Below are 70,337 nucleotides of genomic sequence, written 5' to 3'. Positions count from 1 at the left end.
AGCTACTCTAAATTGCCCCTACAGTATCTCACAAAAGTGAGTACACCCCTCACATTTTTGTAAATATTTGATTATATCTTTTCAAGTGACAACACTGAAGAAATGACACTTTGCTAGAATGTAAAGTAGTGAGTGTACAGCTTATATAACAGTGTAAATTTGCTGTCCCCTCAAAATAACTCAACACACAGCCATTAATGTCTAAGCCACTGGCAACAAAAGTGAGTACACTTTTATACTCACTGACGACAGCCAGTGAAATGCCCAAAGTTTCAATATTTTGTGTGGCTACCATTACTCTCCAGCACTGCCTTAACCCTCTTGGGCATGGAGTTCACCAGAGCTTCACAGGTTGCCACTGGAGTCCTCTTCCACTCCTCCATGACGACATCACAGAGACGTCACGGAGCATCCTCCACCTTCCGTTTGAGGATTCCCCACAGATACTCAATAGGGTTTAGGTCTGGAGACATGCTTGGCCAGTCCCTCACCTTCACCCTCAGCTTCTTTAGCAAGGTAGTGGTCATCTTGGAGGTGTGTTTGGGGTCGTTATCATGCTGGAATACTGCCCTGCGGCCCAGTCTCCGAAGGGAGGGGATTATGCTCTGCTTCAGTATGTCACAGTACATGTTGGCATTCATGGTTCCCTCAATGAACTGTAGCTCCCCAGTGCTGGCAGCACTCATGTAGCCCCAGACCATGACACTCCCACCACCATGCTTGACTGTAGGCAAGACACACTTGTCTTTGTACTCCTCACCTGGTTGCTGCATCACACACTCTTGACACCATCTGAACCAAATAAGTTAATCTTGGTCTCATTAGACCACAGGACATGATTCCAGTAATCCATGTCCTTAGTCTGCTTGTCTTCAGCAAACTGTTTGCGGGCTTTTTTGTGCATCATCTTTAGAAGAGGCTTCCTTCTGGGACGACAGCCATGCAGACCAATTTGATGCAGTCTGCGGCGTATGGTCTGTCCTGTTAAACCGCTGTATGGTCTTGGCCACCGTGCTGCAGCTCAGTGTCAGGGTCTTGGCAATCTTCTTATAGCCTAGGCCATCTTTATGTTGAGCAACAATTCTTTTTTTCAGATCCTCAGAGAGTTCTTTGCCATGAGGTGCCATGTTGAACTTCCAGTGACCAGTATGAGGGAGTGTGAGAGCAATGACACCAAATTTAACACACCCGCTCCCCATTCACACCTGAGACCTTGTAACACTAAGTCACATGACACCGGCAAGGGAAAATGGCGAATTTTCAAAAGTTCCATCTCAGAGATTTACATCAAGGTTGACATTCAAAATGAGTAAAGTCCAACTAATGATATGAGTGCAGCATAAGCAAGTTGTGTGGAAAAAGGACAGTTTTTTACTGAAGCAAAAATGCATGCAAAGAACAAAACACACCAGACATATGTGCAAATCAAGCAGCACATTCATAAAGCATGCTCTATATTGGGCTGTTTTTGTGCCTTCTCTTTCTCGCTTTGCTCTGAACAGATGCTATTTCATATCAAAGATTCAGCAGCATGACCAATTTCTGGCAGAGCTTCGAATTCCCTCTGGACACAGAGAACATAATTAAAATTTTAATTTAATTAATTAGAAAGACAGTAGAAGGAAAAGAGACAGATGAACTGTCGATCAGACAGAATTTTTACGATCCTGTAGTAAAGTAGCAGGGCAAGTGTGTGTATAAGGGCAGACACCATTACTCATCTCTTGTTGTACGACTTTTCTCAGCAGCAGGGCTGCAAAAGTAACAGAAGGCAGGAGACAGTTTCTTGAAGCAGACTCAGCATTTATCCATTTCTCTAGTGAGTAATAAAGTGTGAAATACCACAAGCTGAGACTAGTGAACACCAGGTGACTGCCAAGGTCCCTGGTGTGGTGAGGGGGCCCCCATGTGGCTTTTTATGTTATATATTCAATTAAAATGATCTTCAGTGTTGTGCTCGCATTGAGCAATTATGATTATGTCTTATGTTGTATCTTAATTCTGCCAGACACTGACTGGGGAATAATTTGGAAGGAGAAGTATAATAAAAGGAAAACATACTTCCTGAGTAGATGACTGACTAACTCTGCTAAAATAACAGCTTATCCATAAGACATTGTGTAATTACATCACTATATGGCCTAAAATTTGTGGACACCTGAACATCACACCCATATGTTGGTCTTCCCGAACTCTTGGCACAAACTGGAAACTCACAATTGCATAGGACATCTTCGTATGCTGTAGCCTTACAATTTCCCTTCACTGTAACTAAGAAGCCCAAACCTGTTTCAACATGACAGTGTCCCTGTGCACAAAGAAAGCTTCATGAAGGTATGATTTGAGCGTTACTTGAATGTCCTGCACAAAGTCCTGACCTTAATCCTACTGAACACCTTTGGGATGAACTGGATTGCTGAGGACTCCTAGGCCATCGTCAGTGCCTAACCTCATCAATGCTCTTGTAGCTGAATGAGCACAAATCCCAACAGACACTCTCCAAAATCTACTGGAAAGCCTTCCCAGAAGAGTGGAAGTTATTATAACAGCAAAGAGTGTACTAAATCTGCAATGATTTTCTCATCTGACTGATGTTTCTATCCACAGCAGCTTACAGTGAGACGGGGGGTTTGCTCAAGAGCCCAACAGTGGAAGCTTGGAACTCTGATACAATTTCTTAACCACTTAAGCCAATACTGCTAATGATAATAATGTTAATAAGTCTTTATCGATCACATATACATATGCACAGTGAAATTATTTTCTTTGCATACCCCAGCATGTCAGGAAGCTGGAGTCAGTGCGCAGGGTCAGCCATGACACAGAGCCCCTGGAGCACAGATGTTTAAGGGCCTTGTTCAAGAGCCCAACAGTGGCGGTTTGGCAGTGCTGGGGCTTGAACCCCCGACCTTCCAATCAGTAACCCAGAGCCTCAACCATCAAGCCACCACTGCCCCCAATAATGCAGTAATTACCAGCAAAAGTGTATAATTATTACACACCTGGTGCTGCAAATGGTCCTCAATAAGAATACCAACTATATGTACTATGTGTTATACAGTAGTTACAGCGACTTTACTAAAATTAAAGCTGTGTATGTCTGGATCCAATGAATTGTGCTGCGAGTTTAAGTAATGTCATGAAAATTAGACAAACACCAGTAGACTCGTTCCTCTCAGGTAAAAAGGTTTATTACAGAAAGATAAATACAAGATAGAAGATGAGAGCGCTCTGGAGCGCTCACATGCACTATATAAGATGAAGCTAGAGTGCCGGACCTCTGCGAATCCTGATAAGGGAGTTATAGGTGGTTTGAGACAGTTTAGTGGTTTCAAGGTCTTAGCAGATGTGCAGACATTCCTGATGACAATAATATGTTTGTGTCAATGTAAGAAGAAAGAACGTTCTGTACTTAGCTCCATGACATGACCGCAAGCGGGATTATTCATTGATAATCATGAACAGATTGAACAAAGCTATTACAAAGTAAAATTGATAATTTCCCTCACGGTAATTAATAAGCTTTTGTTGCCATGACTCAACCAAAGTTTATTAAAGTTATTACAGATGAATAATATGAATAATCAATAAATGTTTATGATGATAGTCACCAGATCGCAACTGGTGCAACAACCGAAAGAATATGTTTTGAAAGAATGGTGTTCATCCCATTCCAGGCAGAAGAACTGATGATAAGGCTGGTGACTCCTGGTGGTCAAAGATTTTGCTGAGAGATTTTATGGTGTTTTTCCCTTTAATTTGTCCTGTGTCTGTATTTCATTTCATCTAGTTCCCAATAAATCCAGCATTCATCATTTTGTTAAACATTATAGGTTTCTTGAAAATCGCCCAAGTCTGTGGAGGACCTTGACAATGCATGTCAATTGGACATGTGTATGCTGATAAAGCTTGTAGTGATCTAACCATCTAACTAGAGAAGACCAGGGAAGAAGATTAAAGCTTTGTGGAAAGCAATAAACTAATGTATCATCAGCCTGAGCAGAATAAAGGGAAACTGCACAGAGGGCAAGCGAGTAAATGAGAAGAGAACAGCACTGCAATATATCCCAGTCCAGGGACAGCTGAGCTTAGGACTGCAAATAATAAGCTTTAATTACATTTAGCACTTATAATGATCCATCACATCACAATTTTCACACTTCAGACAAAATTATCTGAAGTCACATGACCTTCGACCTGATAACCAGGACTTTGCTAGTAAGGCATTTTGAGTAAGGGTATGATTTTTTTCCACATCCCTACACACCCCACTCATTATTGAATAAAATGTCCTGAAATTTAATAAATGAAAGCAGCAGTGATTAATGAAAGAAGAAAGGACAGTGCGCTTAAAAAGTATTTGCCCCATCCCATTTGGGGGGGGGGGAGGGGTTAATAAAAATTTGTTATATGTTTTTTGTTTACTTTGTTGTCTAACATTTCAGTTCAGAATTGTACTTAAGTCTTTATTATGGTGGACTAGTGGTCTAGTCTGGGAGCCAACCCCAGCAACTAGAGGGATGCATGAACCAGTACACTCTCAGTGCTGGTCCCAAGCCTGTAAAAAGGGGAGGGTTACATCAGGAAAGAGCATCCGGTGTAAAACTTGCTGTGGCGACCCTGAAGGGGAGCAGCTGAAAGAGGGGGGAGCAACTGACATATTACTTGTGCATTATTTGTTTTTGCAAATCTGTGAATTTTTATATTTTTTTGGTTTTTACTATAGAATTTATAGAAATATGATTTGTGTATAATAATTTTTTTGGTTTGTTTTTTATTTACCAAGAGGAACATCAGGGTTGGCCTAACTCTCATCCAAGAGAATATTCATGAACTGTTGATGGCTTCAGCCTCCGCCTCATCATCCACCTCTTTCAGCATTCATGTTTTTATTGTATTAAAATTTTTAGTTCAAATGGTAATTTTTTTAACAGCTAAAAGCTGTCTACAGTGCCCAATACTAATATTGGCACCCTTGGTAAATATGAGCAAAGAAGGCTGTGAAAATTTGTCTTTTATTGTTTAACCTTTTGATCTTTTGTTCAAAAAAATTCACAAAAATACTCTGCTTTCATGGATATCAAACAATTGCAAACAAAACACAGGTTTATCAAAAATATCTTTGTTAAATATAGGTGTGCAACAATTATTGGCACCTCTATGAATTAATATGAGAAAAATATATTTGAAGTATATTCCTATTCATATTTTTTTTTTTAGTACACCTGGGTGACTAGGAACAGAAAATTGTTCAATCATGACTTTCTATTTCCCAGGGGTATAAATATTAGGTAACACACAGGCCAAATTCCCTTAGTCATTCATAACAATGGGCAAGACCAAGGAATATAGCTGTAATGTAAGGCAAAAGGTATGGGTTGTTTATTAGCACTTGACAAAGGTGACGGTGGTTTTCTTGGAGTAGAGGTGAATTACTCTCTCACTCTCATAGCTAGCAGAAAATAAGTGCAATTTATCACACTGTCCATAGCAAAAAAAAACAAAACAAAACAAAACAAAACAAACAAAAAAAAATAGGAAAGTCAATACTTAGTTGAATAAAGTGAATAGTACACTACTGTTGGCTAGCTACCTCTGGAGCTACTGAAATGCAGAAAAAAAAGCCATCTCTTGTATGTCTTCAATCCCTTCAGATCTCAGAGTTGTCACCAAATCTCAAAATCTTTTTATAAAAATCTCTTACCTCTGAATTTATGTGCCTCTTCACTCGTAATTTCAGTTCCTGCTTCCCTTCCACCAGCAGCTTTTCACCAAGTGCAGCTGTAGTAGTAACTTCTGAGAGACATGTTCAACGATCTCTCTCACTCAGAAAAGTGAACATTAAATTTGAAATGAGGCTGAGGCAGGGGCAGTAAATAGAGAGTGCGAATGAAAAATAAGCTTTTATCTCAAACACACAAAATATTGTTGCTTTAAAAAAGTAATAATATCCATCTCAGATTAATTTTAGATAGAATTGTATTTTTTCTTCTGATGATAAACCACTTAAAAATAAGTATGTCAATACTTGTCATACACATTTGCAGTAATATATTGTAAGTGATCCATGTGGGTTATACCTTTTTAATTGGGAATTGTTTGTTTGAATTATTAATTAATGTATCTATAAGTACAGCAGTGTGCTTATACCTCAGTTTGGGAGCGCGACATCATCAGCAGACATGGCAAACTATACTTTTCACGAATATAAATTTTGTCTTAAAATATGAAAGCTTGTCAGATGGAGATAGATCAGATAGATCAGAATAGCCAGCTAGCCAGTGAGTGTGTCTTCTTCTGTATCTGTTTCCAGAGCAAAAGTAAACAACATTTGGCCATTTTTGTCTGAAATGCCACCTAATCTACGGTATATTCATTTCTTGTTTATAGCTGTTGTATAAAAGCAATATTCAACAGTTCAAAGTGTAGTGATGCATGACATATTCTTTGCCGATGCCGATGCCACAACCCTCAGTTAGCAGATTTAGATACTGCTCAGAATATGGCCCAAGCCTAGCAACCTAACAGCTTGTTAGTAGCAAATGTCTGCATTTGGCAATGCCTATCACAATAGGAAGCCCAGAAAACAGCTAGATTTGAGCTTGACTCTCAGGATAAATCAAGAACATATCAGTTCATATTTCTCAATAAAGCTCTCTTTACAGTGCAATGTCCAGTCTTCCTTCTCGTCTCTTATAAGAGGAGCACATGGATGCTACCTTTCCTCAGACACTGTTGAGACCAAATTTAGCACGACAGAGTTCAACATGACTCAGTGCAAGAATTTTATTAACAGTTATCAGTGTGGAGGATAGACTCACTGAAATTGCTAGTTTTGCTGGAATGATAGGCTTTTCAATATGGATTATCAGCCTGTGGTTGAACCTCAAACATGTCTTTTTCCAAGTGAAAGGAGCCCAGGCATTGGCTATCTGGAGATGCATATATTCTGTTGGGTACAGTGCTAAATCAAAGAGAGATAATCACCATGCACACCTTGCTTACAGGCTGGGAAGTGGCATGGTGATGGTGTGAGGTCAGAACATATCAACCAGCTACTGAGGCATTTTGTGTTATTTTAAAGGTTGGTTCAGTCAGACATGATCAGCTATATCAACCATCAGGGTGGAATGAGATCAAAGTGGCTCTTTTCACCTTGACAGAATCACCTCATGGGGGCGCATTCACAATTTGGCTCACTGCAAGCAACTCATCTGCTGGGGCTATATTAACAGTACAGAGGATGATCTGTCTAGGAGAGTGATGTCTACATGCAGATATGGTAAGCAATGTCAAGTCAAAATAGCTGATTGTGAGTCTCCCTTGCAGAACCAGACAGCCCGCTGGGACAAGATGCCCTGGCTCATGCCTTACCTCATCTACAGATTCAGCAACAATGCCACAGAATTGTGTTTGTGGCCTCCAGATAGCCCTCAGGATCCTTCAGCCAATCTGCATATTTGCTGTTTCAGAACTAAAATCACCAGAATCAGGCAGCAGGTGCTGGAACTGCCTGGGGGGCATCACAGGCTGTTTAAGACATATAAGGTCTTGAATGCCAAGTTACACTTGCAATAAATAACAATGAACAGTACATGAGAGAGCACCTGCATGCAAAGAGATACACATTTACATAGGAACACATTCATATAGAGTTTCACATCAACAAACACTCCCACTTGGTATATTCTCCAAAGCAAAAAACATTTTATTTACATACAGTATGATATTTATAATAAGATTTATTTATAGGTACTAAATATTTTAATATTTTATATTCCTTACTACTATAGTGTATAGCGTACAAGGTGAAAAGACAAAGATTAGTCCTAGGATTGTTTGTTTTTTCAGGCAGTATGTGTAGAAGTTGCTTGACTCTGACTTTTGACCCCAACGCTGTGTAGTCTGATGAATGTGAGTTTGTCATCTTTATCTTTACTAGCAAAACTGGCAGGAGCAGCCGCAGTAACACTATGTAGCAGTGTACAGACCAACGAACCATATCCACTGCTTTTTAAATCCAACATCATGAGTATTAATGCAAAGTTAAATGTAATATTTAAAAGTAATGAACATTTAATCTGTACATTAAATAGTTTCTCTAAATAGAAAAGTGTCATTACATATGATAATATACAGTATGTAGACCGTTGCTATGAGACTACATACAGGAACGTGAGAAGACTGACACAACAGCCCATCCATCCCATGCTCCTGTAGCATTTTTCCAGTAAATAGGATTGACTACTCATTATTTTGAATGTAAATTAGAGCACTCAATTTGAATTCTTATCACCTCTTAGCTCTCACTTTTTAGAGGGTCTGTTGTGTTTTCTTTCAAATGTACCTGTAATGTAAATGTAATTTAATGCTATGTAAATCTACTGTCGTGCTATTGTATTGCTCCCACATGCTGATCGCAATAACATCCCCAAAAATGAGTCTATTTCAGATGCTGCCAGAAAACTTAACAATGCAGATGGTATTTGTCTTGTGTCTGTGTCCTTGGGATCCTGTGTAACCTCTGAATAATGAGGTACGGTTATATGGTGGCCTGGTTCCCCAACTGCCTGAGGTTCAGTCCAGTCCTGACCCACTTTACCTTGCCTAGGACACCAGACAAAAGGAATCACAGTGGGGGGAAAGCATCAATTTATAGCAAGGCTAAATATTTAATTCCTGCATTCTTACTGGGCCCCATGGTAGCCTGGGGGTCATAAGCAACTACTTACTGTATAGCTAGACATGGCCCTGCTTAATGGTACAGTTAGGGGTTTTGGTGGCGCTTAGAGGATTCAAATACACAATCCCTTTGTGTCTGAAACATTCTTATAGTACAGGACGAGGAGTTTTCAGAACTAACACGCCATGTTATTGTCAGGAAGGAAGATAGATACACCTCCTTGTCCTGATAAGCTGGATATTGGTGGTTGCTTTCACAGAGCCTGGGCTAGCAGAAAGCCTGAAGGTTTATCTAAACTTCTGAGGAGAAATTAACAAATATGCTAAACGATTGAAAACAACTTTGAAAATGTACTAAACACTCAACATGTGAAGTGCTACAGCACCACAGAAAGTTCATCATGTGGACGACCAGATATCAGCTGTGTTCTGAAAGAAAATGGGATCACAAAAAGTGCAGCTTCTCAGGATGTATTTATCGAGAGACTTCAAAGCGCTTCTGTAAGTCACTTTGGATAAGAGCGTCTACCAAACGCCGTAAACGTAAACATACTTATTATTCAATGTTCTGTTATACATTTATAACCGGAATCTGTTTAAATACATTGTCTTTAATAGTCTGTCTTTGCTCACATCTGCTTTGTTCGGTCCAGCTCTTCTGGGATTGATTCTGCCTCCAGCTCCTCCATGCCTCCACTCGAGCTAGTGCTTATTGACAGCAGCTTGGGACAGGAAAGCGGCATCATCTTCTGGATGAGTAAGGACGAAAATGTCATAATAGCAGTGCTGGAGTAGCCATGGTGCTGAATGACAAGCAGATATAATGCAAGAGGTCCCATGCATCAAATGATCTGTGTCCCCCTTATGCTAATGTGTGCCAGTCTGCAAGGATATATGTACGTGTGTGTGTGTGTTTGTGTGTGTGTCTCTAGTTGTAAACCAGTAGGTCCAACACCTCTTCTTGCCTCTCTTAAGTACTGGTACATGTCTCAGTCAGCTGCCATTCTCTCATTTAGTTTGTGCTTATTTACTCTTTGGGTGTGAAAATTGACTATCTGCAATCTGGAAACTCTGAGCTGGACTGTACAGGCAATTTAGGTGTGTGTGTGTGTGATATAGGTGTTGATGAGAAAGATACACTGATGTATTTCACATGAGGTAGAGGTATTGTACAAAGATGTGCCTGTTGGCTGGAATGAGGTGAAGAGTGCGTAATGTAAGACCACAGTCCTCTGCTCTACTATCTGTTATACATTTGTTTATGCTTTTATCACCAGCCGGGTTATCTGATTAAAGCAAAGCTGCGGTACAGAGACTGTAATGTGCTGTACCACAGCATCCCCTCTTGGCCTGATATGGCACTGCAGCAGCATTTAATCCCAGTTTATATTTTATCCTGTATAAAAATCAGCACAGGTACGATATTAAGGAAGAAAAAAGAAGAAAAAAAAAGTGTAAAAAGGTCCATAACTGATAACAACAACAGGTCATGTACACCAAAGGTTCTCAAGCTTTTTGCAGGTAAGAACCCCTTTAAATAACACCCAGTTTCCCCTTAGCAACAGATTTATTTTAACAAACACCATCAAACTAATCAAATATTAGACTTACAGGCTTAATGGGTAGTGGAGGTATAATAGTTTTGGAAATCACAACTCACCCTTATCCCACCATTATCCATTATCAAACAAAATAAAAATGTCATGGACACCTGGTGGTGCCCGGACCCCATTTTTAAAAACCGCGGACGCACAGTAAAATGATGTTATGGTGTGATAACACTGTCCACACGCTCTTTTCATTATGTAATGATGTTTATTTCATGCTACGATTAACAGCATCGCACATGATTCAAATGATAAATAATAAAACAACCAAAATGCCTTTAGTGCATTACAGCAAAACACATACACAAATCAGTAAATCATTTGGTACAAGAAATATACACAATATAAACTCCTTTACATATCACTGCACAATTTCATTTTAGTCTTGTTTCCGATCCGGATTCATTGAAATGAAAAAGTAATTTTGAACATAAAACGAGTATACATTCGTTATCGTTGTTCACTCCCTCACATTACAACCACAGCTCTGTAAATTCACTTTAATAACTGCCTGTATGATAAAATTACAGCCCTGCTTCGTAAACTCGAAATGACTGCAAATACAAGGGAAAGTAGCGATGGTTCTATGCTTTGGTTTTTGTAAAAGTTATCACATCCAAATTGTGGCTATTAGAACATCCTGTCATCCCCTGAGGCGGTAACTGTTCGATTTGTGCCACTGCGATCATTTTCCACTGTATTGAAATGTTCTTGTTGATTACCGCAGCCAGGGCAAGGGCTCATATTTCACTAAAACAGATATGCTCCCGACACACACAGCAAAATTGCATAGGACGATTGTTCATACATTAGGCATTGTATGGTATAGTGATCAAATTTCGAAGAACACACATACGTTAACGCTCTGAAATTATTTAAAACACTTATATAAATAGTGTACATGGTTCAAGCCTATTTAAAAGAGTATGTTTAAGCAACACATTACATCCGTTACGTTCTGCAGTATCCGAGCATGATCTAAATTCGTCCTTTGGCTTGTTTTTTTTTTTTTTTTTTTAGTGTATATGACACTCGTGCGCTTTCAGTCTATCCCTTCATCTCTGAAGTGCATGACATCAACCTATCAAATCTATCACACGTACAAGCAATTTACAGCTATTCAAAAAAAAAAAAAAAAAAGGGAAAAAAAAAGAGCAGACAATCACAACAAGCCTGTTTTACAGCACACATCGTTCAAGACTTCTGCTTTCTGGATACATTTTGGGACGTGTCGAACTCGGAACTAAAGAAAAACTGTGCTATGATGGAGGGAGCTGGATAAAAGATAGAAAAGAGGATGAGTCAGACATGACAAGAGCGAGAGAGCGAGAGAGAGAGAGAGAGAGACGCAGCTGTCTGAACTCCCAGGTGCTCCATCACTTCTGGCTAATCTGCCAGTGGAGACTGCTGCAGACTCTCACTACATCCCTCCATCCATCCCAGAGCAACCGCAGCACATCTGTGAAGCAAAGATCTGACCTGATACCACACACACAAACAAAATTTCTCTGCAGATCTTTTGGAGCAAGCTTGCATACTATTATCACCCTCTCTCGCTATTATCATAATGAGCTGAGCTGATGAAACGAAACAAATTTTACAGAGTAATTCAAAACATATTTAACAGGAGCTTCTGTATTTACGTGCTTTCTTGCACTCACACACAAACATACTCACCGTTTTGGTAGCAAACAAAAAAATATGAGCAAGAAATGTACGATCGTATATCCATATTGTAGAGATTACAGTATAATCAAGCACCAAGCTGAGAGCAAATCAGCAAATCAAGGTCAAAAGCTAAACCATCAAACATCATCAAACAATTATAGGACACGTTATTAAATTTAATGAAATAATATTTTGACAGGCAGACGTATTGACGTTTCTTCATCAGAGTAGTCGGCTTTAGAGCTTCTTGATTTGTGCCACGGGCAGAATTTTGCTCTTGATTTAAATGTATTGAATGCAAGTAAACAACAAAAATGTGTCAGTAATGCACCGAAGTCCTTATTCTGTTGTAAAAATCTCAAGTTCTGAAAAGATTCAGACCCGTGGCTGTTCCTAAATATAGCTTTAGTGCAGTCATGGGGCTCAGTCTAGTCTTGTGTAAGACAGGCTGACTTAAAGTAATGCACTGGAGAGTCGCTAGACCTTTATCTCAACCTCTCTCTTATTACCTAGCCATCATGATTTCCAAGCCCTAAGGCTGTGTTTCAACTGTTGTCGGTCATTTGAGACACATAAAATAGTAGGAGGCACAGAGGCAATACCATACACACTGGAAATGCCTTCATCTTCGCAACAAAAAGTACCTGAGAAAGAGAACGAGATGAGTAAGAGATAAAATAGAGGAGTGGAGAAAATCATATTCAGTGTTAAAGTCCATCATATACTCCTTCGCAATAAAGACATTCAACATCCAGTGCTTTGAAATGTACCTTGGCTTAGATCATTGCCCACCTTCCTGCTTACCAGTGTATAACAGAATTTAAAAAAAAAAAAAAAAGATCCTCAGCAGTATGTTGCAGGATTTAAAATCCCTTAACTGAACTATTGTTTCAAGCTGTGCAAGATATTATAATCCAATTCAGGTTGCAGGATTAAGATTTCACTGAGCAGTACAGCTTCAAGGCCTCTCATCAAATGGCACGCAAGATCCAAAAACAGCCGCTCTTGTGCCTTCCTCCATTTGGTGATTTGGATTTCTTTTGGTAGCACGGCCATGTAGCTGACAGCAGACTTGATTTGGGACAGATGGTCTCTCTAGTAGCAGCTTAATCATATTTCGCAGAGCTGGCTTGTAGACTGTAGCGTTGGCCAAAATACATCGCTGATTGTGCCCAGCCTGCATGTGAGGGGTTTAATACAGAACAGCACAATGCACAGTGAAGGAGTGTGTGTGTGTGTGTGTGTGTGTGTGTGTGTGTGTGTGTGTGTGTGTGTGCTCTTAACTTTGAATATTAGCTTTACCTCAGTAGCTAAGGAAGAAGGAGGGGCATTACTTTTTCCTCAGGCAGTGTGTAGTGCTCTTGCTGGGGCTCCACCATTTCAGTAGAACTTATCATCAATGCGGAAGTGCGGTCTTGTCACGTCGTCTGGGTTGAGGAAGACCGAAATAGACTTGCCGGGGTTTTCCGTAACCAGCTGCTGCAGTCTCTGGGCTAGACGGTCATCTTGCGGGGAGGTGGCTTTGGAAGGGCCGGAGCTTGGCGATGATGCTCCGTGCCCATTACTCGTCCCAGCAGCTTCCCGTTTCAGCTGGCATGCCTGCCGAGCTTGCTCCAGTGCCGCACGCAAATGTTCAGCTGGATCCGAGCGCAAGTGGGCTAGTTTCCGGGCCACCAGTAGGGCTGCGTTATCAGTAAGATGTTCCAACATGTTGTACTGAGGGAGGAAATAATTGGGGCAGTTTTTACCAAGCACACAGTGTGCCAGGTCATCCAGGAGACCCAGGAACAGGCGGGCTGGCGTCTCTTGCTCTGAACAGCTCAAATAGGCTGCAGGTAAGCGGTCACAAGCCCAGAAAAGTAGGGTGCGCAGGTGGTAAAGGCTAAGACCTGTACGAGGGCGTGCCAACAGTCTGGACACAACAGCTTTGGCTGCCTGGAAGGCTGCGGCCATAGGAAAAGGCACACACTTCTTCAACTGGACCTCGCTCCGAGAAAAGGCAAGTCTCCATTCACGGTCTGGTCTGGAAGCCGAGCCAGCAGTTGGGGAGCAGCAAGGCAAGAGATAAAACCCACTAATTGCCTCCTCCTCAGTGATCTTTCCATCCCAGAAGTGGTTTGTAGTAAGCCAGCTTTGCGCTACAGCTGGCCAGCCTCGAAACGACACAACGGGCAAGAGATCATAGAGGACACGGCTGGTGCCTGCTTTAAGGATCAGTGTGGTCAAAGGTCCATTGCGTTCCACACGATCAGGAACTGGAATCCCTCTTTGTGGGTGTCGCTTTAGCTCCTCCACCGCTGTGCCCACTACGTTCCAGAACCACTCCGTGACCAGCAGGGGTGAGAAGTAACATCCATCCAAGGACTGTGGAGATTGGAGGGAGGGAATCGAGCCCAATATGGAACCGCCTTCTTCCTCTTCACCATTTTCCTGCCGCTGAATGTTCGGTTCGTCTTCGCAGCAGATACCCCACCGGGCTAGCATGGCTGGGTCGCAAAGCCGCAAGCTGAGCCAGGAGTGGCACGGTGGAGACTGGCGCATGTCCAGAGTTACAGGCTGGTTGCGGTCATGCAGTTTAAGGGCAGGCACCAGAAGGGTGAAGTCCAGGTCAAAATCCACACCTCTGACATAGTCACCCAGCTCCTCTGGGTTCAGATCAAGAACGCCCTCCCTGGCACCACCTGACAATAGCAGGTATTCATTTGCAACCGGGAGCCTCTTGTCCACCTTCTGAACCAGGCCTGTGAGAATACATATTCATGGAGTCAAAAACAAGGACTCTGCCTTTGACTGAAGCATGGTAAAAAATGTTCAATGATATTGTCAATACAGTATGAATAAAATTGCCTTGGACGTTATGTCTTAAATGTCAGCCTTTCACAACCCAAGGCAACAGCACTGAACCAGTCTGGTTTTCAGAATTTTACCAGCCTTTGAAAAAACAGTCATTTTTAGATCTCACAAAAGCTCCAGAGACTTTTCATGTTAACAGAATATAATAGGTATAAATGTTATAGACACTGAAATCCATCCAGCAGTTTAAATCTTATAATATAATTTCACTCATTTGATTATGTGCAAACTAAATCAGCGTGTGAACCTTGTTCCACACAGTGAAGAAGGCGTGGGTGGAAAGCTTTTCCTGCATGTGTGAAAAGAGGGGGCTTAAAAAGGAAAAGAGAAAAAGAAGAGTGAGAACAAACATGCTGTGAAGCATGTAGTGGAGTGGAAATTTAAAATAAATAAATAAATAAATGAATAAATAAATAAATAAATAAATACATGCGGATTTTGAGTTCTTTTTAGTTGTTCACTATACCATGAAATAAGCCTATATTCTAGATGCAATATCATATGGTTATATTCATTTCTCCGGGCTAGTCAGCATGGCTCTGTGCACTCTGCAGAAACATCAGCTGAACCATAAGTCCATGCAACAAACTAACCAGCTTGTATAATGTTTAATGATGAGAATGTTTGACCTGCTATTCTTCCATCATACTCACAGCATATTGGACTTAGATATTCATAAATAACCCTTCTATGCCACTCTGAGGTATAAAATAATACCTTATAGCACAATAACTTGAACCAATCAAAGATGAAGTGGTTTGATGGGGCAGTGGTGGCTCAGTGGTTAAAGGCTCTGGGTTACTGATCAGAAGGTCAGGAGTTGAAGCCCAGCATTGCCAAGCTACCACCGTTGGGCCCTTGGGTAAGGCCCTTAACCCTCAATTGCTCATTTGTATAAATGAGATAAATGTAAGTCGCTCTGGATAAGGGTGTCTGCCAAATGCCATAAAAGTAAATGATGTGGCTCGACTTCGAAGTGGAGTTGATCATTTTCCAATCATAGCACATCCTAAAGTGTGTTATTGCTCTTATACCAAAGCAATTTTCACTATTTTCCTCTTTCGTGAAATTATTAAGACAAACCACAAAGCCCTCTGTCCTGAAAACTTTTCTATGGTGGAAAGCATAATGGATGTTAAAGTGATGTTGCCCCATGACTCCTTCAACAAATGTTAAATAAACACCCCCTTACAGAAAGTTGCACCATTTCAACCATTATGACATTTTCTTTCTATACAAGAGAATACGCTGTTACTATATAAACAATAACTTAGAAGACAATAACCTTATAATTTATTGTTTCTATGGTAACAGTATCTTATATAACCAATAACCAGCCAGCACTACTGTCAGAGCTGTTGTTATAGGAAATTAAATCAACACATTCTAACTAATCGGAGTTGAAAATTCAACAACACCGGGGTACAAGTAAAATGTAGCACATATATTGAATATCATATTTATCACATGCACTGATGATGGTATGAATTTGTTGTTGAAATACAGAAACAGGCAGTGTATTCTCAATGGGCAGATGGGCAGAGCAGTAACAAGGCCCTCACTCCAGTTGGTTTTGTTTTATCTCAGAGTGATAAAATGGGTTAAAACGGAGAGCAGATGAGTAAAAACTCATCTCAGTGTAACAGCTTTATAGACAGAGAAACTAGTCCGTCTGTTAGAGGCAATCTGGTGCCTCTACGTGCTACCAAGTATTAGTGCAGTCTCGTGCTTATCTCCCACACAAGAATAAAAAATATTTCCAGAAAAGTTTTTTTAAATCTGCCTTCTGTCACTAGTCAGGTTTCTGGAGATATGTGCAGACTACAAATTAACTTCAGGACTCTCAGCATTGGCACGTTTTATTTATTTTATTTATTTTATTCCAATATTTCAGTTAGTCCTCGAGAAATATGCCCGGTCTTACTATACATTAGCTCCACAGTAATTACAGCACTGAGAGGTGATAACAGGATGGTGATAATGTGCAGCTCGACTTCGGGATCAGAGAGTGTAATGTCACTGGTAGACTGGGGAAAGACTGTAACAAGGTGCAATTCCTCTAATTAAGCTATTTTACCACGAGCTGTATGTTCAGACACATTTTATAAGCATGAAAAGCATGAATGCTAATATAGCCATCTGGAGAGTAAAAGAGGAACAGAGGTGATTATCTTTTCTCTGTTTGAACAAAAAGAACCATCTCTGTGATTTTAAGAAAGGGGGGGGGGGGTGTCAAGAGATAAACCTTCCACATATTTGTATTGTATTTATTAATTTTCAGCCTTGACTGGTCAGAAGGTGTTGAGTATTGATCTATAACAGCGCCTATGACAATATCCATATTAACGCATTTTCTAACAGCTAATTCACAGGGACTTGTCTAATCCAAGGGCCTAATTCAAGACTAATAATAAACAAATAAACAGATGTGCTGTTATTTACGCTCTAATGTAAATGATGAATAAAAGCAATTATAAATGTGTTTGCTTTTTTGTTTTGTTTTTTATGTCTTAGAGTTCACAAATAACTGTGGTATAAGAGGAAAAAAACACTTTGGGATGTGCTGGAAAATACATATTAAAAATTTTTTAAAAAATTAAAAACCTTGAGGGGCAACAGAGTAACTAATCCCACCTCTCAGTCATCGATTATTTTCCTATAACTGCATGTTCGGTCATCTTTAATTCTTCACATATAAGAAACGGGTACATTAGCTGATGATTTGAAAACCAGAATATTTTCTATTTGCCGTCATCTTGCTAAACATCTATGATCTTTCCGGAGAGCTTTCTCTGACAGGGTAAAAGCATTATATAGTTATAATGCATCTTTATACATAGTCTTTAGTGTCAGATCTAAGTGCATAGCCTGTCAGAGTATAGTAAAAAAGTAAAAAGCGTGAAAGTATGTTAGGCAGCGGTTCATCATGGCATAAGATGCAAATCAGATACACAAAGTGCAGCAATATAATTATGCAAATATGTTCCCTGAGACCCAAAATCATTTTATTTCAACTCATTCCCTACTCTTTTTCCAGCCACAACTACTATAGATTACTCAAACTTAATTAAATGAAAAGATGAGAAAACCTATTTAGCTTCTTACTAGATACCTAGAAGGTTAGCACTTGTGCTTCAATAAAGCACAGTAAACAGACAGCTTCACATCCAGAACCAAGATGATGAAAATGATGACATTTGATTTTATATACACATCTGAACTGTGTCTATGAACTGTGTGCAAGTAAGAATGCAGAATTAATCACATTCTCTCTTTCAATCGCTCATCTTTCAGCTGTCCCAGGTCAAGGCCAAGTCATGAGTTATGAGAGGAATGAATTATAATCAGTGACTGTTATGCACAATATTACTCACCACAAAGCATCACAGCAGTAATAACGTATTCCAGAGTCTTACTCTGTAATCATGCTTTCTGATACTGTCTAATCGCACTAATTACACACGACACATGCTCGGGAGTGTGAACGCAGCCCTGTGACTCACTCCACTCTGCCCACTCAACAGCGTTAAAAAAATAAATTATAATTATTATTATTATTATTCATGAATAAAGAATGAAAAAAGTTGCAAAAATAACTGCTATTTGCTAACAGTTATTTCACCGATATACACTAAACAAAAATCCACCCTGAGTCACATATTTATATGTGATCAACTATGCAAAATATTGATTTTATAACAGTTTCCTAAATTATGATTCTCCAATGAGAATTCATCTCTTTCTAAAGAGAGTGATGCAGCAGTGCTTTATTGCTTTAGTCTGTCCAGCTCTCTCACCTCCTAATCTGTACATTCTGCTCAAACAGATCGTCTTCCAAAGCTTCAACTTTCACACCCATACCTCCTTCGTGCAGATCACTACCAAGTCGTGTCTTGTCTCTACTGTAACGGCGTTCTATAGCTTTACTGAGCTGTAGAAGTCTGAAACTGAGCTGTGGAACGGGTCTCCATTACTTCTCCACTGGATGTCTCATTAATATGACATTGAACGTCACGGGATAATGGTGAGTGAGAAATGAAGCTCCTGCGTTTTGTTTGAAGGAGTTAATAGAGAAACCTGAGCATTATTTTTTGAGATCACTGCATTTTTTTTTCCTATTAAACGCTACTGTGCCTGCACTAGCAATCTCCCCCTGTGATGTAAGTGCAGAAGACGACCACAGCAAGTTAGCACCAGAATCACTAAATTCATCACAAATATTATATATATATATATATATATATATATATATATATATATATATATATATATATATATATATATATATATATATATATATATATATATATATATATATATATACACACACACACACACACACACACACACACACACACACAGTTGCAATCAAGATTATTCAACCCCCATTGCAAATCAGACTTTCAGCTGTTGAAATAGTTCAACACAACAAATGCTTCTTCTCCTAGGATGTTTTCTCCTAGGATTTCCTGATACTTCAATAAATCAATCTTGCCTTCCACACACTGCAGGTTTCCAGTGCCAGAGGATGCAAAGCAGCCCCAGAGCATCACCGAGCCACCACCATGCTTGACTGTGGAAAGAGTGTTCTTTCTTCATCCTTCTTCCTCCAGACATACCGCTGATCCATCATGCCGAAAAGTTCCAAAAGTTTTGTTTCATTGCTCTACAGAACAGAATCCTAAAACTTCTGAGACTGATTTTGAGACGATTTTTCTTGTGCTGTTGGATCAATAGTGGAATACATCTTGGAGTTCTGGCATGGAAACCGTCTGCATTTAATACGTGCTTTACTGTGCTCACTGAAACGTCAGCGCCTGTTACCACCAAGTCTTGCTGCAGGTCTTTTGCAGTCACTCGAGGGTTTTCCTGCCTTCTCAGAAATCTGGTTGCAGCCATCGATAGCTACCTTTTTTGCCCCGTCCAGGTATTTAATTCATTTTCTACCCCTAGCCAGTTCAGGTATTTCATATGTTCCAGCTCAAGCACATCTGGTGCAACTAATGAAGTCCTTGATTAGCTGCATCAGGTGTGCTTGAGACAACACCTGCTTTGCATATTTGTGCTGTTGTGAGGGATTCTATTCAGGGGGTTGAATAATTTTGAAACTGGAGAAGTCATTTTCAGTTGAATTTGGGGACACCACTTGAAGCATTCATTGTGTTGAATTATTTCAATTGTTTTTGTTTGATTTGTTCATTGTAATCAGCTGAAAGTCTGTAGATTTTGACAATAAACCTGATTTGCAATGGGGGTTGAATAATTTTGATTGCGACATGTATTACTGCAATACATGTGACTGAACAAATCCAACAATATCCGGTCACATTTGAGTAAACAAATAGGTTTATAGGTGAAGTACAGTACTGTGCAAAAGTTTTAGGCATGCATCCTATTTTCTGTACAATCTTTGCTGTAAGATTCTTATTTTATGATTTCTACATTATCGAGTTAGTACGAAAACATTTTAGATCCAAATATTAGCTTTTAAAAACAAAAATTAAAATGTTACAGAAAAAATGTTTGCATGTCAGTAAAGAAAGCAGCAGATTACATAAGACACACTTAGGCTGCTGGATTTTGCTGCAAAAATAAGAAGCAAGTGTGCCAGTCAAAGTCTCCAGAAGAATCGTGGCAGATTGTCCAAGATGTTCAATAAAACTTACAGCTCATTTCCTTATAAAACTGCACACATTGCACCTGAGACTACTGAATAATTATTATTTTTTTAAAAGCAAAGGGTCATCACACCAAATATTGACTTTGTTTCTTTTATTACTGCTTTTTACAGGATTTCTTTTTAATGTAGAAGCATTTAATTTCATTATTTTTGAAGGCACCTTTGCTCTACAGCATATTTGCATGTGCCTTAGACTATTACACAGTACTGTGTGCATTTAAAGCCATCTTTATGGTTGACCCAGTGTTTAGGACAGTCCGTACAGGATTTCACTGTTTCTTTTTTTTTTTGAGATCGCTGAGGCCAAAAATGCTTTGCTGCGGCTTATTTTCAAAAATTTTACGAAGCAATTTGCAGAGTTTTTCACAGTGGCGTTCTGTGGTAAAAACCTGCTCCAATTAAGGAAAATTGCAAGCTCCTCTGAATATTGTGGAATTTGCTTGATTCTGCGTTCATTTCTGCGATATTATATGGAAAGCATGCTGTTAATACGGAAAAGCCAGTTACTTGGTCAGTAAATGTAGATGTGCTTGAAATTCAGATATCGGTGGAGACATGCAGCCAGAGGCTTGCTGTGTTGTTCTGTACATGGAATATTTGATTAAGGTGTTGTGCTCTCTGAATGCGAGATACGTCTCTACTGCTGTGCTTCTGCAGGAGAACAAGGTATTCTGTCAAAACCTTCAGCATCATTACTCAATAATTTCATTTCTTTTGGAAGAAGCTAATCAGTAGCCAAGCATTCAGCAGATCCCTAAACAACACCTCAACAGTTAGCTTTCCGAGTTAGCGGTTGTCCTTGTTGTTTTTTTTTTAATGACCCAAAGACCCGTGAGGACAGAAGTCCAGCTGCTTTTTGAATCCTCTCATAGTCACTGAGGCTAATGGTGCTATAATGCTGCTACAGTATAATAATGAGTCCTTCTGGGAGGAAGGATAAACATAGCGAGATTATGCTAATGTCTGCAAGGAAAGGTGCTGTGAGATAAAGCGTGCTGATGTAACACGCTATTTTGACTGGAATGCAAACACTTTTGCTCCCTTTCATCATCAGAATAAATTCAGGATGACAGACAGACGGTAGAAACATCAATGCCGCTCTTTCAGGGAATACCTGTATTAAAAACAAACAAACATACATTTTTAATCTTCGTAATTAAGCTAGTTTTGACCAACAGCATGTACGGATCTATATAGTAATCGCCCCCATCAGCTTAGATCCAGTCACAAAGGCGATGTGATATATTCAATACTAAAACAATCTTTTAATCATTAAACAACTACAAGCCAAAAAAAGAGGAAGGATGGAATATAGTCTCTGCAACCTCTATGAGGATCTTTGCTTACTTTCCAGACACCAATCGACTGGAACATGGGAGGGCATATATGCAGGAAAAATAAAGCGCGGAGAGATACAAAACATATTGAAAATCTGTTTGCATCCTCGGGGTGTGGGCAGAAAAAAAACAGGAAAAAAACAAACCAAAAAAAACAAAACACTCAGCATACAGGAGATAAATAAATCTCTCCAGCAGGCGGAGAACAGAAAACATAAGACGGATTATGTAGCATGAGGAAAACTTGAGGCGACAATGAGACAGACAGGACAAAGAAAAAATGGGAGTGTAAAAGTCTGAAAGAGAGAGCACGCGAGAGCGAGAGAGAGGGAGAGGGAGGGAGAGAGAGAGAGAGACAGACTGAGGCATATACAGAAAAGCTGTCAGTGAACTAATCCATTGTTTGACAAGATTATGGGCGGTTATGATATTTTAAGATTTAACAGAACTATAAAGCGCTCAAGCAAGTATCTCTCCCCATCCTATTGTCACAGCGAAGAGGAAAGGCAAGCAGGATGACAGTTACCCCGTGTGTGTGGGCTGGATGATGAGAAAGGGGATGTTCAGGAAAGAGAATGACTTTATAAACCAAGCAGAAAGAGAAACCCTGGAGGTTTGGGCTAGTGGTGCTGTAAGAGAGAAAGAGGATGGGAGCAGTGCCACCTATTGGTCACACGAGAGCACGTAAAACGAGACAATACCAAGGTGTGTGAATCTCACCAGAAAATCTACGGACTCTGAACGGTCACCACTGTGCTTTTGAAGCCATTTAAACTTCTTTCAACACTGGTTCTGAAGTGTGTTCATTAAAAGCTGTGTGGAAACAAGAGCAAATAATTCTGTTCATTCTGGATGTGTGGCAGCCTGGGAAAACTCCTCATATGTTCACACTTTGACAAACTCGGAGCATTTTAAACTCTGGTTACACGCAAAAGTGGGGAGAAAAAAAAACCCTGAGAGAATCACATTTAACAATTTCTTTCTATTTCCACTGAAAGACGCTCTTCTACCTCTACATTTACAACCCAATCCACTGATAGAACAACACTGCTGTCAATTTTTTTTTTTATGTTTACAACAAGAAATAGCTTCTCAATTTATTATCAGTTTCTGCTTCATCACCCGAGATCACTCACAGCATTTAAACATGAGCCTCATCGTCGTCTCTTTGTTCGCCTGATCTCCGTTCCGGCTAACATAATGGATTTATTCAGTTCTGTTGCCTTCGTTTCTTTGTATTAATGTCTTCTTAGTAGGACATTTAAACATTTAAAACTTTGTCGGGTGTACAGAGTGTGTGTATACACTCGTCTCGGTTTTGTATATGACGATGTGGGGCTGGGTGATCTTTATTTGCTTTCCACATTTATGCACTACTCTTGATTACGATTTCATTTTAGTTCTTAGATAATGTAGTTGAACTCTTTCGAGAATGTACTCTCGACAGTGTAAATTGGCACCATGTGTTTCGCAATACGCATCAATATTTTCTTTCTCCTTCAGTATGCTGCATTTGACTCGAGCTTGCAACTCCGACCAGTAAAAGCCCCCCCCCCAAAAAAATTACCTCATCATGAAATTCCTACTCATCAATTTGGGGTAGTTTTCTCAACACTAAGTTCCTTCCCTGTTTACAGAGTGGCGTCAAATAAACATGGGCTATGGCTCAGGTGGTAGAGCGGGCTGTCCACTAATTGTAGGGTTTGCGGTTCGATTCGCGGCTCACGTGACTCCACGTGCCGAGGTGTCCTTGGGCAAGACACTGAACCCCAAGTTGCTCCTGATCGCAAGCTAGTGCCTTGCATGGCAGCTCTGCTACCACTGGTGTGTGTGAATGTGACACAGTGTAAAGCGCTTTGTAGAACAGCTAAGGTTAAAAAAAAAAAAAAAGCATTTTATAAGTGCAAACCATTTAGTATGGCTGCTCACAGCATCAGAAATAAACACTGTAGCACTTCTTACCTTTAAAATGAGTTATACTGTACTGTATATACAGGGATTAGCTTTACATACAACAAAGATACGTTCACTTGTTAAATCACTGACTATACAGTTTGCTGTCTGAGGAGGAAAATATACATACAATATTAATATGTAGGACTCATCACAGGCAGCTGGCTAACATGTTGCTAACAAAACTGGGACATAGCAGGCATCCATTTTTCCACTTCCAACACGCTGAAGAAAAAAATGCGGTGAATTACCACTTAGGAGGCAAGCTGAATGCAGCATTATATCTTAAATAAACTTGTTCATCTGACTTTTCATACTCGTTCCAATTCCATATCTCTGAAGTGATATTTCCACATTATTTTTCCATGAACTCTGTCCTCGGTGAAGTGCTGCCTGTTTATCTTGGTGTTTGTGTTATTTATTTTTTAATCTAAGCGCAGCAGTGTTTGGAGTAGCGCAGGCTTTAGGAGGCGTTTATCAAGTTAAGAAGGCTGTGTTTTCCCTTTTGTACTGGTTTAAAAAAAATTATTTTTATTAAAAAAAAATTCAACTATGTATACATAAACTTGTACAATTTCAATTAAAACATTTTGAAAAGCGCGTTAAAGCATTCATTCGAATTGACCAAAGTAACTGGAAATCGGCCAGCACTACGATTATGATGAGATTGCACTGATTCACTGTGGACATTTAGACAGCTAGTATCTGATCATGAACTTAATTTATTTGAATTGTGTGCATTTTGCAATGAAACTCCTTTTGAAACTCCTCCTTACCCAGAATGATCGCTGCAGGTTGACAACCAAGGCAAGGTTAAAAATGAACCCAAAAAAATAAAATAAAAAAAACTATTTCATTATGCTTTTATAAAGTAGACACATCAAAGTATATTCCAGAATTCAGTTGTAGAAACAGCCAATGGGTTTTCCCAGACCACCACACACATAATTCCCTGTATATATGTTTGGAGAATGCACATACCATCACTTTTGACACCAACAAATTTGAACTTGATAGCTTAAACTATTTTGGACTCGTATCCAACACCCTTCGTTTGAAACCCAAAATATGGCTATAATAATAATAATAATATGAGATATTTCTGAGCAAAGCAGGATATCTGAGCAAGAAATAATGCATGGCTGGACTTATCCATCAGGATTGTAAATAATTGCGGCAATTATTTTCCATGAATGCACATACATGATTATGTAATCAAAGATGAGAACAAGTTTAGAGGCTGGTAAAAGTCTGTATTTTGATTATGGAAAATTTCTCTTTTAAGTGATTGATACTGGTGAATGTGGCACAATAAAACCAGGGATATAAACAAAGAAAATAAAAAAAAATAAAAAATCAAAGTTTATTTCAGGTCATAATTAATATGTCATAGACGACCTGCACAACAGCGCTGCTGTGTTAATAGTTATAGTTGTATTGTGTATTTTATATATATATATATATATATATATATATATATATATATATATATATATATATATATATATATATATATATATATTTATATTAAATGTAACTATAAACAGATAAAACATACATGTCATTCTTTATTAAATGAAATAAATATTACCAGAGACAAACTATTTTGTTAGAACAGGAATAACACAGTTTGGGAGGTGCTGTGATTAGAGACTAATATTGAGGATGGTAACGCTGTGTCGTTAATGATTTCCCTAGAACAGGCTGACCCGCAGTGTTGTATTCCTTACGTAGCATCTAAGGTCATTTTCACACTGGGCACGTTTGCTATGGTCTGAATCCGAGTGCGATTGTTCCCAATGCTTCTCGCAGCGATGGTATGGTTTCAGACTCACTTGATTCTATTGTACCCTGGTGCGTTTGCATTCATCTTACGTCATCACAAACGTGCATGGAGAGCACAAAGCAAATCACCATTTTTTTTTTTTTTTTTTTTTTTATTCTGATGCTATTATGTGCAGCAGTGGACCCTTATGTGCAACATTCCCCTGCCACGCATGGTACACGTGTTGTGGAAACTAATGATTCACATAAAGTTCGGACCCGAGTACGAGTTGTATTCACATTCACGAGAATCGCAGCACAGCTCCAGTGCAACTGAACACAGACCACCTCCTTCAGTTAGTCTCAGGTTCTGTACCACGTTGCACTTCCTGGTCCGCAGCTTTCACATGACCAATTTTTCATGCAGACTGTGCTCTGGTTCAGACTAAACTGCCAGTGTGAAAGCCCCTTAACATAAATCTCTCCTTTTTTTTTAACGTGAACTTTTGAAAGCAATTTCTTCTCACCCAGCATGTTGAAGATGAAGTCTTTGGCCGTGTGCACCTCAAGTGCAGTCTGGTCCCCAAACTCGCCTTGCTCAAGCTGCACGAGCTCCTGCACGTGCGAGGCCAGCTGCTCAAGCGCCGTGCCTGATCGGAAGTCCACCTCGGACACACGCTTCACCGGCGCCGGCGCACGCGGAGTCACTGCGCTCCTGATCACCTCCATCGAGCCCAACCTGAGACAACACAACTTTGAAATACAGCATGCTGGACTCCTTAGTACACTTACAACTATGGACTTTTATGTTGAAAAAACATGTGAACCAAAGATAGGGACGTTATGATGTTAAAGTTAAGATACTATCATAGTGAATATTTCAAAATAGTGGTATAACACATCACTAAAGTGTACTTTTTTCCTTTTACATTATAATTAATACAACAGTAATCTCTTTGGGACTATAACTTACAGGATTCCCTTTCCACAGATAAAAAGAAACATTTTCAGCTTTTCTATTTTCTTGCTAATAGCAACAACAAAAAACATTCTTGCTGATAGCAAAGCTTAAGGAAGAGGAAAGTTTGGATGGCGAAGTATATTAGTGCAGCAGTTAAATACCGTGGTTTAAAAACCTTCTATATTAATCATACTTTTTAATATAACTTAATTTATATCTACAATCTATTTGAATTTGACAACAGATTTAAAAAGACGTTTTTCTGATACTCTTTCCAAGTGTTTAGGTTTACATCTTAGCAACGACGTTACTTTGATGGCAGCAGCATACTAGCGTACTACATAGTATGTGAAAATAGTATGGTAGCTATGGTAACATGCACTACGTCTACATACTCATTAGTACGGTAGTATACAATTTAGCCCGAAGACTATTTCCATTAAGTAGTGTTTAATTGTTATTAACACACAAACTACCGTATTAACACTAACTTCCACAACACGTCACTGATATAGACTGTACTACTGTTGTTTTTAAATTATTGTTAATATTATTATTTTTATACGGTCATTAACACACAAACTACCGTATTAACACTAACTTCCACAACACGTCACTGATGTAGACTGTACTAATGTTGTTTTGAAATTATTGTTTTTTATTATTATTATTTTTGCCTCGAATGCACTGAATAACTACCCAGTGAGCGGGCTACGTAGCACCGTGGCTAACTAATTAGCCAGCTAATGTCCGGCTAACTTGCCAAATACTACAGAATTGTTCATCACTTCAGGTAGCTAGCTATCTGCATCTGTGACTTCCAACTCCCCTGGATGATCAGCACGAACCCGGTTTGTGTAGCTAAGCAAGCCGAGATCACGACAGGAGAATATCTGCATATTTAGCTCATTAGTAGCTAAAAGTGGCAGCCTCAAGAAGAAGAAGAAGAAAAAACAAATTCCATAGCTTTGCTCAGGGATTAGCTGGCACGCTAGTCTGAGCAGGTGGGACGAAGTGCATGAATATAGCGAGATAAACATTTTAAATAGTTCATGCCAAGCTTATTTAAACACACTTAAACACACATAAACACAGACACACACACACACCCTAAATCGCAGTGTCGAAGCTCTGTGCCTTATGCCCCGGTGGTTTTGTTTGGATATGTGATTAGGAATCCGGTTTCAGCTCCCGTCATTTCCAACTAGTCTCCGCGACACACGCCTTCCCACGGCAACACCAAACCCGGAAATCACGGTTACCCAAGAGGATCCTGGGATTTGTAGTGTTTCAGTGGCAGCGATGGGAACATTGGATCATTATATGCCGGGCACACAGCTTAGTTGTTAGCACGTTCGGTTGGGGGTTCCCCGTGCTGCAGGGGTTTTCCACTGGAATAAAATTGGCTTGACGTTGGACGTTCGATATTCGCGGATCTGCGGAAGTTAAGGGACCGTCTCTAAAGTTACATATGACATTGTTATACAGGATTCTAACTTCAATAGCATTTGAAAGGAATGACTTACAGTCATATAACCAACTGGAAAGTGTTCATCTAGGTGTCAGGTATGCGGTCCCTTAATTTACGCATATCCGCAAATATAGAACGTCCAACGTCAAACCAACTTTATTCCAGTGAGGTTTCCTCCCCCAGTCCAAAAACATGCATGATAGGGTAATTGGTGTGTCTAAAGTGTCTGATGTGAGTGTGCCCTCGATGGATTACACCCCATCCAGGGTGTACCCTGCCTTGTGCCCGATGCTCCCTGGGATAGGCTGCAGGTTCCCCGCGACCCTGAAGGATAAGCGGTGATAGAAGATGGATGGATCTTTGAATCCTGTTCAGCAAAATGAACAAACCTTTATTGGAGTCATTTCGTTCATTTAATAATGAAATTAAAATGTTACATTTTCAATAGCCAGATTCCCCCCACACATCTACTTATTTAATCATATTCTGAATAAGAAAAATATATATATAATGCATACAAGGACAAATTATGAGAAACAGATATGATTCACTCACCACTCAACTGGGTCTTCTGGTCCGAGTCGTTCGTTATTTTTTCACGTGACACCCGCATACGCTATATATAGGAAACATATATTTGTTCACCTCCTGAGCCACGTTTGGCTCTGAAAAGTTTAAAGCATTAACTAACTCTTTATTACCGATTCGATGTTATGGAAAAGAACCACATGACCACAGGTGAGGACAGGGATGTAGGCTGAGCAGTAAACAGAAACCTTCGTCTGCTAATTGAGTGACCGTAACACTGCTGCCATTGACCCAATCCATTTGTCAATCTCACACTCTCATTCTCCATCAAACATAAAGACGTTTCCAACTACGTAAAGTTCTCTGCCTCTGTTACCTGAAGGGAACATAGCCCACTTTTTCCTAGGAGAGAAGCATGACCTCAGATTTGATTTTCATCCCACCTGCAGTTCTTCTTTATGAACAGTATTCAAGTATGAATTTATTCAAATATTAAGCAAGCAAATGGGGACCATTATGTTTATTTATTGGAGCCATCTGAGCGTTTTATTTCTCTCTGAACCCAAATTAATTAGACCTTATTAAAATTTAGATTCACAATGTTTTGTATATAATTAACAGCACTTAGTTTGCAATTAGATTCAAGTTGACATTGTTTACAAACTGAGGTTATTGACTATAGGACTGAAACTCAATTTAAGCTTATAAATATGATAATAAAATGACAACTACAATTGTACACAAAAGTTTGGGCAAACCTGGCTAAATTACACAGTTTGGTGATTTTTGAAGTGAAAAGAAGTAAACACAACCTCTGCACAGTTACTTTATATGTGATAAAGTAGAACAGAAAAAATTGTAATTGTGGCAGGTGCAAAAGTTTGGACACCCTTTCAGTTGTAATGTCTAAGTACTAAACTTCCTAGGCCTCATTAGAACTCATCAGGATTAGAATTGTCATTAGGAATAATTATATCAGAGTGTAATAAATTCTCTAACCCTTCAAAACTTGTGATAACAATCAGCAACCGTGGGCACCTCTAAACAGCTGACTAATGATCGGAAAATCAATCTAATTGATGCCTACAAAGGAGAGGAAGTCTATAAATAGATATCAATGCACTTCCAGTTCATAATTTCCACTGTCTAAAATTTTCAGATAGAACTGCTTGTATGCTTGGGCAATAAGGCATGGCAAAACCTCCATATGACACTAAGGACATGCAGGAAGGTTTATTCAAAAAGGGAGTTGTGGCGCACCATTCAATTGTGCAGTGTTGCTTGCACAGACATCTGCATGGAAGAGTTCATCCAGCTTTCCATTTTCCATACTGCTTATCCTACACAGGGTCGCAGAGGAGCCTGAAGCCTATCCCAGGACACTCAGGATACAAGGCAGGGGACACAATCGCATACACTATCGACGATTTGGAAATGGCAATCAGCGTATGACACATGTCTTTGGACTGGAGGAGGAAACTGAAGTACCTGGACGGTGAGAACATGCAAACTCCACGCACACAGAGTGGAGGCAGGATTTAAGCCCCCAACCCCAGAGGTGCAAGGCAAACATGCTAAACAATAAGCCACCAGTCAAGAAAATGACGTTGAAAAGAGACTAGACACCACAACAGGACCATAATCCAAAACATACCTTAAAATCCACCTTGAACTACTTCAAGAAATACAAGCTGAATCTTTGGGAATGGCCCTCACAGTCCTCTGACTTCAACATCATTGAAAATATGTAGATAGATAAAATATGCTTAAACATGCAGTGCATTAAATAATATCACAGAACTACAAGTGTTATGCAAGGAAAAGAGGGTGAAAATTAATCAAACAGGAACAGAAAGACTCCTAGCTGGCTAAAAAAATGTATTTGGAGCTCTGCTGTCTTAAAGGAGGTGTTATTAAGTACTGACTTAGTGGGAAGTCCAAACCTTTACACATGCCACAATTACAATTTTTTGCTCATTTTTTATTTTTTATAGTTCATTAAATGTAAACTTTTCATTGCACTTTTTTAAGAAATGTTTTTTTTAAATAGTTGATACAGTTTGCGAAACCACCTCATGATATATATATTTTTTTAGCACTTTGTGATCTATAGGCCTGAATGATACATTATAGCTTTTTTACACCTCACTGATGTGTGACTTACATTCAGTAGTGTAAATGAGTGTGAATACCATTTCAGCTTTTTTTTTTTTTTAAAGACAAATTGCCACCAGAGGCACTTTCCAGGCAAATCCACACACAGCTTTTATATTCTTCCTTTCCCTATTTCTCCCTCACTTTTTAGCATGAAGTGAAATGTGATTAAAAAAAAAAAATCTTCAAAAGTACTGCTGGGTGCAGCATCCCATCCTCCTAACCCCATTCACTGCAGTGTCACCTTGAAATACCACCCTTTTGAAGTGGCATCTGAGAGACTGGCAGGGCTGATAATTGGTTCTGTGGTGGGAGAGCCAAAGAGAGCTCCTCAAAGCTGCAACATAGTGCCTCCCTCACAGCACTCTCACATCTTTTAATATAATAAAGGCTGAAGAATGAATTTTATTTTCGAGTAGATGTACCAGACAAGATACTAGACACCTTGGTACATGTAATGCTGCCAATTACAAAAGCAATCATATACGTTAGATTGAATGTACCACTGATTCTTAAGATAAGCGACAAAACATGTCCTACATACAGCACAAAAGTCCTCTTTATTTTAAAAACTAAGAAATTCATCAAAATAAAAATACTTACAAAGTTTACTCTAAAGGCAATCTGTATACTCTGGGCATTGATTGCTTATGTTTTAAAAAATAATTTCATTAAAATTCTTCTAAATGCATACTCTATACTTGGAAAACATGTCATTTAACCTGTCCTCAGCAAGAGGTCACAATATCAAACTGCTAAAAAAAAAAAAAATGAAAAAAATTCATAAATCTAAATATAAAATGAAAGGGGGAGATCTGTAAAATATCAAACAATAGATAAAGTAAAGATTAAATTATATTTTCCATAAAAAAAAAACTCATGATCAAAGTTGTGTCCTTACTTTGCGTCGTCATATATATTTCATTTATAATCCTGAAAAATCATTTTCACGTTCAGCTATAACTCTGAGGACCCCTTTCCCACTTCCTACTCACGGTGGATGCATCAGTAGGATGCATGGTCTGGTAAGTTTTATATGTTTAAAAAATATTTTTATAAAACAATTTTTAAGTCTCTGTGGTCACAGCTTTAACATTTCAACACAATCTTCCCGTTGAGATCATTTCTGTCTATAATTGTAGGATAAATTTTGGCATTTTAGTTGTGCTTATTGAGGCAGCTTCAACTGAGGGAAAAAAACTGTTCCTCTATACAACTATACAAGTGCCCACAAAAACTCTTTATATAGTTATATATAATATAAATTTGAATATGGAGAATTATTTTAATGTTGGAAGTAAAAAAGAAAGAGAAGAGAAACAGAGCGAGATTAAACAGATTCCACCAAGGCTTGTTTGCAGAAGAAGTCCTGGAAGCTTCTACAGGGTCATCACAGTCACCTGACTAGAAAATCTCTGGTGGGATTTGAAGAAGGCGGTTGCAGCACGCAAACCCAAGAATATTACTGAACTGGAGGCCATTGTTCATGAGGAATGGGATAAGATTCCTCAGGAACGCTGTCAGAAGCTCTGCATCTCATTTTCGGGAGGTCATGTGTCCACAGGAAAAGTGTGCTCTACTAAGTACTAAAGATGCCATGAAGGCATTGAATAATTTTGAAACTGGAGAAGTCATTATAAGTTGCATTTTCAGTTGAATTTGGGAAAACACTTGAAGCATTCGTTGTGTTGAACTATTTCAAATGCTTTTGTTTTATTTGTTCCTTGCAAACAGCTGGAATTCTGTAAATTTTCACAGTAAACTTGATTTGCAATGGGGGTTGAATAATTTTGATTGACATACTAACAAGTTGTGTAACGGAAGAGAACGTTGTTGCCCAGAAGAGAACACCGTCAACGTAAACAAACACCTCATTGCAATTCAACCTTACTTGATCCACTATTCCTTATATAATTTAAACTATATAATTTAATTTATCATTCCCTTGATTTCTTCTTCCCACATTTCATTTACATCTCTCTAAAATATATCCATGAATTCAGCGAAGAAAACCATCACAAAACTCCTCCTCCCTCACGCAAGGAGTTATGGGAAATATTAGCTGAAAAAGTGTCCACAAATCCATCCACACTTCTACACAGTCTGTAATGGGCCTATCAGTTTACAGCCACTACTTCACAAGAGTATGTAGTGGGATTTAATATCGGATTTGATGAGCTTGAAACCCTAAATCTCAGGTTCATATACCATATACTTTGAGCGAGGTTTACTGCAAACCATAAAAGCCCACTAGAGGATATGGTCACCTTTAGGACAGATGGAATGGGGAAGCTGAAAGCAGATGCACTGCTGCATCATTATGTTGGAGAAAGAGAAGTATCTGTACCTGAACTAAAAGAAGAGGTGAATAGCCTAGATGTTAGGAGTGAGGTGGTCACTATAGTATTTGACACATGATGGTGTTTTTTTAAGGGCTTTGAGTATTTGCATTAGTGTGTGTCTGTGTGTGATTTGGGAAAATTCACAATTTCAGAATGGCACATCCTTTAACAAACTTAACAGAAAAATCCAACCTGAATGATTTGCAATATTTATAAGTAATATATGATCTTTTGTGGTATCCAAAATGTATTTTATAATATTATTCTGTATTGGTGTCTTTTTGGCTTAACCTTTTTTTTTACTAACATGTTGGTTTGTTTCGTAAGTTCAACCATCCATTTGACTACCTGCTGATTCCTCATTCATCTGTACACTCTGCTTAAACAGATCAGGTTCCAAAACTTCTACTTTCATGCTAATACTGCAGTCACAACCACCTTGTTAGTCATCCCTGACTTACAGCTACATTGTATTCAGGAACTTTGAGACTAACATTTGTTATCTCTACTAATTCTTAGATTAGTTTAATTTCATATTATTATGAAATTGAACAGCACTGAAAACTGGTTAGTGAGAAAAGAAGCTCTTGCTCTTTGTTGATTTTAGGAGTTAAAGGCCAAACCTGAAAGTTATCACTTATGTTATGACCACAGAAATCCATCAATTTCTCTGTACTGGAGGGGGGGAAGCATATCCCAGGGGACTTGTGGCACACCATGGATGGCACTCGCACACTACACACAATTCAGAGATGCCAATCAGCCTACAACATGTATTTGGACTGGAGAAGGAAACCGGAGTACCCGGAGGAAACCAACGAAGCACAGGGACCATGAAGTCTGTCTTCTGTGTCATCTATCTCTCCTCAGCTCTTTGGGAAGGTTTGCAAACTCCGTGCACACAGGGTGGAGGTGGGAATCAAACCCCCAATATCACAAATGTTTCAAGAAAAACCCATTTAATTAAAAAAAAAAAAGTTTTCCTTAAGACAGAATGTGTGTGTGTTTATGTAAATATTCAGAGACACTGTCACTCACTCGAAAATCAGTTAAGCTTGATGCTCAGTGAAGCAAGAGAATTACAGGCTGTCTTGGTGTGCAGAGGAAGAGACGTAATAGAATATACAAGCCTGTTTGAACATAATCGTTAGAAATCACATCTTTAATGTGTGAATGAATACCACAGATTACATTTTTGGACATTTGTTTAAAATGAGAAAAAAAAATCTGAATAAATGTTGATGTGACACAGTGGAAAAGTGGTTAATTTTGCTGCCTCACACTTCCAGGATCCCAAGTTTGTGTGGAGTTTTACTGGTTTTCCCAGTGTCTGCATGGGTTCCCTGTAGGTTCTTCTGGTTTCCTGACACTTTCCCAAAACACGAAGGTAAGCAGATTGGCTACACTAAATTGGCCATAGGTGAGAATGTGAGTGTGAATGTGTGTGCCCTGCAACAGACTAGCATCTCATCCAGGTTGAATTCTTATACCCTTCCCCTCCAATGTGTTCCCAGGATAGACAGATTTTCTGTCTTATCTCAATAAAGGTAAACATGCTGTAATTCTTGTTTGTGGTAATCACACATACAGTACACATGAAGATATGGAGTATTCCTTTAAAGAAGTAAGTGTGTGTGTGTGTGTGTGTGTGTGTGTGTGTGTGTGTGTGTGTGTGTTTGTGTGTAAAAAAAGAAAGGGACAAGGCAGATAAAAGAAGGACAGGTGAAATGCAATTAAGGATATCTTTTGAGAACTCTGCCTACCATACTGGATGGTGGAATCAGCTACAAGCACCTCAGCCACCACACTAATTACCCACAATGCTGTGGCTCAGCTCTTAGCTCCAGCACACAGAGATAACACAAGAACCGAATAACAGAGCGACTGCAAAGAATGTGGAGTGGTGCCAGGGATGTAAGACAGTGACTTCTGCAGTGCAACCCTTCCCAAAGAGCTGAGGGAAGATAGATGACGGAGAAGACAGACTTCATGGTCCATATGAGCATAGCAGGTCTCCCAGAGCAGAGAGGCATGCTATGCCCTTATGGATTTTAACAAGGAGATGCTGATCTGACTCCGGTAATGAGTGGGTGGAATAATTCCTACACTACCAAAATGCCAGGGCAGAGGGGGAAAAAAAATGCAAAGGAAAACAAAAAAACTTATCAAAACAGCTTCCATGTACAAATTCTATAACTCTCCCATAACACTGAGATCCTCAGGAGACCTCAACTCCAATTTAGGCCCAATTAAATGTGACAGTGACATTTAAAATCATTATAAAATGTAGTTAGATCAGCTGAGACCCTTATTTTCAAGATAGATGCCCTATTTGTGCTGGGAAGTGTGTGCTCTCCCACAGGCCCGATGCAGTGCGGACTCAAGTGATTGCTTGACCCCGATTTGTGCAGTGGCGCTAATAGACCCAATTAATGAGGGTTTTATGAGAGACTATCAGGGTTTATTAGGGCATGCAGTGTCTATACGACCTCCCCCCCAAGCTTACGAGCCAGGCCTTGCAAACTGAGCTGGAGATTTATTAACCAATTTTCTAAAAGGTCCCCAAATCCGGTGCTCGGCATAAAGTCAGGGATCCAGGATTTAGTGCTTCTATAGATTTCCCTCTTCATTTGAATACAGAGATGTTGGAACTCTGGCTGCTTTAAAATGAGCGCTGACAGTAATGGACAGCTTTGTGCCATTTTACTCACAAGCTCAATCCCAGAAGGGTTATTGAGACATCTCAATGCTGACCAGTAGATCTTATTCACCAAGCCTTCTCCTCCACAATATCAGAAGGTCAACCTAGCAATCACTTTCTCAGACAGATTTATTTTCCAACCTGAGAAACAAAGGTGCTAAATCACAATTTCAAAACACACACACTTGGACTATGCACACATTACAAGCTTATCAATCAAATACGATTTTTTTTGTTGCCTGGATTCAATCTGCCTTGGTGATTTTAATATGTAAATGGAACATTTCTGAAATCAAGATCACATGAATGAGCCAAATGTACATTATGAACAACAACAAAACCACCAATCCATCATAGGGAAATGAACAAGCAAGCAGCACACGTCTTCGTCTTGAAGATTATGTGCTTTGCTGGTCGACTGGCATCTCATTGGCTGCTCATAATTAGTGCATGTTGGCAAAAAGGCTAGAGAATTTTTTTTTTTTTTTACAATTATTACTGGCAGTCAACCATTTTTAAAATGAGGCCTTAATGGCATGTTGCCAATATTGGACAGTAATATGATATAATTCATAAACATGAATTCCGGTTGTGTGGCCATGTCCTGGATATGTAACAGCTCTAGGACTACAAATGAAAGTAGCTCAAATTGGATTGAGAAGATTAGATTTGCAGCTCTGATTTAAAAAAAAAAAAAAAAAAAAAAAAAAAAAAAAACCCTGTCACAGGCACAAAAAAAAAAAACAGATTTGAGCTACTATATAATGTGAATGTAGCCAACTACTCATCATATTGTCAGAACTCTAGGGTTTTTTCTGTATACAGGAATTTTTTTCTGTAAAAATAACGACTGATCCTAAAGCTTTATCATCTTCCAGACGTGACTGAACAACTCCACCCTCCACCCTATATCTCCTGCTCTTATCACTCAAATTTAACACTCCTTTCCAGAAAGTAATTGTCAACAATCATGGGGCTGTATAGAAAAGAAATGGAGGGTCAAAGTTCAGACAGCCATGGCAAGCCAGCCAACAATGAAAAGCACACCCCCGATGGGTGCCAGCTTGCTGAAGGAGGGATCACCCGTTAAAGCCTGGTGGTAGAGAGGACCACAGAAGCAGCCCATGCCAGACAGGAGAATTGCTCCAGCCTACAAACACAAAGGCAACATTACAATTTGCATAAATTAGAGCCAGTAGACATTCTTTTTAAAGTTTTGTGACTGTCTCATATGTTCTTCTTTTAGCAACATTTTATTGTGTGTATATTTATACAAAACAGCTGTATGCTATCTATGGTGCATATGTGCTTACCAGAGCAGGTTTCCTGCATCGAGATGCTCCTAAAAGAGCCAAACTGTGATAGAAATGATAGGTATTGGCCGTGCTGTAGAGCTGAGGATAATGTTAAGATTCGTTAGTTAAATATGGAATAAAACATGATATGGAATTGTGTTGTAGGAAAATAATCCATGGTGTGTTAATAATCTGTGGCATTCTACCACCGCCATTATTTTCCTATAACAGCACCTCTCAACATGATTTATTCCCTCATTATACCACAGTAATTGGCTAATGATGATCATTTTTAATTTATTACTGAACGACATACATCATGCTTTTAAACCATGTATAGTTACATTTAATCTTTTGGAATGTTCACGAGACACATTGTTCCTGTTATCACTTCAGTTATAACAGCTATAAACAGTCGTTCCGTCACCAGCCCATTTCTCTCTCTCTCTAAGTTAATAAGACAAAATAACGCTGCCCGTCGTGCAAGCAATAAACTGCGAAGCACAAACTCATCTGTACTGAAGACTCTCCTATGGCAGAAAACTTACCGACTGTTACAAGACTGTTACAAAGCGCTGACACTGGAGACTCCATCCATAAACGTTAACTACACATCTCTTTACAGAAAGATTCACAGTGTCAACAATTTTCTTTGCTAAATAAAAAACATATATTGTCTTCTATACAGGTCACTGAGTATAAACTATTAGAACGAGTGCATATATATATATATATATATATATATATATATATATATATATATATATATATATATATATATATAGTGCAATAGTATATATTTATATAGAAGGAACTATTGTCAGAGCTGCTGTTATAGAAAAGTAATCAACACTTTGAGATTCAAGAATTCAACATCAGTATGCTATATTAATGCATAAACATATTTACTATCTTGGATTGTTTATAATATTGGACTGTTTAACAAGTATACACACCTCTCTCTGGTACTCATCCCTGTTACTTCGTCGGAACCCTACGAGACAAATCATACAGAGCTAATGTATAGTGCGATTCATCACCATAAGATGATTACATTGCAAATGATCTTATTATTATTCATTTACAATGTGGAATGAAGTTCACTCAGATAAGATATTTAAGTAGTCCATCCAACTCAGTGACTTGACAAGGAGCCAGTGCCGCCCTATAAGGCTGGCTACTACGGAAAAAATGATCATTATTGTAAAAACTTTAGCTCACCATGAGCCCCATAAGCGCCGGCGGTGACCGCCAGAGCCCCGCTCAGAGCAGCTAACCTCTGCACCGCTAACGACGCGCTCATGTTCCTGTAGCACAGACACAACAGAAGAAACAGGTGACATTCACGAGGGAGAAACTTCCTGCAGCTATTTCCGCACTGAGCCAAAATGACGAATCAGGGCACGGTTTCTGGTCACGTGACCGAGCATGTCAGTAAACGCCAGAAAGCTGCGCAGTCATTCTGCACTGACTTTAAACTGTATTTAGAAAAATTATTATCTGGGCTTACTAATTACTGAATATCTGAGAACCTGAAAATTGATATTTTATTTGTAATTTAATAATTTTACCAACAACGTATTATATAGGCTACATAAGTGAAAACATGGCCGTATCAATCATTGAGGTCACCGCGCTGCGGACCTCGGTATTTTTTCCCGAGGTGTATATTAAAAGTCATAAAATAATTGCTTAATAATAACTGTTTAGTGCCGCAAAGCTCGTACAATGCAAATAAATAAATAAATAATACAAATAAACACCTTCTCAGGTGTCTGCTTGCTTGAGTTGACCAATGAAATCGGCTGGGGGACGGGGTTTGCGCTCCACTGTGGTGGACTATGTCAACAAACCAGGCAGGACAGCCACTTTAATCCGCCAAAGTGGTATGAGGTAACTAGAGAATTTTACTAGCCGTCTACTTGTGGTTCACTGACATGATTCATCCCCACAGAGTCAGACATCATCTAACAAATAGCTCCAGTGAGCTGTCGCGCTTGGTTAAACAGTGGCCGTCCATCACGAGTCAATTAACTACCAGATAACATCCATCCATCCATCCAGTGACGGATGGATGGATGAGAATGATATGCTCTTCTTCCATATCAGTTTGTGTAGGGTTGAAATGCATGTTAAAATGACGAGGTACCACTATATATATATATATATATATATATATATATATATATATATATATATATATATAGAGAGAGAGAGAGAGAGAGAGAGAGAGAGAGAGAGAGAGAGGCTGGTAACATTAATAAATATCAATTTACGCTGTGTTTACTTTCTTTACTGACACATACGAAAATGGAAAAAAAGACTACAACAAAGCTCAGCTTTGGGAAGGGAAGCAACAGGTGACAAGATGAGAATGAGAGAAAAGAAAAAGTGAAGATGATGGAGATGAGAGAAGAAGAGCAGGTACTACTGACTGTGCCCAGAATATGATGTTACTGTGCTGTTCAACACAACCCAAAACTGACCTGATCTCATTCAAATAACACAGGCCTAATTACCACAGAGATATATGTTATTTGGTAATTACAGTGAAGCTTCAATTTCCAGAAGGTTCAATTTACTTTCATAAGTATAGTGTCATAATACAGTATAGTACTATTGTATAGATATTGTTTTATATAAAACACATTTTTCCTACATGTATGTACTGCTTGAAACACATTTTTATAATTCAAATCCAAAATGATGCAAACTTAAACACAAAGATTAAATAAAGGTGTTTTTAATTTGCTACTGCACACTGACATGGCTTTAAAGCTATTATTATCATCCAATGTCTTACAATGCAAATATGTTGATCAGGGAAATCAATATTTTTTGCCCCTAACCACGATAGCAAACGTAATTTTTGGACATCTGTATTTTTTAAACCCTGCATACGGCCATGGGTTCAAGGTGTTAAATATTTTGTCATTTTGAAAAAGATGTTAGTGTAAAATCTTGGATTTCTTAGAATTGTTATTATTATTATTATTATTAGTAGTAGTAGTAGTAGCAGTAGTAGTAGTAGTAGTAGTAGTAGTAGTAGTATGATTATTATCATACTGTGTGCTTCATTAATTTATTCATTCATTAATTTTATAGTACATTACATAGCCTCCCCCTGGCATTTATTTGGTTCTATTATTTACATTGTCTGTATGTATATGGTATCTTGTTTATCCTTACATTATGAAAAACAAAAATCATTATTATTATTATTAACAAAAATGGAAAGTTTTTATATAGGTTTTAATAAGAATGAAAACAATATGACACTCTTATATAACTGGCAAAAATTAGAAAGCAATACAAGGTAAGAAAGGTATACAAGGTTATCAGTTATTTCAGATCGTAAATGAATGAGTTCAAGATTTTTTTTCTCAGTCCACTGATATTTACTTTATTTTTCATTTTATGTTTAGCTTAAAAAGGTTATTGAAGATGAATGAATGTATTGTAGTATATTATATAAAAAACACATTTCAAATTTGAAATAATGTATTGAAATAATTCACTTGTTTCTCCCTATTTTTGAGATACTGCATGACAAGAAAAAGAAAAAAAGAAAAATGTGACCACAAAAAAAAAAATGCTCAGCCCCTAAGTCTAGACAAGAACAGAACAATTGTAGTTGAAATACATAGACCACATAAAATACATTTATGACCAAGTTTATAACCAGCTCTACACAATTCTCCCTCAAAGGTCACTAAAGACACCAGGAAATGGGCTAAAACTAAACATTTACAAAAAAGAAGGTGCATGTCAGAAGATAAAATGACTAATTCAGTGAATTAATTACTTAGCCTTTCCTCTGAGTAATACTGAAATAATAAAACCAGAGATAAAGGTAAGAGATTCCAAATTGTTTCCAACACTCTTTGCAACCTGCATGACCCCAATTCACTGTTTAAAATCTCACAGGCTTTTCATCTAGCTCTAAACTACATAATTCATATGCCATCTAAATTATATGAATGTGGTTTTGTGAATTATTAATCATCTGCCATTTCACAGACACACAAAAAATATATTATTATCCTGGTGCCTTGGCTTGGAGGCTTGCTTTGAAACATACACTGAAATATTGTGTATATTGTTCAACTCTCACACCAATTCATATAATGACATGGCAGTGTTTGTTAGCATGTGCCCTTTGTTTCAGGGATTATCTTGAAATAAGCCTTGCCACCCTGATTGCACCCGAACTCTGAACTCAAGTCCCATTTCTGACATGTCTGTTACTCCTATGCAATTCATCCTGATGTAATGAATCTGACTTTTGTTGATAGAAATCATCATTGTAGTGTTGTATGTGTATTTTTTTTTTAAATGGCATGACCATGAATTAATACATTTCAAGATCAGAAACTAAGTAACTAAGTAACTTGTGTAACTTGAACCCACGAGTTAATATGTTGTGGAATATCATACTTAATACAGTATTCGCTTTAAGAATTCTCTTAATATGATGTGGGCTCAGTGTATATCCATGTCACCACACCACTGACTCCAGCACGTCTTTATGCACCATTCCAAGATTGTAAGAATTAAAGTGAAATATTATTAACCATCTTCATGCTTGAGTGGCATGGTGGTGCAGTAGACTGTGTTGCACCACCTCACAGCTCCAGGGTCTCCAGTTCAATCCTGAACTCCGGTTACTATCTGTGTGTAGTTTTTGTGCATGCTCTATCTGTGTCCATGGCTTCCTGCCGCCTCATGAAGTCAATTCAGTAATGCCATTATGTGGCTAAATTATGCACAAATGAGATATTCTGCAAACATAGACTTGACTCACACATATGCTGTTCCTGCATTTGATAGCTCAGTACTTGGTTGTTAAGTCAGCTCTTGTTGGTTTATTTCATTCTGAATCTCAGCAGTTCAGTCTATACTGTAGCTGCCGGATAAATGTCGGAGACTCCAGTGGGGGGCACTGTTTTTCTACCATCGTAAATACACCTGCCTTATTTATAGATTAAAACAGTATCTGAGGTGACAAAGTAAATCCGTAGTTATTTCAAAATTCACTCTCAAAGAGGTTAGATACGAGTTTATGATTAACACATTTTAATTACTACGGCCGCATTAAAAATGGCCTGTTAGCTGATCCTGTAGCAGACTGCATTCCTGCTTCCCTATCATTACATACTCAAGCACTGATACACACAACCACATACAGTACGCTTGCATGCACAATTTCACCCTCTATCCCTCCTGAGTGCTGATGTGTGAGAATCCGAGCCAATGTGAGAGTGCTAAGCAATTCTGCCATACAGCCATGAGCTGGACTTGGCTGTCATTTATCTGTATCGTGCGACTCCTCTTTTTTTAATAGCTTCTTCAGATTTCCAAGCATGAAGCACATATATGTCACTGAGTGGGTCTTTGAATATCTTTAGAACTTTAGAACATGACACTATGTTTAAATAAAACTCTTCTGCATTTTTTAATTCAAACACCCCACCCCACCCTCCCACCCCTTTTATCTGTGAGTGACAGGCAATACTGAACAAGACAGGAGAGTTATGAAAGATTCTCTTATAAAAGTACAAATGATTCATGCTGCCAGGATAGTAAGCATCCATTTTATTACAGTGCATCTGTTTCTTTCTGTGCTTTGTGACAAACAATCATTTTTAACCACGAGTCTTACTGTGTCATGCCATATTATTGGTAAACAGTTTTTGATTTTTTGTTTTTTAAGAGCCACTTGACATCCCCAAATTGAAACAATCAAAATTAAACGGGCCCCAAATCAAGTCTTTGTACTTTTTCAGAAATCCATTTTCTTAAAGTTGAAGTATGTGAAAATTCTTTCTTTCTGTCGTCGATACTCCTTGTAGTCAGAAAATATTAGTCCTGTAGTGGTGAAGTACATGCTTTCTGACAATTAGGATAAACATTTAGTTTAGTAGGTTATACAGTATATTGTGGAAAGAGCTACCAGATATTTACAAACACATCTACCATTTGAAATTTTTACTGTACAAAGACAATATATTATTCTAAAAGGACAAAATGGATTCATTTTAGTTACTGATAGACATGTGTGGAATCAGTTCAAAGATATGTCAGGAATAAAACACATGGGGCATGCTTTTATAGGAAAATAATCAACAATGAAGTAGTGTGATGTGTTACCATGCCAAAGTTGCTATTCTATTAATAGCATGCCCTGAAGTGTTTTTAATTCCACTTACACCCCCAAAATTTGCCAACGCTAACTATTTTTATTTATTGAAGAATGACACTTCGTATGTTTTCTTTTATTTAATATTATGCAGTGTCAATGAAATGGGTTAGTTTCTTTCATCACTTACTGATGAAATGTATAAGATTTTATAAAAGCTATAAACCGCCCCTCTTTCTCTCTCTCTCTCTTGAATTTAATAAGACAAAAAAAAAATGCAGTTTGTTACTGAGAACTCACAAAGCCCTCCCTCCTGAAGACTTTTCTGTAAGAGCTTTAACTCTCACCTCAAAATACTGACATTGGAGACTCAATAAATAAATAAATAGATATATGCATATAGATAGTTAAATAGATATATCCTGTCAGAAAAATTCACCATATCAACAATCACAAACATTTTTAATTTGTTTATGTAGATATTTAATTTGTTTATGTATCCTATTCATCATTTGTGTAACAACAACAGACTAGTTAGATCTTACAAAGCCTCAGTGTTTGCAATGTTTTACCGGATGTCCTGCTATATGGCATTCAACCTTGGGTGCCTCTTAAAAAAAAATGGAGCTTCAATAAAACATCTGACACTGAGCACTAGCAGATCTGGCAACCAGGATGTCTGTACTCTCATTATAAAGAAGCTTCCTGCAGTGCAGGAGGCAACCATCAAATAATATCTGCAGGAGACTACAAGAAGAAATCTGACATTTTAGTGCTGAGTTTGCGCATTTGCAGATCACCCAGTTCTTATGATATGAAATAATAATAAGTAGCTGATGTGTATAACTTGACAGTAGCTCCCTATTTGTAATGAATGAATGACTTAGCTGATCAAATTTCTGAAACACTTTTAACTGCAATGAGCTGAATGAATTAACATTGAAACAGCTTGTGGGATGGTAGGTCATGGTAAACATATATGATGGCCATAGTAGCAGCTTGCAATAATGTGATTTTCGACAGTTTTTGCTGATCACTTACAGTAGAGGGAATGCATGGTGGGAATACACATGTAGATATAACCCTGCATGGCTAGAATTTTCATCCATGACCCATAACCTTCAATAGTGAGGTCTCAATCCCTTGTTTCAGCTGTTAAGAAAGGGAGAAAAAGACATAGTGCAGTTAGCACTATTGTAAGGGTTCATTAAGCTCATCTGCATCTCCCCTTCAAAGGTGATCGATGCAAATTGACGTAGTTTAGTCACTGGTTGTTGTTTGAAAAGCCCACTTCTGCACAGCCCTGTCGGCTCTATTTAGCAACTCTGAATGCTGTTTGAGGGAAACAGATACACTTCCTTTAATGTTTCCTCCATTTTTATCCTTATTACCAGACCAACACATCTTCCCTACATTCTTTTAATTCATCTTCTGTGTAAGGAGAGGTTGTTGCCAAGGCTGTGATTTTGGGCAAACTATTCATTTAGCCTTGATAAGGTGTAAGGGATTGTCATATAGGTAATGAAAATAAAATACCAGTTCTGGAATCATGTTTCAGGAAACAAGGTTCAAATAGAAGGATGTTGCTGTATGTTTGCAGTCTGCTGCACAGGGTCTCTGCAGCGATGACGCGCTATCACTAAGCAGCTCTTTCTGGGGTTCAGAAAATATTTGGGTGGTTGCTAGGTGATGTTCCGTGCTGTCTCCAAGAACTGCTCTCAGACGGTCACGTCTTCTCTCTCTCCCTCTCTCTCTCTTATTTCTTTTTTATCTTTGACGGTGCTTCTTAGAGGTCATCGACTTCATCTAATAAGGCAAGATTCTCCGCTTTCCCCAATGCCATCCTTGTGAGTAATGACTTCCCAATGGAGCTTTCTTTAACTATCATAACATGGAGATCAATGTGCATGGATTTTTCCGTAGTGATCGAATGAGGTGCTGCTGGTGGTGGTGGTGGGGGTGGTGGTGGGAGGATCTTAAGAGGTGAAACTGCTACCTCTTGAGCAACGTATTAAAATAATTTGCGAAATATTAATATATTTTTAAAAAGTGATTCAATGCTCTTGGCTCTCGCTCATGACTCCTATTAGCAAGGTTAATTGTAAGAGGATTAGGACTGTACTGGCCTCAGGGGCTGTTAGACTCTCTTAAAGAAGATATGGTTAGTAGCTCAAGTGTAGTTAAGACTCAGAATGTCTTTTTCAATACATGCATAAACACTCAGAGGCCAGTTTATTAGGTAAACCTATCATATAGATGCAGGGTTTGTAGTCCATCCGTTGATAAGCACAGCTTGTTATCCAGCCTTTACTTCCATTCTTTAATTGAAAGTAACCACCATTGGACCACTACTGACCAGATTTTATTTGGATCATTGTGCCAAACGGTGCATAGTAACGGACGTGTTACAGACAGTAACTGAATACCTACAAGGTGCACCAATACTGTATGTTAAGTGTATATATCCAATAGTTAAGCAATGCACATACAGATCCCTGAGACAAATGTCTGCAACCTGAAGTAGTGATATTGATGCACAATTCAGCCACACCCAGAAAACTTTAGCATATAACGTAGCTGCAAAAAAAAAAAAGTTATTGGATAAATATGACCAAAATATGTTGGAAATCATGTGTGTGGCTGAATTTTCAGATTTTGACGGATTTAATTTTGTCTGCTTACAATATACTGTGACACCTCTACTAAACAAATATATATATATATATATATATATATATATATATATATATATATATATATATATATATAGTGCATTAGATGTTTATTTGAAGACTTTTGCATTATTGAATCATTGCAAAAACATTTTAAATTTGCAAACATTACTTAATATTACATTACTTAATAACACCAAACAAAAAATTAATGTTACAGAAAAATGTTTGTATGTCAGAGTGACAGTCACCAGAAGAGCTGTAACAGATTTCTTCATTAAATCAATCAGCTAATTTCCTCATAAAACATCACAAAATGTACCTGAGACTCCTGATGCGTTTTTAAAAAGAGTGCTGTCACGACAAATATTGACTTTGAGTTCGTTACTGTTTACTTCTCATTATAGTAATTTTTTAGGGACAAATGTTGCATGTTTTTCTTTTTGAGGGCATGTTTACTTTACAGAATTTCTTTGCATTTGTTTTTTTGCACAATACTGCATTACCCCAAAACGACAATATAAATATACATTTGAATTCTAACATAAATTTGTTTTTTTTTGCCAATATTACAAAACTCATTGAGTTAACTGACAATTATTTCGGCACTTATGTCAGACCAAACAGTAATCAGTCAAGTCAGGAGACAGTGATGAAGGTCCTGTTTGCAATTTTGGTCAAATGCCAATGACATTTACCTCAAGTGATAAAACTAGAGAGACTGATATGGATGATGTTTATGATCAGACTCATTACTCATTTTCCATTGAAAAATGGTAAAAATGTATTAGTACATTTTATTTATCATGTATTTCACTAAATGCAAATGAAATCAATAAATAATAGTTGCTTATAGACAACGTGTTGATGTCTTTCACTGCATTTAAATGAACCCAATTTCACAGAACTAATGACTTGACTTTAAAATGCTAATACGTTTCTCATGGTTGAGAGATGTGCAGAGAGAAACCGACAGGCAGGAATCCTGCGATTGCTTAGTATTCAAGAAGCTTTCAGTGTTCAGCAATAATAATAAATACCTCAAGCTCGATAAATGGCCAAAGAAACACAAAAAGGACACCTGTGAGGAAGACATTATCTTATGATATATTGACTATTACAGACAATAGAATGAACAAAAAGGGTTGAATGGGAGAGCTGGCCAACAGGTTTGTACTGGCTTGAGGGAAAATGATGACTTGCAGGAAATTATACTGCCTACAATTTCCTGTCAGTGGTAGGAGTGTCACAATCAATCATTCAGTTTTTCTATTCTACTTTACTGTTACATCTGCCTGTTTGTTTTCCATCCATCCATCCAATCCTCCATTCATCCATCCATCCATCCATTCAACCCTCCATCCAACCATCCATCCATCCATCCACTCATCCATCCATCCATCTGTTGGTGCTGACAGTTTATGTATTATTACATCCCATTTGGTAGCACAATGTCACAGTTTAGCTTCTATTTTGAGTTTTGTATGTTCTCTCCATGTACACATGGGTTGTCATTGGGTTCTCCAGTTTTCCCCCCACCTCCAAAAAACATGCTTGGTAGTGGAATGTCTACACTTAACTGCCCCAAGGATAGTTCCTGGGATAGGCTCCAGATCCCTATTGACCCTGACCTGGATAAAGTAGTTAATGAAGATGAATTAACTAATATAAGCCATTTTCAACATCAGTGACATGATGGATATATGATGTTTCTGGCAAAGTAGTGTAAAGCCTTTACAGTACTGAAATGAAAACATCTTGTTTCAATGGTCAAAGATGTACTGTATATACACAGCTGTTAGCAATTGCCTTTAGCTGTAAACATGCCATTTTAAAATTATAGCATGTCAGTGTGAAGCAATGTGAAACTGTATTATAACTATTATGCCATGTGAGGATTTACATTTTTATTAAAGGGAACCTATTACGCAAAATTCACCTTTAAATGGTGTTTGAACATAAATCTGTGTCGGCAGAGTGTGTACACAACCACCATACAATGATAAAAATAGACAGTAGACAATAAACAATGTCTCAAAATGAGCCATTTTATTTTTTGCCCTAACGTGACATCATGTTGGAACAAGCACCACACAGGGCCTCTGCCCTATTAGCCTAGATCCTCCATTGAGAGAACTGTACACAGTTCGCCATGTTCTCCACGCTGAAACAGCTACAGTGATCAACTACAGTCATAAGAAGAGTGTCTCAGCTTTTTAAGCGTTATAAGTGTTCTGTTGTTAGGTCTACGAATGAGCATAAGTGTCTTCATATACTCCTGGCATCAGAGCCACTGAAAAGGCAGTGGAAAGTTTTATTTTTGAAGGAAAATAAATAGCCCCAAAAATACCTAAATTCGTATATGTTTGCGTGAATCATTTTACACCAGACTGCTTTGTGAACACAGATCAATACAAAGCAGGGTTTGCTAAAAGCTTGATTCTCAAGCATGGATCAGTACCAACTGTTCGTGATCCAGCTTCATATCCAGAAGACATAAGTATTGCACTTTATATTTTGTGAATGTTTGCAAATCGCCTTGCCGAATGTGCTTGTTAGGATATTCCATGGCTAGTGCGGCTGAAGTCGCCATTGTCTCTGATTGTATTCACAGAGACCCAAGCTAGGTCGTCATTTTTATTATTAACCCAAAAACACTTACTGTCAGTATAATTCATAACTGAACATCTATTATGCATAATACAGTAAGATTTTTAAGTCTTTTTGAAAACTGTACGTTTTGGGCAAATCATTTTAGTATCCGAAGCACAAACTGTAATGGATCATTTGCTGTAGGATTTCAAGTAGTGATGTGTCGTTCATGAACGATTCGTTCATTTCCTTCATTTGTTCATCTTTAATATGACTTGGGAAGAACGAGTTGTCTCAGAGAGTGATTCGTTCATTTTTGACCGAACTGCAACATTCTCATAGGTTCTGTACAGGAAACAGAAATGATTAGTTCACATCGAGTCTTCGGGTTCAAGTCGTTCCTTCATCCCATGACCACTGCATAGGCAATGCACCATGCAGCACCGGAAACAGAAATGATTAGTTCATCCCTTGAGTCTTCGGGTTCGAGTCGTTCGTTCATCACGTCACAGCCTCACTGCATTCAGCCTAAGGGGCGGTCACGGGATGAACGAACGACTCGAACCCAAAGACTCGAGATGTGAACTAATCATTTCTGTTTTTTGGGGAACAGACATGACAAATGTGATGTGACAAAAGAAAGAACAACTCTGATTGGGAGGTGAGGTGAACTAACAGACTGTGTAGCCTGAAGACCTAATGCTAAGCTACTCATTAATCATTTCTGGTTCTCATCATTCGGCCTTGGTTGCATTAACCTATAGTTTATTTGATAGTTTATTAAGTACTAGATGTGTTAGGGAATTTAACATTTTAAAAAATGGTATAATAAATGATCCATGGGGTATTTTGAGCTGAAACTTCAGACACATTCTGGGGGAAACGGACACATTCTGGGGACACCCGAGACTTATATTACATCTTGTAAAATGGCTCAAAATAGATCTCCTTTAAATTATAGTACCAGAGCTCAGCTCCACTTATTCTAAATAACTTAAGGTTGAGGTTAAAAATCAGCTTTCTAGAGCACCATCCCTATTTAACCCCTGCATACATCCACTTGTCTATTTGATTTATTTGATAGTTTATGGTCCACGGTTAGTCTTGTTTCTCATTTTCTTAAGTTTAATGTATGATTTATCATTCTTCATGTCTCCCTAATATGCCTGTATAATCAGTTCCCACAGACTGTAATTCATGGCAGTAAACAAACACTGAATTACAAGCAAAATAACAGATACACCAACAAATAAATATGAATAAATGAGGATAATTACCACAGTCAGCACTATATAGTCGAGACGAGGATGAGTCGATTTTGATCATCTGTGAAATTGCGAAGAATTTTTACAGAGAATGTGGAAATGTGTTTGCGTTAGAGAGAATTAACGTGCATGTCACCTTTTACACATGGGTTTACATGGCTCTCAAGGAGACGTGAGGTGAAGAGCGAATGTTGTCGTGTTGCATAAGAGGTAAGACTCGCAATCCCTGTAGAACGCAATAAAATAGGAAAGGGACGAAGGTGACAGAGCTAACCATAGCAACTGGCATTAGTGTGGGCGTGTATCAAACTGGCCTCAATTCAAGCTGCACATGTGTGAGGGAGCAGCACTACGTGTCCTTCGATGCATCATTACAGACTGAGAACTCCCTTCAAGAAAATAATGAAACATCTACACTTTTCTCATGCAGAGATTTTTACAAGCCTCCTGTCATGAATAAAACATCAACCACAGGATTTCGTTCTCAGTGGGACACAGCACACACACACACACACACACACACACACACACACACACACACACACGCACACACACACTCTTTCAGCTCTATTCGTAACCATTATGTATGGTACATATAGACGAACATTATGAGAAATAACTGTAGAGTAACACTCATTCTAGCTGTCATGTACATCACATTTTTTTTTCTTCTCTATTCTTCATGTCAACTGCAATCCAGACACCTTCATTACCTGCTGCAGGTGTGTTAGGAGCAGGGATTTTGTACATAAGAGCTGCTTCTGTAATAAAAAAGACTGTCCTGTGCTCATCCCAGGATTCTTATTCACAGAATTCTCATAGTGAACGTCTTCATAGTGAACGTCCTTTCAACACACTTAATACACTTGGCTGAGTACACATGTCTTGGAGGAAGAACGTGTTAGCCTTCGTGCTTCCTGACTGGTAGCTGTTGTATTAGAGGTGGCTGGTGGGAGGTCATTGGCAGATGACCAAATTAGGGAGAAAAACAGGAAAGAAACATCCAAAAATAATCGAATAAATAAAATAAAGAATGTCACAGCACACATTTGAACTCATTCACTTTCAGTAACCACTTTATCCATGTCAGAGTCATGGTGAATCTGGAGCATATCCCAGAAACACTGTACATGAGGTGGGAACACACCCTGATTCGAACACTAGTCCATTTTATTTTAACTTTTAAAGTGCACTTATTATGGTTTTTCAAATATTACCTTTCATGTAGTGTGTTATAGAGCTGTTTGTGAATGTAGAAAGTCTGCAAAGTTTTTCATTCTCTGCTCGCTGACAGCGGTAGACCAATCACAACAGACTGGGATATCTGACCAATCAGAGCAGAGTATGCGCTCTGAAAGAAGGAGTGTGGAATGAATCCTTTAGAATGTGTGTGTGTGTGTGTGTGGGGGGGGGGGGGGGGGGGGGGGGGGCAGGTTATGCTGCCATTTAAATTATGAGTACATTAAAGTGTTTTAAAATCTATTGTATGAGACCTTTAAAACAAAATTAGGCACGTTTCATAACCATAATAGGTGCGCTTAAAAACTTTCACTTACTGTATTTTGTTTTCTTTTACATGTATGCTTCTGTTGCATTTAAATTTCTTCTCATATTTACTATCTTCTTTCTTGCTTTCTCCCCTTATTACTACACTTCTCCTCTTTCTAGTCTCTTTTCCAGTGAGGGTAGGTGGGCACAATTACTGCCCGTCTCCTTAAGCGTCTCCAGCTGAGTCTGTCTACTCCATACCAGAGCCCAGGGCTCAGATGACATCAGTTAACAGCAGATGCCAAGGGAGTGTGAGACTGTGAACACACATGCACGCACACACGCTACATCCCATTAGTACCAAACTTAGCAATCTGTCTCTGATCACACGGATGAGAGACAGCGAGAGACTGAAAGAAGAGAGAAAGAGGGAGAAAGAAGTAGAGGGATGGCAGTCTCCGTTGCCCCCGGCGACTGCCTGTGTTCCTCTGCCAGTGCCAGGTGGTAGCTGTACACAGATGCCCGTTCACTCGACTGGCAGCGGATTGACACGGAGGTCACTGCTTCTTAATTAAGATTTAAGCGTGAGCAAAAACATTTGCTTGCTCTGTCAGACATCCCAGGAAGTCCTGAGGTGCTTTTTAATGCACTTGTGCTGCCTAGATTTCCTACTCCGCTACAGTGGAGCTCTGTCCTGCAGCCTTATACTGTAGTTGCCAGCAGCATGTCATTAACAGTTCTCTGTTGGCAAGAACGAACCTCTACCGAACGCATTTTATCCATGCTCCACTGCTTTGCTTTATGCGAGGAGGAGGACAAAACCCATTCCACAACATAATACTTTATTCAATTTTCTGTATGACATAATGACCCAACAGAAAGTTTGAATTCATGGTTGATGTCTAGTCGCTGAATTATGACACTTGTGCCTGTACCAAGGATCAACTTAAGTCTGAGCTCTTCAGGATCATTGCAGGTCTGTTTTATTTTTACACAGATGAATTCCAGGACAGCATGGGAGCACCGCAAGTAGTTTTGCAGTATTTCGGGCATAGGCTCCAGATCCACTGTGACCTAAATCGTACACCATTTCTGCTGCGTGTACCTTTTAGCCAGTTAGGAGAAAACAGCTTTTTATTGTCCTTATTAAAGTTTATTAAATTATTTTATATCACAGCAATGTTGACGTCTTGCACAATTATGATGTAGTTCTTCCTTCAAGGCAAATCACAGGTTTATATTATTTTGCTCACTCTAGTACCTATTGTTTCTATAGTAACAGCTCATTCACATGGACTCCATGGCAGATGCTCTGGTGAACCTTTCTGTAAGGAGACATTAAAAAAAAAAACTTATGAAAGAAGACAGTGCTTTGAGGTAAAGCAGTTCCTTTACGTTTTCTGCCTTGGGAAAGTCTTCAGGACAGAGGACTTTGCACTTTGTGATTCCTTAGTAATATAACAAGCTACAAATTGTAACTTAAACAGAGACAGAAAAACACCAGAAGCTTGTGTTGGAACAACTGTTTGTATTGTTAATACGAATGTGATTTGAGAATGTTCCACAGCATTAAATGTAACTATAAATGGATAAAATTTTTTTTTTTTTTTTTTTTACATCTGGGTTCAAAATTTGTTTCCGTACAAACTAGTGTAAAAGGCCTTGGGAATTGAGTGAAGACACCTTAAAACACCTTAAAATGATATCGTATCATGGCAAATATACACCATAATTCGCTGAATTATTTCATGAAACGTTTCACTCATTCATCTTCAGTAACCGCTTTATCCTGATGGCAGTTGATCTGGAGCCTATCCCAGCAACACTGGGTGTGAGGTGAGGATATATCCTGCCAGTCCTTCGCAGGGCCCCATGCACACTATTTTCACACATACATATTCACACTCTCTTTCACACCTAGGGGCAATTTTTTTTGTTTTAGCATAGCTACCAGCATGTTTTTAGAAGGTGGGTAGAAACTGCAAAATCTGGAGGAAACCCATGTGGAAACGCTACAAAGGCAGTAACCCCAACTCAGGATCAAACCTGAGACCCTAGAGGTGTGAAGTAGCAACACAACCTGCTACCACAACGTGTTCCTCTTCAGGCATTCAAATGAGGAGAAATGTCAGGTTTATATGGTTGAGTAAATAAATGTGCATAATTTAAAGACAAAATGAATGAAACAAATAATTTTAATTTCTACCAGCAATACATTTAGTTTATTAGTTTTCACAGATATTACAGAAAAAAAATGCTCAGATGGTATATGTCAATATATTAATATTGAAGGGGGAAAAGAGTTCATAAGTTTGCTGTTCCCTTTCTGAATGTAATACTGTATACACCTAGTAATCATTTTATTAGGCACAGCTGGACACTTGCTTATTCATGCAATTATCCGATTATCAGCCAGTCATGTGGCAGTAGCACAATGCATAAAATCATACAAACCAGGTGACATTTGTCCAATCATCTGTGACCTTGTGCCCACTGTACATCCCTGATTTTGGCTGACAAGACTGGAAACCAATGTGGTCTTCTCCTGTTTTTGACTTCTTTGACTGAAAAATATGACTTCTTGTGCATTCTGAGATGCTTTTCTGCTCATCATGGGTGTAAAGAGTGGTTATTTGAGTTACTGTAGGCTTCCTGTCAGCTCCTGTCAGTTATTCTCAAAACATGTGCTCATTGGATGTTTTTTGTTTTCTGCACCATTCTGTGTAAACTTTAGAGATCGTTGTGTATGAAAATCCCAGGAGATCAGCAGCTCTTGATTTGTACCTGCATGATTTACTGTGTTTCGCTGCTGCCAAATAATAGGCTGATTGTATAATTTCATGAATCAGAAGGTGTACGTGTATTCCTAATAAAGTAGCCGGTGAGTGTACAGTTGTGGTCGGGAGTATCCAATATATATCCAAAATATCCAACCAGAATTCTGCCAGAAGATTGTTTCATGTCTACCAGCGTCTGCTCGAGGTGAAACTTTCTAAGGGACATTCAACTAAATATTAAGTTTGCTGTATGTATATATTTGACCCTGTATGTATAATTTTGGTCCTGTGTTGATTACAGAAAACCCCAAATGAATTAAAACTTGTCAACCAAATTCTTGTTGTTGTTTTTTTTTAATTAAAGGTGTATGTTGTACAATCATTCTGCCCCAGAAAAAGAAAAGTTCAAAGATATTATTGAAAGCCCAATATTGCCATGACATTCATGTCCATGATGAGTGTATGTAAACTTCCGACCGCAACTGTATGTCCTAATAACATGTATTTCCTACTGAAAAAGGTCCATGAAAACTGCTAACATGGAACGACTTGATTTGAGAAGCATTTGCAGCATTGCCTGCATTTGCATTTGTACTATTGGTGATCTACTTCAACTAAGTGTTTAAGAATCATGCTGCTTGTCAACAGTTTATTTCACCACAGGTTATGCTAACTATGACTTAGCACACAAACTCACATAGCACGCAATACCATCTGCATCCTGCTGTCTAGACTGAAAGTGTTTTGACACCAGTGCCTGCGTCTGTCTGATATTCATAGTGGTGACAGGTGTCATGGTGCAGTTCAGATGCAGCTTTGGAGACGCTGAGGCGGAGGCTGTCAGCTTGGCTTTATAATAAACAAAAATGCTATCAGCAAAGCCTTAAAAGATTTCCCTCAGTTCTGCTGTAGGATGGGGAGTAGTTTTCAGTTTCACGATTCTGTCAAACAGCCAAACATTGCTTCCTGTCGCGTGAAAAGGGATTTCGTCCCATATGTGAATAGCAAGGTGTAAATCTGCTGTGTTCCATGTTATAAGGGATGCCTGCACCGTCTGTCTCTCTCTCTCTCTCTCTCTCTCTCTCTCTCTCTCTCTCTCTCTCACTCTCTCTCTCTCTCACTCTCTGTGTGTGTTAGATGATCTTTAGGTGAATTCATGTGCATTTACTCAACTCAGGATCCAAGGTGAAACAGTGTTATTTAAGATCTACTTAATAGTTTACATAAGTCTTAAAGGTACAAGGCATTCAATATTCAAAGCACAAGCTACATAATAAAGGTTCAAAAAGATGTATTTGAGTGAATAACAGCCCAAAGAAAGGTACATGTACAGTATTTGTTTGTGTATAAAGTTTGTCCACTTTAAGATGTTACTTCATGACTGTATGATGCTTTAATAGTGTGGCATGTTCGCGGTCTGCTGCATGTGGGTGTATAAAAGTCAGTATGTGTGTAAATCATCTTTTTAAAGACCCTGTGGAGTGAACCACAGTGCAAAATCCTTTAAGAAACTTCAAAGTACCTTTTCATCGGTCACTTAACAAGATTGACATCAAACATGGATTCAGTCAGAGAATGGAGGAAGTGTGAGAGAGCGAGGAATGAAAAATAAGTGGGACTATGCTGGCTATCAGAATTCATTTCACCTAATGTACATCTTAAATGAAGCTCTGCTGGGCTTTTTGTGAAATACTTGCACAAATGTGAATACGGAAGTTTTAATATGGCTCACGCGTTCACTGATAAATCATGCCTATACCTGATTTATTACTTACAGTATAAGTATACTTGCTTTTATATTTAGCGGATGTTTTCATCCAAAGTGATATACATGATTAGAATCTTATCCAAGCACAGAGCTTTTAAAGTAGCTGATGGTGACACAAGAGCCACAAGTAAGGTACAAAAGAAAGGTACCAAAGCATTCAGGCTCTCATGGCCAGACTGTGTAATAGTTTCTTCCCCCAAGCCATCAGACTCCTCAATACTCAGAGACTGGCCTGACTCAGACACACACACTCTCACACTCAACAAGAACACTGTCCCACTCCCTTTCCAATTTTTCAAACATTTCTGTATTGACTACCTGCCTTTCTGCTGCTACTGTATTTATTAAATTAAATTAAATATTTATTTTCTTGTCACTACTATACTCTTTACTTGGCTGCTATCCCAATAATTGCTATGTCTATATATAGAATAAAATGATCTGCTGTATACTATGTCGTAGTATGTTATGTTTACATTTACAGCATTTTTATTATATTGTTATTCTTTTGCACTACCTGTTATATCTGGCACTAGAACTGTGTACTGGTCAGTGCTACTGTGCCTATTGTCCTGTTTTAGCCATTACTGTACTGTCTTGTGCTGTTTGTGCACATTTGCATGTGCACTTTTTGTAGAAATGTGTAGGTCTTAGTTAGTTCTTTGTAGTCTCAAGTAGATCTGTGTTGTTTTATGTAGCCACATGGTCCTGGAGGAATGTTTTTTTGTACTGTACCAGCTGTATATGGTTGAAATGACAATAAAAGGCAACTTGAATTGAAATGACTGTGAGACAGCTGTAGGTAGAAGAGAAGTGTTACAGTGGGAAAAAACTCAAGGGGTTGGACAGTATTAATACCCAGGAATGCTACAAACACAATAAAGAAACACAGTCAATCAAAGTAACATATGAATGATAGTCATAACACCAACATGTTTGCCTACTTCATCTAGATTGTTATGACTTCTGCTGCTAATTGTTCTGGTCAAAACTATTCAGCTTCAACAAGGTCCCAGGTCGGGGTCGTTTTGTTTTCAGTCACTGTTGAAGCAGAGCTCAAGCAGACGCACACATCCTCTGAGACCAAAACTGTGGTCCCGGTTCTGCCTCAGGCAGATGTTTAGATTGCTTTAACAGATTTAGATGCACCTGCTGCCACCTAACTCAGTTCATATGAAGATGAAAGCAGCCAGTGCAAGTGCCAATTCTCTTAAAGTTTGCCTGCATTACATGGAAATAAACTCAAGATGCTGGATAACTGATTTTTTTTTTGTCTTTTCAGTGTACTGTCTTTGCATGAGTGGTTCAATATTATTTTGTGCTTTTGGTGTAGACTTCATAAAGGCTTCAGCAAAAATCTCCAAAAAACTAAAGTGTAGAAGGTAGAGATTAAGTAGGCCTTGAATGATGTCACATTCATATATCCATAACACAATAACTAGAAAAATGACGTACACTAAACATTTGTTTAGGTCCGGTTACAATGTATAAGTAAGGGCAAGACACTAAAGGTAGCCACAGCACTTTTGGTCATTGTTATTCATTTTTTTAATTTTTGGATAAATTGAATCTATAACACATATAAAATGTCAAAACTCAACAAAAAATATTTTTTTCACTGTTTTTGTCCACTTGTGACCACTACATTATCCAAAACCTCCATGAAGAAAGCTTAACAAAGAGAAAAGCTCATTACACGTACACCGTCAATGTACATCAACGTACATTATGTGTCAATTATGTATTATACATTAAGTATATTCTTTATTTACATTATGTACATGTATTTGTACTATATGTATTTCATTTATAAACATTACAAACTACTTTAGAAACTTACACATTTATGCATTTTCTAAACCATTTGTCTCAAAATCTTTTTCTTTTATCACTATAATCACATTTTCTCTTTCTTGATAACCTGAATTTATGAAATTTTACCCATTCATTCCTAACCCTAATTAGAAGGGTATTACAGAGAAATTTCTCAAAATGTTAGAAAATATACTGAAAAATAACATCAAATATTTACTTTTTTATGAGAGTACGGTGCAGTATATTTTTGACAGTAAAAATTATATTCCAACAAATGTTTCTGTAAGATTCTTTCTCTTGAGAGTGTCTTTACAGTGAAATAAATATTTATATCTTAACAACATTGAAAAACTAGATTTTTATGTTTAGTATGCAAATTTATACATCCAATGCATTATTAAAATTCAAATGTACAAAAATACTTGTAAGAATTTCTGCAATCACAAAGATTGATTGTGATATGTATGTTTACATTTTTATTTTTTTTTTATTTTTTAAATGTGGTATTTTGATCATTTGAATCCACTGTTATCCAGGTTCTATAAATGAAGGCAGACCTTCTTGGTATACTGTCCATCATTAATTTCATTCAGCCTCTCTCTCTCTCTTCTTGTCTTTCTATCTCTCATTGTAGCTGCGAGAGTCAGGTTAATTAAAGCTAAAATTGAATCACAGACCACACAATAGAATCTCACAGGTTAGATGAGCTATAAAAACATCTGCCTGTTTGCCTGGCACTGTTTCTGGCACTGAGACTCTTTGACAAATGGTCTACATGATTACTTGATTACTCTAGGCTGTGATTAATAATTTCACTCTAAGTTCAATTTCATATAATTGATGTTGATAACAGTGTGCCTGAACCATATAAGCAACAATATCTGTCTTAGTCATTCGCTTCAGAGATGCTAATTATTTGCATTTAAAATTAATGTTACCTACCCTGATTATTAGTTATTCACAAATAGATGTCAATTTCAGTGTTATACTGATAAAAGATGGAAAGAGTGTTGTTCACCTTAAAATGTTAGGTTCCTTGAAACTTGATAATAAGTTTGCAATAAGTACAATTGGGTTTCCATTTTTGAGTCTCAAGGTTTCTTCCTGTATTATGGAGTTTTATTGTAATTGTCACGTTTGGCTTGCTCATTAAGAGGTCTAGACTCATTAAGAGATCTAGAAAGGTTGATATAACTCATGACAAAAACCACTGCAAGTAACATTCAACTATCTAACTGGTAGTATTCATGCTAATTCAATTACAGGAAGTTAAAATGCTCTCACTTCCTTAAAGCTTTGTCCAGAATTTTCATCATATAATTTAGTCTTGCCATTCCACCTACTGGCCTGTTTTTGGGCGATGGAAGGAAAATGGAGACCCACCCAGACATGGGGAGACACACATAGTAATCTGAGATCAGAATCTAACTGCGGTCTATAGAGCTGTGCAGCAGGAAAGCTACCTCCTGCAAAGCCACTGTGCCACCCTTATTTAATTTCAACTGTACAAAAAATAATTGCATGTTTTACCAATGTGTCAGGTCAGTCAGGAAATCAGGCCTCAGATGACACATCCCTGTCAAGGTATGCTCACATATACAGTGACTCGCAGTGACAAAGCACCCGGAGATCATTCATTTTCAATGAGAGCTGGCAGCTTCCAATGATATCAGCACCAGCGACTGTTGGTGACTAGATGTGGGCGTGTCCAGAGGCACGACAAAGTTGAGAAAAATTTAACCTTATGCAAATTTGGAGTGACTTTGTGCAGCGACTACCACTGGGAGTGAAGACAGTAGAGCACACATGATCCGTGATCTGCCATGCTGACTGCGAGTCTGAATTGTTTCATGGATCCAGACAGTCTGGTGCTTGCGCTTCCACCACTGAAAGATGTCCGCAATGGCAAAGAGCTCACACTGCTTCTCCTTCAACTCATAGGATATGATGCTTATATATACACTGGTGAATTTTATATACAATCAATCTCCCTCCAGAATGTTTAGTTTTAGTGTCAAGAAAACAGGTCTGTTGTCAAATGTGGAATGCTAGTTGTGCCACCCACTGATAAATGTTACTATGGCAACCAGTAGTAGAACTGGTGACTTCGTAGTACAGCGACTTGCAGCAGTAAAATCACTGTATGTGTGAACATAGCTTCACAAAGTTGGATTAAGTGTTGTCACCATGGCTGTAACTGGAGCATAGCAGGTCCAGTTGTCAATTTCAGTATGGAAACAGTGATAATCCAGATAATGTAGTGGCAGAATGTAGCCTGCATACTTATACATAAAACCTTGCATTCTAAGACTACCTAAGCAGTAGTGATGATTAGCTCTCAAATGACCTCAGAATAGCTAAATATGACACTTTAGGTTTGCTTAATCATTAAACCCAGACTTAAACATTATGTTTAGCTCTCACAAGATGCTACTCTTCCAACTGTAAGTTCTTATTGAGAAGTATGCAGTGCACATCTGAAGGTTTCAGTTTATTCCAGTAGGTATGATATATGTAAATGTGTAAAAATGCTACACGGTGCAAACTATTTGTAACATTGCAGGCCGAAGCAGTTTGCTAGTTGCAGTAACGTTATCTAATCTCAGTAAAGTCAGCTGATGTACTCTGTGTTAGCTGCAGGGTACCTTGCATTTTTAATGTATGCTTTTTCAGTGTCAGTATGGAGAAGCAAGAGAGAAAGGGAAGATGAGCCGACATAGGGAAACGTTGCTGAAAAATCTAGCTTAGTCTGACCAGCCACCAGCTGCCAATACACAAGCTGAGTGTGTGCTGGTAGAAAGGAAACAGTTTCTGAATGGCTACTACTAATGCTAATCATAAGCAAGTATCAGAATGTAGTTTAGACAAGTAAAAAGGAAACTGGAAAATAACTTCACAAAGCTGGTGAAGATGGCCTACTAGATTGCTGAGCTCAACCTGTGTAGTCATAGCTGGTAGCCAGTTTTTTCCACAAGCAAGCCAGTGAGAGAGAAAGGGAGAGAGTGAGAGAGAGAGAGAGAGAGAGAGAGAGAGAGAGAGAGAGAGAGAGAGAATTGTAAACCAAGATACAATGGGGTCCAAATGTCTGAGGCTACATTGGGATTTTGTTTTCATTTAAAATGGAAAATAAACAGAAGGTTTTAAACAAAGAACTTAACTGTTTAATATGTTGTATATTTAATATTCAAGATTCTGCACTATTTCTAGTGCTCTATTTAAATGTAAGCAAAACTTGTGATATTGACCATGTTAATTGCTTTGTGCAAAGGTCAGATTTTCCTCATGCCTAATCTCTTTAAAGCACGTTTACCTCACACCTCTGGGGTTTGGAGTTCGATTCCTGCCTCCGACCTGTGTCCACGTGTCCACATGTCTTGCTTCAGGGGTTTCCTCCGGGTACTCTGGTTTCCTCTCCAGTCCAAAGGCATGCATTGTAGGCTGATTGGAATTTCCCAATTGTGCGAGTGTGTGTGCGATCGTGGTGTGTGAACATGTGTGTGATTGTGCCCTGCGATGGGTTGGCACCCTGTCCAAGGTGTTCCCCCGCCTTGTGCCCCATGCTCCCTGGGATAGGCTCCAGGTTCCCTGTGACCCTGATAAGAGGTATGGAAAATGAATGGATGGATGGACAATCTTGTGGTGTCCAAGCCAGTTTGAGTGCACACTATGATTAAAGCAGAAAAGTGGACGTACCAAATACTAAGAAACTCTGAAATTCATGTAAATATTTCAAAGATTTTACTTTTCTCTCAAGTCATTGTCAATAATATAATTTGTAATGGAAACTGATGTATTAAATTAAAAATTAATGCAAAATAGAAGCATTTTCACTAGTGCTCTCAGACGTTTGGACTCCACTGTATATAATTTAATTAAACTTAATTAAACTGTGCAGTTTAAGCAAGAATGGAAATATGGAACAGAAAAGAAACTAGACATTAGCAATTAGTGTAGTACTCCATCCATTTTCCATACCGCTTATCCTACATAGGGTCGTGGGAAGCCTGGAGCCTATCCCAGGGAACTCTGAGCACAGGGTGAGGGACACCCTAGACATGGTAGCAACTAATCGCACACACACTCCCATTCCCATTAGTGACTGTAAACACAATCGTGAATCTGATCAACATTACTGTAGAGTACGAACACGGTGAGATATTATGGGTGAATGCGACCCTAAGCAGGAAAAAAAAGTGCGTATCGCTTTAACGACGGGTTTCTGACGTCACCCTGATGTGCATCATCCAGATGACGGAGAGAGAGAGAGAGAGAGAGAGAGAGAGAGAGAGCAAAATTACACGCTGTTCATCACCTGCATTTCTATATTTGCAAAGTGGCTGAGAAAACAAGGACAGGACAGCTAGTGAGGTTATGTGCTAAATGTGTGTTAACTCCAAGACCTGGAGCCTGTAGGTGGGATGCGAGCGTTGTCAAGGCGACAAGCTGGGGGGCGGGGCCTGGAGCATCATCTCAGAGAGCTGTGAAAGAGAGCGAGAGAGCTGTGAGAGAGAGAGAGAGAGAGAGAGAGAGAGATGCCTATGCGAATGAGGGGAGATCGGAAACGCGCAGCATCTCATCCCGACGCCGGAGCACTACGCCTCCCATCAGCGCTGTAAACATGCAGATGGATGGACAGACACGCTGATGGATTAACAAGATGAACTCACAATGAAAGGCAGCTGGGGTGAGAGAGAGAAAGCAGATTTTCGTTAAACAGAGACAAAACCTCGCGCTATTTTAAGCCCTGGAGTCTTGGATCAGAGGCGCTGCGTTTGGATGAAGAGATCAGATCCGGCTATTCACTTTCGCCTTGTTTCCTGTCAGCCTCATCATACAGGGCGATCTGTCTCTGTAGACAGGATTCCTCTCAGCAAAAACAACTCGTATTAAAGGCATTTGACAGATGCTTGATAAAGGCTTTTCAGTTAACATGAGAATATTTGGAGTTTGGCAGTGAAAGGAAGAGCACAGGCGAGGTAAATACAGACTGTCCAGTGCACACGACACGACACACAAATCAAGGATTTCTGTCACCTCCTGATCTTCTCATCATCAGGTAAGAACATTTACATATGCCTCACTCAGCCTTATCTCCTACCTATAGTATTCAACAGCTCTCTTTTCTTAGGCTATATGATCTAAGAATAATAAATCAGCTAATTATTATTCATCTGTCACTGTGGGCTTCATGTGTTGCATTCTGTCATTTATTATTATTTTTTTAAACGCCTCCAGGTTTGTGCCACACAGTGTTGAAACAACACCTACAGGGTTGATTTGACAACTATGGTGTCAGATTAACACCTTCAGTGTTGAATTAACACCTACCGTGCCAAATTAACACCCCGGCACAAATAGACACTGTAGGTGTTAATTCGACACAGGTTAGGCCTGCTATGTTCACGGCCACCTGCCCAACACAACTCAGCTCCTCTGCAATCTACTAAATTAGATGGCTGGCACGTCTGGATGCACTGGCTTTCAAATAGCTTGGTGCTTTAATGTGCTTTGAGAAAATGGACATCAGAATCATTAGACAATCTCGTTCAGTTCGTCTCTTGCATTGTGTTACGCTCTCTTTCACTCACTCACACACACACACACACACACACACACACACACACACTCACACACACCTAATCACATATCAAAGATGAGTAATTGCTGCTTCGATGATGTGCTGATGGTGAGCAGTGGAAAACAGCGAGCACACACACACACACACACACACACACACACACACACACACACACACACAGGAAGAAAGGGCCACATTTATATGCTGTTCTGGTGTGTCCATTCCAAGCCCGAGTGGATGGTGGAATTCAACAGAGACAAGAAGATCTCTGTTCTTTGGTGGAGACACTGAGGAGTCCTGCTCACACACTCTCACTCACACTCACTCTCACACTCTCTCTCTCTCTCTCTCTCTCTCTCTCTCTCTCTCTCTCTCTCTGTGGCCCAAATAACAAATATGGATGGCTCCCAGTGTCATTTGGGATTTTTGTAATGGATAGAACTGTCACTGTCCTTGTGACCAACTCATCTTTCTCAATAGTTTTTTTTTCTGTTGATGAAACTTTTCTTTCTAGAGTCTTTTCTTTACTATTACTATTAAAATATGTGTATGTCAATGTATGTGTATATATATATATATATATATATATATATATATATATATATATATATATATATATATATATATATATACTCATATACACCTAGTGGCCATTTTCATTGAGCACATTGAGTTGTAAACCTGCTGTACACTCTAAAATATTACCCTGTAAATTTACAGCAACTTGCTGCTAGCAGGTAGTTACAATATTTACAGCATTCACACTATATTGTTTGTTTACGTTAATTGCTAATTGTACTGTAGTTTTAGAGTGCAAAACAATATTTTTGATAACCGTATACTGTATTACAACTGCAATTTTACTCTTATACTACAATTTTAACTCATCTATTTCTAAGTATCTTCAATTCATTCCAGTACAAAATTCTAACAAAAGACTCTGATGAAATTTGTTCACTAATGCCTTCATTTAATTTCAAATAAGAACAAAGTTACACATTAATAACGTACTGAAATTAACAATCAAGTCAATGAGAATAATGTGACAAAATTGGTTTTGTGTCTGTGTGTGTGCTCTTTTGTATGGTGGCCTGACATTGGCAATGCCTGGAGACGAGCGTTGTTCATTCCTACCGAAGCAGCAGATCGATGAGCTCTAACTGATCTGCAATGAGCTGATTAAACACGGGCAGACAGGTGGTCATGTCATTGAGAGGATTGTGTGTGTGTGTGTGTGATGTTTCTGTCGGGGACTCGGATGATGCACAGAAATCAAATCATAGGATAGAGTCTCAGGGCAAATGGGGTTTTGCTTGTAAATGTAGGATCGTGTGTGACCAATGTGTGTGTCTCTTGCGCGCCAGATTGAGAGCTCTTTGCCAGAAATACAGGCCTTTATGTTCCCCAGTTTTCCTTTTTGGTCTTTCTTCTTTTCTGGCAGCTCTACACAGGCAAGTCACATAAACCTACATTCTGATTACAGTTCAGGGTAATTTCATCTGTGTCTGTGTGTGTGTGTGTGTGTGTGTGTGTGTGTGTGTGTGTGTGTGTGTGTGTAAACTGAAACAAGGATCCATATAACTTACACAGGGGCCTGACTCAGTATGTGATGCTGCATGTTGGGAATATTGAGACAGAAACATTTTATCCACACACTTATAATACACCGGCAAGTTCCTGTCTGGTCAGTCCTGATGATCAGCGATGTGTTTGGAGCTTTAAGTTATTGCTGGCTATCATGCAAATGCTCTGCAGGCCTTTTAATGAGATTTGTATCCTCTAGGGGAGTGTGATGGCTCTCTCCTACATAGGTCTGCGTTTCTGAGGCAACAAGTCATCTAATTAATCTCAGTGTCATTAGTAGACTGAGATGCTGTCAGTCAAGTAATTGTATGCATGCAAGCATGTACTGTATGTATGTATGTATGTATGCATGTGTGTACAGTATGTATTAGAGGTGTATTACAGTGGCACTATGTATCTGTTTAATGCTCAAAATATCTGTATCTGTATAATCAAAATTAATTGTGGTAATGACTTAAACCAGAAGGTTTTATAAAAATAAATAAATAAATAAATTAATTAATAAATAAATAAATAATAACGAAAGAACCCTACCACTATCCCTCCAGAAACTCTGGAAAACAATGGAAAAACCCAGCAGCAGAATTGGCAGCACTGTCAGCATGATCTGTGAATTCTGGCTTTGACGGTTCTTCAACCTCAGCTTGAATTGGTCTCAACTAGAGATGCGCATGGAACTGTATTATTTTTTTTAATCCTGCATGTAGTTATTATTGTTAAATATTTTTATGCTTGTGCTTGCACTCAGTATTGTTGGTTCTATTTCTCAAAATATAAACAAAAACAAACCACTAGACTAATGTTAATCACTGCAGCCTGGACCAGGCAGTTGCTAAGGATGAATGAATGAATGAAAGAATGCTGTTAATGAATGTGCTCTATATGCAAAGTCATATGAAAAAATAAGTACACCCCATGGAAATTGTTTTTTGACATATTTGGACAAGCAGATATTGACATTTTGTAGTAATTTTCACATTAAAAAAAAACAAAAAAAAAAACAGATCAGTCACATGGAAAACTAAGTACACCCCTACATTTATCACACCTTCAGATCCATATAATCTGAATCAGGTGTTCAAGATTGGGTGTTAGTGATTAGAAACTGCTTAGGGAGTGCAGGTGGAACCTGTCTTATTTATACCCCTCTCATATCTAGTGTCTGGTGTTCCCATTACTATTGAGGTGTGTGGGGTCATCATGCCAAGATCTAAAGAGTTCTATAAGGTCTTCAGAATAAAATGTTGTGGATGCCCATGAGTCTGGCAAAGGATTTAAAAAGATCTCCAAATTATTTGAAATACATCATTCCACTGTAAGGAAAATCATCTACAAATGGCGATTTCAAACGACTGCCAATTTGTCTGATGCAGAAAGAAGTCTCCAAGAACCCTGAAAGTTCATCACAGGATCTGCTAGTAAGTCTTGCAACTGTTGGTGTCAAAGTGCTTCTACAATCAGAAAAAGATTATACAAAATTTGACCTGCATGGGAGGTGTGCCAGGAAAAATCCTTTGCAAGACTATAGTTTGCCAATGAGCATATAGACAAAGACCAGGCCGTTTGGAATAATGTACTCTGGACAGATACGGTTGTTTGGCCACAGTAACAGCAGACATGTTCGGCGCAGACCAACAACAGATTTTCAGGAGAAGCACCTCATACCAACTGTGAGGCACGGTGTTGGAAATGTTATGGTTTGGGGTTGCTTCTCTGCCTCAGGGACCGGACATCTTGCATTCATTGATTCAACTATGAATTCTGAATCATATCAAAGAGTGCTTGAAGATAATGTGAGGCCATCTGTTTGAAAGCTGAAGTTAAACCAAAAATGGACCTTTCAACAGGATAATGATCCTAAGCACACTAGCAAATCCACCAAGGAATGGCTCAAAAAGAAGAAATGGAGGGTTGTGGAATGGCCTAGTCAAAGCCTGGATTTGAATCCCATTGAAATGTTGTGGGGAATTTGAAACAGACAATACATGCAAGAAAACCCTCAAAAATTTTGCAACTGAAACAATATTGTATAGAAGAGTGGTCAAAAATTCCAGCAAGCCTGGTGAACAATTATGCAAAACACCTACAAGAAGTTATTTATGCTAAAGGGGGCAATACTAGATTTGAAGGGTGTACTTACTTTTTCCACAGAAGAATATCACATCTATTGATATTTTTGTTGAATAAATGATATGATATGTATTTTTCCTTGTGGTTTTGTTAAAGTATATCAACTTTAATAATAGGCACTGTTTCAAAGATGATCAAATGTTTGCATGTCCAAATATGTCAAAAAAGCCGACAATTTCCATGGGGTGTACTTTTTTATTTTTTCATGTGACTGTATGTATGTATGTGTGTATGTATGTATGTATGTATGTCCAAAAGTTTATGGACACCTGGCCATCATACCCATATGTGGGTCTTCCCCAAACTGTTGCCATAAAATTGGAAGCACACAATTATCTAAGATGTCTTTGTATATCATTGCATTATAGTTACCCTTCACTGTAATATATTTAATAATTTTAATAATATTTTGGTGACTGGTGGGAAGCCACATTCCTTATGCTTGAATTTCAGTCAAGATTCCAGTTTAGATTTTGTACCAGAATCTGCAAATGATGGCTCACATGTTCTAAACAACATTTGACTGGCATGCCTGCATAAGACAGAGAAGCCTAGTGTACACCATGTGAACGGATTACCATCGCTAAAGGAGAAATCCATGCAGGGAAACTATGTCACCTTCAAAGTTGGCCTTTTGTCCTTTGTTTGGTCCTTGATTCTGCTTTTAATTTGTCTTTATTTTTGGTCTTTTTTAAGTTTTATGAGAACACTTCTGGAGGAAGGAGGAACTTAAATTAGGGTTATGGTGGCTGACCCTGCACTCTGACCCCAGCTTCCTGACAGGCTGGGGTATGCGAAGAAAACTATTCCCCTGTGCTCTACTGTATATGTGACCAATAAAGACTCATTATCATTATCATTATGTTTAGGTAGCAATATTTACCTACAGTAATGTGTAGTTCATTAGATTTATTTGTAACAATAGTGTTGTAAATACAGGGGTGTGCATGTGTTTGTGTGTGTGTGTGTGTGTGTGTGTGTGTGTGTGTGTGTGTATGTGTGTGTGTGTGTGTGTGTGTGTGTGTGTGTGTGTGTGTGAGCGCGTTCATACAGTGCATTCAGAAAGTATTTAGACCCAGGGGAATTAGCTGGCCTGTTAATCATCCGGGGCTGAGCCCAGATTCTTCTCCATGCATTTTTTCTCAGCTCAGCTAGTAGCCTAAGTTTTGTTTTATGGACTCGGAGGTAACTTAGGTGTAAATGTATGACATGATCAGAAAAAGTTGGATTTATCATAACATATCATTACTCAAAACTTGCCTCGGGTGTTGTCACTATTTGAAGGACTACTCTAGCCAAGGGGAGGCACAACTAAGCTATCATTGTCTGGGTGTAGCTGCTACAGTGCCATGCAAAGTACATTATCTTTCCTTATGCTCTGCTCAGATCATGTTAATGTAAACTGGAACTCATATAGATATTTACACACCTCTATTTCCTGCTCAGCATGAGAGGATTTTACTGTTTCAGTTTCAACCCCTTTACTGGTTGCAAAAAAAAAAAAAAAATCGCCGTATTACATCCATTTTTCCCCACACTGACTGTGAGCTAGTGTTTGGCAGACTTGAGAGCTGTCAGCCAATAAGACACGAGTATTTCCATGTATTTTCTTGTAAACCCGGTCTGTTTGGTCTCACCTCTGTTCATTGAAGATACAAAATTATAACACCGCCATCTTCTTTTGCTGATGTTCAGTTATATAGTGACAAACCACTCCAAGTGTAGAATTATTTAGGGTTAAAGAAAAAATCTTTGGGGCTACATCCCCCAATGCTCAGGCCAGGTTACACCCCTGTTCAGACCCCCTAATTTTTTCACACTTTGTTATGTTACAGTCTCATGCTAAAATGCTTTAAATTCTTATTTTTTTCCACATCAATCTACACTCCATAGCCCATAATGACAAAGAAAAAACAGATTTGTGACAACGGTGCTTAAATATCTGAAAACACTGAAATATCACATTGGCATAAGTATTCAGACCCTTTGCTATGACATTTCAAACTCCAGCTGTGGCAGTTGATTGGACATGATTTGGAAAGGCACACACCTCTCTATATAAGGTCTATCAGGTGAAAATGCATATAAGAGCAAAAACCAAGCCATGAGGTCAAAGGAACTGCCTGCAGAGCTCAGAGACAGAATTGTGCCAAGGCACAGATCTGCGGAAGACTACAGAAAAATTTCTGCTGTATTGAAGGTTCCCAAGAGCACAGTGGCCTCCATATTTCTTAAATGGAAGAAGCTTAGAACAACAAGTACTATTCCTAGAGCTGGCCAGCCAGCCAAATCAGGGAGAAGGGCCTTGGTATGAGAGGTGACCAAGAAACCATTTATCACTCTGGTTGAGCTCTAGCGATCATGTATGGAGATGGGACAAACTTGTAGAAGGTCACCCATCACTGCAACCATCCACCAATCTGGGCTTTATGGCAGTCTGGCCAGATGGAAGACTCTCCTCAGTGCAGGACACATGAAAGCCCGCTTGGAATTTGCCAAAAAAAAAAAAAAAACACCTAAATGACGCTCAGGCTGTGAGAAACAAGATTCTCTGGTCTGATGAAAGAAAGATTGAACTCTTTGGCCTCAATTCCAAGCGTCATATCTGGAGGAACCCAGGTACTGCTCATCATTGTGCAATACCATCCCAATGGTGGTGGCAGCATCATGCTATGGGTGTGTTTTGTAGTGGCAGGGACTGGGGCAGTTGTCAGGGTAGAAGAAAAGTTGAATGTAGTGAAATACAGAGATATCCTTAATGGAAACCTGTTCCAGAGTGCTCAGGACCTCAGACTGGGCTAAAGGTTCACCTTCCAACAGGACACTGACCCTAAACACACAGCCAAGACAATGCAAGAGTGGCTTAGGGACAACTCTGCAATTGTCCTTGAGTGGCCCAGCCAGAGCCCAGACTTGAACCCAAGCGAGCATCTCTGGAGAGACCTGAAAATGACTGTCCACTGATGGTCCCCATCCAACCTGACAGAACTTGAGAGGATCCAGAACTTGAGAGGATCTGCAGAGAAGAATGGCAGAAAATCCCCAAATCCAGGTTTGCAAAGCTTGTTGAATCATACCCCTAAAGACTTGAGGCTGTAATCGCAGCGAAAGCTGCTTCAACTAAGTACCGAGTTAGGGGTCTGAACACTTACGCCAATGTAATATTTCAGTTTTTCCTTTTTAATGAATTTGTTATCACAAATCTGTTTTTTTCTTTGTCATTATGGGGTATCCGCCTTGTGCCCGATGCTTCCTGGGATAGGCTCCAGGTTTCCCCGTGGCCCTGATGGAAAGGATAAGCGGTATAGAAGATGGATGGATGGATGGATGGATGGAAAATAGCTTGTTAGCATAAGGCCGCAACATAAAATGTGAAGAAAAAAAAATGACGGGGTCTGAATACTTTCTGAATGCACTGTAGTTCATGGTAGGGCAAGAAGATTCTTGACTTTTTTGAAGTCTTTTGACTTCCCTATGAGTATTCCTTATGAGTGTTTTTGTCGAGAATGTCTTTATTATCTGTAACTCACAGG

General features: G+C 38.7%; 2 protein-coding genes across 4 annotated transcripts; both read right to left on the bottom strand.

Annotated features, from left to right (window-relative positions):
* Nucleotides 1-10,477: 10,477 nt before the first annotated feature.
* Nucleotides 10,478-27,857, bottom strand: tmem102 (transmembrane protein 102). 2 transcript variants are annotated; one of them, XR_001813180.3, is made up of 4 exons: nucleotides 27,615-27,857; nucleotides 26,072-26,283; nucleotides 13,260-14,698; nucleotides 10,478-13,134 (listed from the first exon to the last, which is right to left on the bottom strand). XR_001813180.3 is itself a non-coding variant. In XM_017472220.3 (3 exons), exons 2-3 carry the CDS (start codon nucleotides 26,271-26,273, stop codon nucleotides 13,338-13,340), a joined length of 1,563 nt encoding a protein of 520 aa, XP_017327709.1. In that variant the 5' UTR covers nucleotides 26,274-26,283; nucleotides 27,615-27,857; the 3' UTR covers nucleotides 10,478-13,337. The 2 variants fall into 2 exon arrangements, 1 of the variants encoding a protein (XP_017327709.1); XM_017472220.3 differs by having other exon boundaries at nucleotides 10,478-14,698.
* A 7,955-nt stretch (nucleotides 27,858-35,812) lies between these two features.
* Nucleotides 35,813-38,375, bottom strand: tmem256 (transmembrane protein 256). Of its 2 annotated transcripts, XM_053681437.1 has the most exons (5): nucleotides 38,218-38,375; nucleotides 37,953-37,990; nucleotides 37,557-37,613; nucleotides 37,015-37,096; nucleotides 35,813-36,851 (listed from the first exon to the last, which is right to left on the bottom strand). In XM_053681437.1, exons 1-5 carry the CDS (start codon nucleotides 38,297-38,299, stop codon nucleotides 36,781-36,783), a joined length of 330 nt encoding a protein of 109 aa, XP_053537412.1. In that variant the 5' UTR covers nucleotides 38,300-38,375; the 3' UTR covers nucleotides 35,813-36,780. The 2 variants fall into 2 exon arrangements, with proteins under 2 accessions (XP_053537412.1, XP_017327710.1); XM_017472221.3 differs by lacking the exon at nucleotides 37,557-37,613 and having other exon boundaries at nucleotides 37,015-37,095; nucleotides 38,218-38,372.
* Between the last annotated feature and the right edge of the window lie 31,962 nt (nucleotides 38,376-70,337).

Source organism: Ictalurus punctatus, chromosome 7 (genome assembly GCF_001660625.3).
Source record: "Ictalurus punctatus breed USDA103 chromosome 7, Coco_2.0, whole genome shotgun sequence".
NCBI classification, from domain to species: domain Eukaryota; kingdom Metazoa; phylum Chordata; class Actinopteri; order Siluriformes; family Ictaluridae; genus Ictalurus; species Ictalurus punctatus.
Note: the sequence above shows the minus strand (reverse complement) of the source record. Positions and strands in the feature narration are given on the sequence as shown.

Excerpts from the sequence above, each read along its gene's own strand:
- tmem256 (XM_017472221.3), bottom strand. The coding sequence starts at position 38,299 with ATGAGCGCGTCGTTAGCGGTGCAGAGGTTAGCTGCTCTGAGCGGGGCT. Across the intron at positions 37,096-37,952 it reads GGGATGAGTACCAGAGAGAG|CTCTACAGCACGGCCAATAC; the intron begins GTGTGTATACTT and ends CATTATCCTCAG. Across the intron at positions 36,852-37,014 it reads GATGCAGGAAACCTGCTCTG|GCTGGAGCAATTCTCCTGTC; the intron begins GTAAGCACATAT and ends TTGTGTTTGTAG.
- tmem102 (XM_017472220.3), bottom strand. The coding sequence starts at position 26,273 with ATGGAGGTGATCAGGAGCGCAGTGACTCCGCGTGCGCCGGCGCCGGTG. Across the intron at positions 14,699-26,071 it reads CTTCATCTTCAACATGCTGG|GCCTGGTTCAGAAGGTGGAC; the intron begins GTGAGAAGAAAT and ends GTATTCTCACAG.